The sequence below is a fragment of the Cydia fagiglandana genome, chromosome 12 (assembly GCF_963556715.1).
Source record: "Cydia fagiglandana chromosome 12, ilCydFagi1.1, whole genome shotgun sequence".
NCBI lineage: Eukaryota > Metazoa > Arthropoda > Insecta > Lepidoptera > Tortricidae > Cydia > Cydia fagiglandana.
In genome coordinates, this window is record NC_085943.1 from 19,691,338 (window position 1) to 19,763,426 (window position 72,089).

Sequence of the window (72,089 nt, forward strand, 5' to 3'; positions counted from 1 at the left end):
TCAGGTTTCAAAGACAGATTCTCTAGATTGTAATGGAATTAATGAAAACAAAGATAAAGAACATCTGCCGCATAAGTTTAATATCTTACTTATAAAATGATTATCAATTTTTAAGACTGATTAGTTACTCAGTCGACTGTTAACTAGGTGCCTACCTAGTAAAATAATTCTATAAGAAAACTAATTTTTCATATGATAATTATAGTTATACACGTTAACTATTTCTAATGATTATGATTATGATCGATAAGTTTAGAAGGTTTTTCTGATTGTTTTGGCAAAGTTTTTATTAAAAAACCATGTTTAATAGATTTATTACTTTGTGTTGATTAGTTTGCTTTTTTAGTGTAATAAAAACAAATGAATCTTACTACTATGTCCTTATTTGATATACATGTGTATTGTGTAATAAATTTAAACAGCTTTCTTTGCGCTTTTATTGCAAACCGTTACGTTGTACTCAATGAAAAATCGATGGCCAAAGAAACCCGCTTGAAAGCGCAACTTTGGCTCAAACTTTGCGAAAAATTAAAAAATATTTAGAGGTTGATTTATTAAGTTTTACGTATGTGCATAAGTTGATTATACCCACAATTAAATACCTATGAGTATAAAAGTGTCATAATGCGATTAAAATTGAAGTGCTCAAACGAAAAGTAAAAAGTATCTTGATTTTAGGACAAAGTACCCCGATGTTACGGTAACTAAATTTCTTGTGTCAGAAGTTTGAATTTATACATATAGGTATTATTAAATTTCTACTCTGAATCAGCTTTTTCCATTTTTACTGAGGAAAAATGTCCCCAATTACTTGGTCCATTATTAGTAAACCAGTAGGTATAGTATGGGTTATAGGGAAAAACAACTACAGGTATCTCACGCGTGGCAAATAGGCATTAGTATTAACTTAAATTATCAAAAAATTACATGCTAGGGTTCGGCTTCTGCAATAAACATGGACTCAACAACGATGAACATTCATTTTTATTTTAAACTTACAAACAAGCCTTGCCCGCCAAATCATCTGTTTATTAATTATTTACTAATACTACATATAAATCACTACCACGAGTAGCACTAGTGTTACGTAATACAATTTTTATATTTTTTCAACGAATCGCATACGATCGTGCTTCACGTTACACGGAACTAAATATTATCCAATTTCTTGTTTACCTACAGAGTAAGTAGATCTTCAAATTTTTGTGGTACTGTACATATAGGTATTTAATCAAGAGGCTTGTCGACTTGTTCTTGTTAGGTAATATTTCTTGTAATTTGAAAAAATCCAATTCTAAAACCCTATAAAAACTCAGAATTTTTTATAACATGCCATATAAACCTAACATTTCTGAAGCATTTCGGTATCCCATTCTGGCGACCGTAAATATCGTGCGACACGGTATTACAGCTACTCACATATTTTATCTTTCCATTTCCCTGTAATACATTCTAAAACGCCCCCTGTAACGTACGAGCGCGTTTCATAGACCGAACGGCATGAGTTTAGGCTCGTATGTGTATCATGTTGGTGACCTAGTTTGTGGGCAATTATATCCTTACAAATATTATAAATGCGAAAGTAGCTTTATATATCTGTCTTTCTATTTGTCTGTATGTAACCTCTTATTTGGTAGGGAGATAGTTTGAGGCCCGAGGAATATAGGATAGTAACATCATCACGCAGAGGAAGTCGCGGGCGGAAGCTAGTTAAGTATTATATTATATATATAGATATGGTCTCTTTTATGTTTTTATGCTATTTATTTTATGTACCATATAATATAATTGTTTTTGATCATGCTGTACGAGTAACCAATTGGGTGGTCTCGCTACAGCCTACACTTAAACAATACATATTTTTAAAAATGTATTAACATGTAATTGCTCACAGCACTTTTAGTCATGAGACTTATGAGGTAAAACCTCAGAAAATAATAATTTTGTTATTTAGTGTATCGTCATAATTTACTAATATTCCTTATTCTCTATTTGTGAAAGAGCGCTCATTGTTTTCCTTGTACTTATTGTTCCTTATTTATTTTCCAAATCCACTGCCCAAGTGCCCACCATCCCAAAGACCCAAAATCAATTTCATTTCATATACTTTCGTAAAGACTCACGCGAACAGGAAAAAGTCAGTTCAAAAAATAAGTTATATCATGGTAAAGTCGAGAACAAACATTCATTCACTATTTTATTTACTGATATTAGAAGAAAAAACTATTCATTGTCTGATTGTGAGTCGCTTATGAGATCTACTACTAAACTTACTAAAGCAATTAGGCATTTACGAGAATGCAAAATATCCCACTTGGAATGTAAAATATATGTATAGCAAGTCGCTAATTATTAATTAAAATGTACGGGTTAGCGTTCTTTTTATCAGATAGCGTGATTAAAATACACTAAAATACCTACTTAAATTAGGATTGTTTAAAATATTGACCGTTTAAAATATTTGTATTTGATTTTATATACAAACGAAAGACAAATTTAAAGTAACTTAACCTAAATCCACAAAAACGTCATAGTGAACCGCAACAGAATCAATCAAAATTCGTTCGAATAGTGACACCGGGGACGCCACAATATCGGCGGCCGCTCACAAAGCTCGTTAATGAAATAAAGACATAATAGCCGTGAATCTACGTTTAACTATTAATCAGGCTTTCGGTTAAATTTCGTTAAATCGGCGATCAATCAACTCGCATTGTGTGTCACCGGGCGTGATGAAGGGGTAAAATTACGCGATATTTCGCTCGCCGCGGGATTTACTTTCAACTGTCGATGGGAAAAAACTTCCCTGTTATTCGGTGTCCCGAATACTTTACGGTTGGACATACTCGTATTCTCTGCTGCCATTTATTTTATGTGGCAAAGCTTGGACTATAGATAACACTAGGTACTAAAGCTTAGTCGGTCGGTTGGTCGTGATCCTGCCTACAAAGCTTGCTTTCAAATGTGGGTATTTGTGTGATGCTGATAATGATAGGTACAGTGAGCTGTGGAATTGCGTGGAAAAATTATGAATGAATTGATACATTTGGCATGCACTTTTACGGCTGATAGTACATATATTGTTTCCAAGTCAAATGTCTTCTTACGTGTTCAAGTATTTTTTTTAGTATTTTTTTTTCATTTGTAAGACAGCAGTGCCTATGTAGTTTGGAATAAGAGCCTCGGTATGTATGTATTGTGTTTATCTTCTTGCACGTTTATTTGCATCAAAATAATACTTTCACCGAGAAGTATTTCAGTCGCCACAAATAATCGGTAAACGCTTTGTTTTAAAACGTTATCTACCCGTTACAAAAATGTGTAATTCGTTAATTTCGATTGTGCGAAGCTGTTGTGCGCTGGCTTCATGTCATTTTGTCGTTGTCGTTTTTATGTCATCGTGATTTATGACTAACTTTTTGTTGATAAGGTCTTCAACTGAAACTTAACTTTCTGAGCCACCACTTTATAAATAATAACGTAAGCCAAATTTATAAATGACTGTTTATTGAAGATTTATATGAACTATTTTTTTTAGCCTATTTGTGTGTCCCACTGCTGAACTATTATTGGAAAATGATTACTACCTCAACAAAGACCTCTATAATAAATTGCACGAGGCAGACCCTTCTAGGACAGCTTCTCGAACAACTGACCAGAGGGGACACCACATCGGGAGTCGTGGAAAATAAGGATAGGGCCCTTTGCCCAGCACTGGGACACTCAAATAAACTACAAAAAAATGGTACTTTTATCGGGTTTCTCACATTAACTGTCTCATAGCCACAGTAGCAGACAGGACAGATGGCAGTTTCTGGAAGTAGGTAGGTACTGGAGTTGCCTGCATACTTATAATATTTTAAGTACATTAACATAAGTACTTAGATAGTCACTAACATAGGTCAAAAGTAATCTTAATAAGCTACTATATGTAGGTATACATATATTATAGAAATTTATTTTCCGAAATAAATAATTATTTAATTTAATTGATTAACGAACACTACTCACTCGTGATTCGTTTGCTTTCATGATTTTTCGTATCGTTTTCCGAGCCTTCTAGCTCGGTAATCCGGTTGTCATACATGTAAATCAATAAAATAAATAGTAAGATGACATTTGCCTTAGAAACAATATCAACATCAGCATCACACTAAAATGCATATTCGAACGCAAGTTTTGTAGGCAGGATCGCGACCAACTGACTGACTAAGCTTATAGTGCCTAGTGCTATCTATATATGTATACCAAGCTTTGCCACATACCTTTCAATTACCTTCTTATTAGATCATGTATATTGTATGTATTGTATGTATTGTATATTGTGTGTAGACCTGTCCGCCCTCGGAATATCCAACTGGCGTGAAGTGGCGCAGAATAGGGCAGAATGGCGCTCTCTTGTGTCAGAGGCCAAGATCCTCTTTGGGTCACTGAGCCAGTGATGTATGTATGTATATTGTATGTATGCCTGCAAACAGGTACTAGTAGTCTGTAATAGGTAATTGAGTTAGCTTTAGTTGGTTGTGTACAAACAGCAACACTCCTAACTGTACATCGATGTGCCTTATTACAAAAGGTATAAGGTCCATCGATGTACACACACAACACAACACACAGTGTAACAGTGTGGGCGATGGTACTTGAGTCAAGCGTAAGGAGCTCACACTGATTGGTGCTGACGAAATTCAATCAGGAGTCATTACATCTCCTCGCGGCTCTCGCTCGCACTTATTGGTATTATTAAGATGAAATGATATCAAATTCTATAAACATAGGTAGGTCCTTAAAAATATTCTCCTAGATTACCGGAAGCGCCATCATCGATCGCAGTCCAAAAATACTCTAAAATATATATCTACAAAATTATTTCATAATCATCAATCAACCATCAATCAACGCGATGATAACTCTTCTCAGTATTTGTGAGAAGTATGCCGAGACCCATGGACTCAGATACAACGTAAAGAAGAGTGAGTGGCTTGTGTTTAAGGCTGGCTCCAAATATTATCCTGACGTACCACACCTAAAACTATGCGGGACTCCTCTAAATAAAGTCGTCAAATTTAAGTATCTGGGTCACTGGGTCACGGAAGATCTGAGTGATACCATGGATATGGAACGTGAGCGTAGAGCGTTGTCAGTCAGATGCAACATGTTGGCGCGTAGGTTTACACGGTGTACGAAACAAGTCAAGGCGACGCTGTTCACAGCATATTGCCAATCTTTTTACACCTGCAGCCTATGGGCCAACTACACGCAGAAGGCTTACAACGCTCTACGCGTACAATATAACAATGCTTTCAGGGTTCTGATGGGGTTGCCTCGTTACTATAGCGCCTCGGGGATGTTTGCCAATGCCGGAATAGATGGATTCCATGCCATCATGCGAAAGAGGTGTGCTTCAACCCTGAGCAGGATACGGGACAGCCCCAATAGAATCCTGGGCATTGTCTCAGAAACGTGGGACAGCCCCCTAATGAGGCACTGGCTCGGTCTGCATGCGCCAGTTCCGTATGTACCGGGTCATAGGTTAAGTTAGTTTTGTTTTATTTTTAAATTTTAATGTATTCTTTAGTTTTATATGATGTTAACCCTAATTTTAAGTTTAGTAATAATGATACTAACCCCAATGGACCTAAAGTCTGAAATAAATTATTTTTATTTTATTTTATTATTTATAACAAATCTTATTTATTAAACACATACTTTACTAATTAGGCAATAGTACATTACGATAAAAGTGTGAAAACACCTTTTCGCACGTGTATACGTGTGTATCTATACTAGGTACAACGTTTTACAGTACATATATTATGACCCTTTAAAATCTTGACATAGGCACGTATTTAATTGTCCTTAATCCCAAGTACAGTTGCACCATAAATTATGCACTGTAAAATAGGTACTTATATAGAATTATTAATATTATATTGACATTTCAACTAAGCTCATATTAAAACATTTGAGACCTGAAAAACCCTCGAGACAAGAGGAGTCAGAAAACCATTAGGAACATTCAAAACTGGCTTTGGCGTGTATTGCATCGCATTCCAATACCTCAAAACTCGAAAAGGTGTAAACGACACCTATATTCTACTATATTAAGCCCTTTACTTTACGGAGACTGGTTCTAATAGACGATGGAACGGTTCGCCGCAAACACCTGCCGAAATCAATTTTCTGCTCCGAGGCGCGCGTTATACTTTTGTGTTTATTTTCTAGGGTTCTGTGCTGTTAGTCCGAAACCATCAGATGATAAAATAGTTTGAAATAAATGAAGCTAAGGTCCTACGAATATATTATGAATAAACATTATTTATTAAGGTGACAGTCCATTTCCAACGACACGACAGCTGCGCTACTGTTGCGACGTTACTGTCATTCATTGTCTTGTCATTAATTTTACTGTGGAAATAGACATCGAATAACATCGACGTGTCCGAGCAGTAGTGCAGCTGCGGTCAGAAATGGAATGTTACCTTTAAGGATGCCTCAAGCGACAGCGATTGTCATCGTTCAGTCGTGAGAGTTATTTCATTATTTTGACAATTTTGCGCAATTCCTTTAATCTGCACTGTACTGATATTTTCTTAACTAAGACGTTAGTTTGCCAAGACATATGTATTAAGTACACAGTTTTACCTACATACACAAAAATACCATCACTTTTTGCTAACTCGGAAACGGATTTATATGATTGATGGATCCCTTGAATAGAGACCAGCCTAGATTGTATCGACATTCATAAATCACGCCGAATATAAGACATTTTATCGTATTTCTTACTGTGTGTCATTTCTAATCGTAAGTAAGTAGATATAGGTATTTTTAATAACAAAAACATTTTGTCCATTTAAAATTAATAAACGGTGCAATTTTCAAACCGAAAACGTTGTGGATTCGAGCCCCGAATGATACTAGCGAGACAAATGGTCACTTGAGATTATTTCTCAATAAACTATTTGGTATAAGATAAACTCATCAAACAATACTTTTTGTAAACTGCAGAGAAAATTCTCATCTCAATGGATAAGTAATAAGTATAAATAATATACATATAATTCTAGCCTAAAATACTATTATGAATGGGAGAAAAAGTTCGTATGAATAACTTGGGGTATTTAGTTAATCAGACTACCCGTCTCGAGTAAGTATCTAGTATTCTCTAATACCTTAACAAAAGGAGATGTCTCCATATCGCATAATACAGTATGTATCAGAACGAAAAGCAAAACGCGGAAAAAAACTAGTAAAAGTTGCTCAGTACGACCTAAACATTAATGGGTCTCTTTCTTTGCCTTTCTTTCTGATACATACTGTATACACAGTCGTACGGATGTCTACCGTCTCCAATTCTCCCTTAATTACTCAAAGGTTAATTGGAAGAGATCCCTTAATTTAAAGGGATAAGTTCGCCTTTGCAATAATGATGAATGTTATTTTTTAATACAGTTGCTCAAAAAGTGCTACTTTACGTAGCTGTTTAGCGTGCGGAAAGTTGGTTATCTCGAACTAGTGCTTTTTACTTTTCCAATTTTTTTAAGTTTATACTTGTTCCAATTCACGACTACTTATTGATGAGTGTTAATATTAGTTTCCTTTAAACGTCGTAATCAGCATAAAAACCTACCGTTAATGTAAGAATACGAAAAATATTACATATTTCATATTTAATTACTTACCTCTTCATCATTATAACACGTTTATTTTTTAATATTCAATATTGAAAATTCCGTTCTTAATAAGTTGACTGAATGGAACGGAATAGCTGCCAAACGCCCATAGATATAATATACTTAAAGACGACGTCTAACCGAGCTGTCACTGTTACCACTTTTGTTTAGTGTACGATTAACAATGTTTTTCTTATTTTTTCGCAACTGTATTAAAAAACGTCGTTCGATACACGTGCGGAAATGTCATTCTTCACTCGTCCCGAGTCTTGCCACTCGCCTGCGGCTCGTTGCAAGATATCTCGGTACTCGTGAAGTAATGACATACCTTCCGCACTAGCATCGAAATGTACTATTTCCTGTTTTGTTTTTATTTTTGTACAATAAAGTGTTTCACTACTACTATTAATACTAATATGTATTTTGACGACCGGTCTGGCCTAGTGGGTAGGAGGTGGGTAGTGACCCTGCCTACGAAACTGATGGTCCTGGGTTCGAATCCCGGTAAGGGCATTTAGTTGTGTAATGAGCACAGATATTTGTTCCTGAGTCATGGATGTTTTCTATGTAGGTATTTAAGTATATGTAAGGTAGAGGTACTAGTGCTCGACACTGCACTAGTATTCGACATGGGCACATTATATCAAAGTAATATAGGTTAAAATTGAACGGCGAAGATTTTTCTGTATTCAAATTTAATCCTTGTCACATTGACATAAAGTGCCCATGTCGAATACTAGTGCAGCGTCGTGCACTAGTAGTACTTCTACCTTACACATATTTATCGTTGTCAGGGTACCCACAACACAAGCCTTCTTGAGCTTACCATGGGACTTCAATTTGTGTAAGAATGTCATTATAATATTTGTTTATTTCCTTTATTCATCATTCTTCTTAGGCTAGGTTTTTATATTATGAATATAAAAGTAAAATATAAAAACACTTACAAAACAATAAAAAAATACATATAAACACATTATAAAAAACCTAACCTAGGGTGCCGCCAGCAGCGGGGCAAGGCCCAAGCTACCGGTGGTCAGATCACCGCCTTCTGCATCTGTCCCTTGATCCAACCACCTAGCGAGAGTCTCTCAAGATGTTGATTAGATTAGATTTATTTATTTCATAATATTAAATTACAATATAAATTATTTTACACTAATCTATTGGTCGAGACTCTTCGCTATTAAACCGTTCACTGAAACGACTATCGGGACAATGATCGTCGAATCAACATCCCACATGGCGGTTATCTCGTGAGCCAAGTCTAGGTACTTACTGGACTTGTCCTTCTCGGCCTTCACGAGATTCTTATCATGGGGGATGGTAATGTCAACGAGCACGGCCCGACGTTGCGAACGATCTATTATCTTTGTTTATTTATTATTATAATTATTTATGTATAGGTACAAAAATGAAAGTGCGCGCGAACGCGAACTGTAGAAATAACATCTCGATTTGTAAAACGAGGTAATAGATCGCGTTATTATAGGTACTTATTTTTAATGCTGACTGTACATATGAAAGTATATGCACCAAAAAAAATCCAAATATTTGGTTCATTCCCAAATTCCAAACTTCCACCTAATATTCCAACAGGACCCAACTTTTTCAGAGCCGACAAATTTTTGCTTGCACAACTTTTTTTTTTGCTTTACCCGTTCACCGGTCGTACTCACGGGCATCACATGACTGTTCTGCCAAATCACAAGGTTCGAAATTGAATGATAAAGAATGGCCATGGCCACCTATATAATAGCCATCCCGTCGTTCAACGTATTAAAAAGGTATATAAACATTCTAAACGTACATGGATAAAGTGACTAACAAAGTACGAGTTTTAAAATAAAAAGCTGATTAAAAGGGTCAATTTTCAAATAGGCATTTTTTGCTGTCCCACGGCTAAAACTCGAAGTCCATAGGACTAAAAGACTGGGTATGGTATTTTCATTCAATGTGTTATAAGCTTTAAAAATCATGCACAACTATACTTAAATATTATTAGTTCCTGACAAAATCGCATTTAAAGTTCCAAAAACGGCGAAATTTGCCGTTTTTCGCGTGTCCCAGTGGCGACATAGCGCAATAAAAAAATCATAACTTTGGATGTAGGCAACGTATTATAAACAACTTTGTATTTTTATAAAGAACATTTTCTAGAGAATAGATTTAATCATATTGATAAATTAATGCGTTATTTAATAAAACAAGGGAAGCCTTTTTATCGCTGTCCCGCGCGGCACCTGTTTTGTTATGTTTTAAATATACCCCCTAAAATCTTCTTTGTCTATTGAATAACGGTTAGATTAAATTTACGACGCAATAGTGCGGTTAGTTGGGCATCGATTGACATCGAATATAGACGCGGAAACAGTTTAATTTATTTAGAAACAATTTTGGTACAACTACAATGACATTTGTATGGACGCTTAATACGTTTACATAGTTGAAATAAAAATGTTTATTTCATAATAATAGTTGTAAATATAGTGTTAAAATATATAGTAAAATAAATAAGTGAATCGGTTGTATTGTGTAGGAAATATCGCAAAAAAATATTATTGGCGACACGTCGCGACATTTGTATGGCGACATTTATACGGCTATTCTGACCGTAAAAATGTCGATTGTGGCATACAAATGTCGACATAGTGTCATACAGATGTCGAGAAGGTACGATAAAAATGTCGTCAGGGTCTTATAAATGCAAGAAAAATAGTAAATAGTTAGTGGCATATACATGTTGATACTGCCATATAATGTCGAAAATATGCCTTATACATGTCAAAAGCACCTTACAAATGGCTATATAGTGTCATACAAATGTCGATCTTTAAACGTCCATATCTAGCTAACTATAAAAGGTACAGAGGTGCCTTCTACAGTATATTTTTTGTTGTTAAGAACCCTTCCTATCGGTTGTATTGTGTAGGAAATATCGCAAAAAAATATTATTGGCGACACGTCGCGACATTTGTATGGCGACATTTATACGGCTATTCTGACCGTAAAAATGTCGATTATGGCATACAAATGTCGACATAGTGTCATACAGATGTCGAGAAGGTACGATAAAAATGTCGTCAGGGTCTTATAAATGCAAGAAAAATAGTAAATAGTTAGTGGCATATACATGTTGATACTGCCATATAATGTCGAAAATATGCCTTATACATGTCAAAAGCGCCTTACAAATGGCTATATAGTGTCATACAAATGTCGATCTTTAAACGTCCATATCTAGCTAACTATAAAAGGTACAGAGGTGCCTTCTACAGTATATTTTTTGTTGTTAAGAACCCTTCCTAAAACGATGAATAAAAATCAGATTTTTCAAAAATAAAAAATTGCCATACAAATGTCGAAAAAACACCCTCTTCAAAAATTTACCCAAAAATATGTTTTTATAAATGGTTTTATTTTGTGAAACGTTAGCAACCTTCATCTAACTAAAGTCTCTACAAATTTTACTCTATAAAAATAAATATTTACCTACCTCAATCGTACTTGATGAAGATGATTTAGGGCTTAATTATCTCATCGAGGTGAGCGGCTATCGTAAGATTCGTGATCGTGGCCGCACATGTAGTGCTTAAAAATGGAAACCTAGGTTCCGAAATATATCGTGCAAGTGACTAAAAATACGTCAGTTACACCGTAAAATCTTATATACCTTTAAACAGCAATTCTTGTAGGTATATTTATTTCTTTATATTTCGAGGATTTTGGAAACTGCTCTAACGATTTCGATGAAATTTGCTATATGGGGGCTTTCGGGGGCGAAAAATCGATCAAGCTAGGTGTTATCTCTGGGAAAACACGCATTTTTTAGTTTTTATGTGCTTTCCGAGCAAAGCTCGTTCTTCCAAATATTTAGTCTAATGTTAGCATAACTCACGTCAGTTTAAATTTGACGATATGATCTCTCTACGTGGATCATGCTGGTTGAAAAGGATTGTCCACGTAACAAATCCAATTTTAACGTGGCCAGCGCAGTTTCGGGGCGCGCAAACGTGTGGCGTTCAATTCCGTAAACCAGTTACAAGGAATTAGTGTCACTCACCACCACATCGACTCTTTGGTGGAACTGGGCAACCTAAGAATGGAGGACTAAGGGGGCACAAAACCTTAGGGTGATTTCCAGTCAATTTAGGTATCATTAGGAAGATTAAAATATTAAATCGAATCAAATCATACGTAGGTATATTCAGACTATTTATCCTGGTTGAATAGGACCGACATTTCCACGTAATATTATCCAATTGTATTGTGTCCAGCGCGGATTTGCGGCGCACTATTCCGATAACCAATTAGAAGGAATTAGTGTCATTCACCACCACATTCACTCTTTAGTGGACGGAACGCCATCTTTGTTAAGGTGCTACTGAATGGGCTTTATTTTAGGGCAATTTGAAGCCGGCAACTAATGGTACTTATCTCTAGCAACAAAAGGATAGCTACAGACATTATGCGCAGTAAAAATTAGCCTGTTTAGAAGTTTTTTTTTAATTTATTTACGTAAACAAACAGCCACTATAAGTAATACTTATTGAACTATAATTACTATAATTGCTATAATATCTACAATATGTGTGGCCCACAGCGCTTACCACTTATTACTATAAATAATGTAATGTTCATTCAGAGCCGAACTAATCACCGGACTCCCGGTGTCAACAACAACATAGAATGGTTAGTTATATAAATACACATTTATTATGAAATACAGTGTGAGAAACTAGAAGAACTACTTAGTTTGTAGGGCGTGTTAAAGCTTCAATAATATTTACAAGTTTGGTGCATGGTTATATTAATTTATATACTTTTTTTTAGTAACATAAGTTTTTTATTCATATATACAGGGTGTCCCAGAATTCGACGTCAAGCCGTAAACGGATGATAGACCAAGTCATAACAGTTATCATAAAAATACAAAAAAAAATCCAACTCATGTTATTTAAAAATTATGGTCACTTTAAAAAATCACTAATAAATCCACACCCTGTAATGGTTCTTTAACTCTTGTTACTACAAATTCCATAATTTATTCTAATTTTTTTATATTGTGTAATCTTGAATAATTACAGGCTGTGGATTTTTTAGTGAATTTTTAAAGTGACCATAATTTTTAAAGAACATGAGTTGGATTTTTTTTGTATTTTTATGATAACTGCTATGACTTGGTCTATCATCCGTTTACGGCTTGACGTCGAATTCTGGGACATCCTGTATGGTACAAAAACAAATCAAAAACAATAAATAAAAATAACTTAAAATTAAACTAAATACAAACTATTCTAAAATAAAATAAAAACTAATCTAAACTAAATCTAAAAAAAGCCCCTGTGGCAAGGTCCCCAAGATGCTGGCTGCGTTACCCCGCTGAACTGCCAGATTGAAGCGTTGAGCAAGGTAACTGCCAGCTCTTGGGTCCCCAGTTGCGTCCCTAAGTCTCTTTGAAAGGTCTCCAAATTAATTTATATCATATTATAGTTAGATTCATATGATAAGCAGATAAGATAAGCTGGCATAAGATTTGTACTATGTAAACTGCCAAATTTCTCATATACAATACAATTTCTGATACAATTTCTGATACGATAGCTAGTCAGCTATCGTGAATTAGGTAACCTATACTTGGGATTAATATCATTAGTACTAGATTAACTAGGTATCATAAAATAGGACGTCCGTATTCCCAATTGGACCTGGTAGAAATTTTAATTACCTACATACGTTTTTTTTTAAATTAATAAATACTTATTTTTTGAACAACAATAAATATATTTAAAAAGCGGCCAAGTGCGAGTCGGACTCGCCCGTGAAGGGTTCCGTAGCAGCAAGTAACATAATAAAATTGCGGTTTACGATTTATGACGTATTAAAAAAAATTACTTACTAGATCTCGTACAAACCAATTTTCGGTGGAAGTTTGCATGGTAATGAACATTTTTTTTTGTAGTTTTATCATTCTCTTATTTTAGAAGTTACAGGGACACACATTTTACCAATTTGGAAGTGTCTCTCGCGCAAACTATTCAGTTTAGAAAAAAATTATATTAGAAACCTCAATATCATTTTTGAAGACCTATCCATAGACACCCCGGGACACGTGACTGATGAAAAAAATTTTTTTGAGTTTCAGTTCTAAGTATGGGGAACCCCCAAAATTAATTGTTTTTTTCTATTTTTGTGTGAAAATCTTAATGCGGTTCACAAAATACATCTACTTACCAAGTTTCAACAATATAGTTCTTATAGTTTCGGAAAAAAGTGGCTGTGGCATACACGGACAGACGGACAGACATGACGAATCTATAAGGGTTCCGTTTTTTGCCATTTGCCTACGGAACCCTAAAAAGGTGGGTATAAATTAAATAGTCACAGAGATAAAGACGATCGTGTCATAACAGTTTATATTTGGACTTGGTAAAAAACAAACCTACCTACCTATCTAAGTGAACTCTTGGAGCTTAGCTAACGTAAGTAAATATGTATTATCTTTGTAAGTTGTGGGTGGAAAATATTGCTATAACGCTGAAAGCAGGCGTTCAATTATTCGATAAAGGAAGAGGTTAAGCAATGCAAAATATGAAAGGCCTTGGTTCTAGCGTAACTGAGGAGATTCTTTTCAAAAGGGCTTATTTCTAGGGATGCCACGAATATTCGGCAACTATCCGGTATTCGGCCTATTCGGCCACTTTGCCGAATATTCGGTATTCGGCCAAATATTGCCTACTATTCGGCCGAATACCGAAAACCTTGCACCTACCTAAAAAGAAAAATTACACAAAAAAATAACCAAAAACTAGGTAGGTATATAATGTTTTCTTGGAAAGTTAGTTAAATATCATGGTACGTTTTTGAGCATTTGTTGATTACAGAATATTTAATTTTTATCATGGGTCTGATTTGATTGACTCTAACTACATTAATTGATTCTGTTTAACATAAAAATACGATTATATGTTAGCAAACGTTGTGATTTGTTGGCGTACAGTTTTCATAATAATTGTGACTCAAAATGTTCGCAATTCATGCCGAATATTCGGTATTCGGCCGAGAGGTGGGGCCGAATATTCGGTATTCGGTATTCGGCCAAATTCACTATTCGGGGCATCTCTACTTATTTCTCTGTTGACACTATACAAAAATAGCCCGTTTGAAAAGATACTCCTCAACTGTGCTTCTGATAGAGGTATGACAAAAAAATAAAAAAACAACGGGTTGCACTCCGGGAGTGTCGACAGAAGTGAAAACTCAATGACTAGTCCAAAATGTCTGCAGCACTATGTATAATAATTGACCCATCCTCCTTTCTATTGAAAAACTTTAGTTCCGAAATTGCTGGCCAGTGAGCTTAAATTTGTAGCGTTAATTGTTTAAAATTCGAATAGAAATTGTATATTTGGTCATGATATTTTGAGTTTTATTCACCAGTACTAGAGTTCACTTTTATTAGCGGTTTCATCAAGATGTAGCTTTATTGAATTATATTTGAGTGATATAGTTAGAATGTAACTGTGAGATCCTCGTATTTCAGCCCGTACAAGATTAGAACATAGAACTTATAAAATTCCAGTTTTAAATAATTGACTTGATTATGATACGTTATGACTAAAGTTCTTTGGTGAATAACATTGTCCGTGACACATGACGTCAGCGTTACGTTTCGCGTTACGCTGAATCGAGTTTATCATTTTTTCCCCACCTCAAAAAGTGCTCAGCGCCGCTAAAGAAGTTTTCACTTCATAAATGACCGCGCTCCTGCATCTAGTTGATTGGACAAGGTTTACACTGCGGCGTTGTTTTGTATGTTGAACAAAAGAACTTACTAAAGGAAGTTCATTATTCGATTCCGAGTTCATTTGGTCGCAAAAACTCACACTCAGTCCGTCCCAACTTAACCAAAGTTGGTCCGGGTTAGATCGCACGCGCCAAAAGTCGTAAACAAAGGCAAGTTCGCGGGTGATAAAGCACGGGGGCCAATTTGGCGCTGCGCCCGCGGGCTAATAATGGTTTCATAACACTAAACCGGTGAAGCGGGTCCCGATTAAGAACTCCTTGAACGAAGAGATTTAGGTATAGCGCATTACATATTTAGAACGTTTCTAATCACCCTCCAAAGCGCCCGCGCAAATCGACGTAGGTTACCACGCAGTACCTACATAGCAATTAGGACGGCCGTTAGGATAAAATATGTATGAAATGTTATTAAGTATTAATAATGTTAACCTAATAGGATGAATTTTTTCCAACACCAGTTAATATATTAGTATCAGATTAGATGTAGATTTACTTTTTTACACGATTACATTTCATGTACCTTTCAAAAAAAATTTCGCACAATCCAGAAACTGGCAGGCTGGAAAATATTGCTTTACTTTCACACAGTCGAGCCAGTGGTATGGTGAACAGCGAACGTGTAAGTGCAAAGTAAACTCTCTCGCTATTCGCTTCACCAATTACACGCATGCATGCATAAACCACCAAAAGTTACCCCGATGACTTATGGCAGTGATGGCGCATATGCAGAAAACAACAGGATTTCCAGATTTCATTAATAGCAGAAGGCCAAAAGCAATTAGAGTAACAGTGCGATTAGCATAGCGTTAACATAAAGCCTCTACTCGCCTCGTGGGTCCGGCGCCTTGCGATTCAAATGAGACCATCCGTCAGCCCCGATCGCGCGATTGCGGAACACCCGTTTATTTATTGTCGTTTCAACCAATTTATACGCGTCGGTTACATTCGTAATTGTGTTAAAAGATTATTGAGAGTTTGGTTTGTTACCTATGCTGGCCAAGAAGTAATTTTGTGCATGCGCATAGCCCCCGTCGAGTACCTACTTATGCTTTATTGTAATGTTAATTAATTAGGTACCGCAAAAAGCGCAGAAACTTAAACTTAACTTTTACATTCAAGCGTGAGTCGAACATAAAAAGAATGCGGGTAGGCTATATCAATCAGGGACACAGCCGAATGCCGAAGGCCGAGCTTTAGGAGCTTATATAGTGTTTAAACACAGGACAATAAACAGTAGAACAAGTTTCTAAATGCGAACGCCGATGGTTAAGCTCCGCGTAAGGCCGAAGGCCCGTAGAGCCAGACAGGTGGATGCTTCGTGCAACTTTAACAAAACAAGTATCTACATTGCGAAGGCCGAACTCTGCGTGGTTTCGAAGGCTCGAAGCATCGTGGAGATGCGTGCCTGCACGCGAGGCTGAAGTAAGGGCCCACCCACATCTAGCGTCTTTCGAGCGTCGGCGTCTGTCGACGTCTGGTCAGCGCTATGGAAAATGACGTCGCTGCGCAGTTGCGTCGACGCTGCGTCGACGTTGCGTTGAGCAGCGGCCATAGAATTGTAGACGCCGACGCTCGAAAGACGCCAGCTGATGTGGGGGGGCCCTAAGTTTCACGTCAAAATATTGTCAAGATATGTGCGAAGTACGGAACCCTTGCGGCGCGAATTTGACTCGCAATTTTTAGTTTTATTTATATTTCTATGACTTCAATTATATGGTTCAAGCACTGAAACAGTAACAACCAGACAGACACTCATCGTATGCGAATGTGACACAAGGTGCCGCCAACGAAGCCAACTTAAACTTACAAACTGACATTGTAAGTTATTAAATTGTCCGTAGATGTATTAACGCTAGCTAGACGCACGGACAACGGACATCATTTAAATAGAAATAACTTTTATTTCACAGTGGAAGTTTGAATTACAGACCAATTTGCACGTGCACTGACATCAGAATGATATTTATCAAAGTGATGTCATTTACTTATCGTGCATCTTGCTCGCACCAATATATGTATGGATAAGTACGAGAGAAATGCACCATAACCATACGTCGCACTCCAGTGGGAATTTTGCGGGCATGTCATTGATATAAGGTTCACAAATCAATTTTCGAGTTGTCAGAATAAAGTATTTGTACTTAGTATTTGGTACATAGTATTTTTAATGTGCAATTCTCAATACGTATACAGGGCGTCCCAAGACTATGTGACATCAAGGGAAAGTACCTTAAATATAGAAGACATTATTTTAATTTAAAAAACAATTTAAACTGCATTCATATATTTTTAACCGACTTCCAAATCTCAAAGAAGGAGGTTATCAATTCGGTTGTATGTTTTTTTTTATTTTTTTTTTCTTTTTTATTTTTTTTATTTTTTTTTATGTTTGTTACTCCATATCTCCGTCATTACTAGATCGATTTTGAAAATTCTTTTTTTGATTGAATGTATATGCATACAGATTGGTCCCGTTTTTGTCAAAACCCAGTTCTGATGATGGGATCCATGAGGAATCGAGGGAACTCCTCAAATATTAAAGGCATACATATAGTGATTTTTGGGTTTTTATCAACAAATCAAGCATATACACCCAAAAAAGTGACATTTGATGAAGTGGAACTGCTGATGATGATCAGAACGGAACTCTTTAACGACGCATAGTTCACGGTTGGCGATTTGTCCTCTTCGTTATGTTTGTTAAGCAAGTTAAGTTTTTAAGCCACATTTTTGTCAAGCTCGAGTTCTGATGATGGGATCCATGAGGAATCAAGGGAACTCCTCAAATCTTAAAGGCATGCGTATAGAGATTTTTGTATTTACATCTGAAAATCAAGCATTTTCATTAAAAACTGTTGCATTTGATGAAGTGGAACTGCTGATGATGATCAGAACAGAACTCTTCAACGACGCATAGTTCACGGTTGGCGATTTGTCCTCGTCGTTATGTTTGTTAAGCAAGTTAAGTTTTTAAGCCACATTTTTGTCAAGCTCGAGTTCTGATGATGGGATCCATGAGGAATCAAGGGAACTCCTCAAATCTTAAAGGCATGCGTATAGAGATTTTTGTATTTACATAAAAAAATCAAGCATTTTCATTAAAAACTGTTGCATTTGATGAAGTGGAACTGCTGATGATGATCAGAACAGAACTCTTAAACGACGCATAGTTCACGTTTGGCGATTTTTCCTTTTCGTTATGTTCGTTAAGCAAGTTAAGTTTTTAAGCCACATTTTTGTCAAGCTCGAGTTCTGATGATGGGATCCATAAGTAATCGAGGGAACTCCTCAAATATTAAAGGCATACGTATAGATTTTTTTGTATTTTCATCATAAAATCAAGCATTTACATTAAAAACTGTCGCATTTGATGAAGTGGAACTGCTGATAATGACCAGAACAGAACTCTTCAATGACGCATGGTACACGTTTGGTGATTACGAATTTCGATTTTGACTTGGACTGGGACCCGGACTCGGACTTATACCCGGATCCGGTTCGGACCCGGACCCGGACTCGGACCCGGACTCGGACCCGGACTCGGACCCGGACCTTGACCCAGAAAACCACTATGATACCTTAACTAAATAAACAACTTTGATTACCTATCATAAAATTAATGTAGGTATAAAGTACGATGATGCCAATCTTACTAGCCCCTCCCGCTTAAACCCCCGTACACCGCCCGGCATGCGCCATTAAGTGGGTTAGGTTAGGTTTGAACTGCGATCCTCACAGAACCGAACAAGGATTAGGTAAGGTTAGAACTGCGAGCCTTACAGAAACGAAATGCTACTTGAAAAGTGGGTTTGATTAGGTTCGAACTGCGATCCGCACAGAACCGAACTGCTATCTGAGGAGTGGGTTAGGTTAGGCTAGAACTACGACCCTCATGGCTCCTCTTCACGATGGGCCAACGCCGGCCACTCCAAGGGACGCATTTATGCGTAAGAGGGAGCAAGTGATATTGCTATCTCATTCTACCGCATGGCTGCGTCCCTTGGAGTGGCCGGCGTTGGCCCATCCTGTAGAGGAGCCATTATACAGAAGCGAAATGCTAGTAGAAAAGTGGGTGGTTTTAGCTCCTTTTCTACATAGTGTACCATCTACAATAATCTTTCATCGGCCCCCATGGAAGTCGGTTTTTTTTTCTTAAAAATTATTAAATAATTACATGGTTGAACCGGGAATCGAACCCGCTACAAGAGAAAAAAAAAACCGGGCAAGTGCGAGTCGGACTCGCGCACGAAGGGTTCCGTACCATAATGCAAAAAAAAAACAAAAAAAAGCAAAAAGAAAACGGTCACCCATCCAAGTACTGACCCCTCCCGACGTTGCTTAACTTTGGTCAAAAATCACGTTTGTTGTATGGGAGCCCCATTTAAATCTTTATTTTATTATGTTTTTAGTATTTGTTGTTATAGCGGCAACAGAAATACATCATCTGTGAAAATTTCAACTGTCTAGCTATCACGGTTCGTGAGATACAGCCTGGTGACAGACGGACGGACGGACGGACGGACGGACGGACGGACAGCGAAGTCTTAGTAATAGGGTCCCGTTTTACCCTTTGGGTACGGAACCCTAAAAACAACCTGTAGTTTTATCATACCCATCGAAAGGATTCATCATAAGGATTATATTTTGACATTTCCTTACTTTGGCAATATTTATTTTACCAAATTTTAATTACTCGAAATTATTAGTTTCCAAAGAATACAAAAACCATAACAAAACATGACAAATGTAACAGTTATCAAAAAAAGAAATTGCCAATTTTTATTTGAATAATATTTTAATTACTCCAAATGAGTACTTACCAAAGAATACAAAAACCAAAACAAAATGTGCTTTCTATTTTTTCAAACTTTCAATTTTCTGCTGTGAGGAATACAAGGTAACTAACGAACCTATCTTGGTAAAAATATAGGTAGTCCTGTATTGTTTTTTTTTTCAATGTGGGGGGCTCCGATGACAATCCCTTTTTTAAAGCAAGTGAGACCCGGCAGCCGGTCGACGAAGCCAAGCGGGGCTTCTATTTTCTACTCTGAGGGACGCAAGGTAACAAACGAACCTATCTAGGTAAAAATATAGGTAATGCTGTAGTGTTTTTTTTTGTAGCGTTTTTTTGGTCTAAAATTTTGAAAAAAATACATAGAATAGGTCTTTACCTATAAATGACAGAAAAACCTATTAGAAATACGTAGTCAAGCGTGAGTCGGACTAATTACTTAGTTTTTGATCCGACCGCTAATACGGGTTTTTTAAAGGCAATTCACTCGCGTTTCAAATATAAAAATACATTGTTAATAATTGAGTAATGTACGGTTCCCTCGTAACGCGAGTCCGACTCGCACTTGACCAGTTTTTTTGTAAACCAACCTTACCAAATGTCATGCCCCCAAAATGCCCGCTGGAGTGCGACGTATGACCATAATCACGTACACCACTCACGTAAATGACATCACTTAGATCAATCACTCTGATAGGTATCAGTGTACGCTCGAATTGGCCTGTTGGCTTCTATAGATCTAGAACGCAAAATGACTAGTGTAATATTTTTGCCTATATCGCTTTTATTCTACATCGCGAACGGTCTAGAACGCAAAATGACCACTTTTTTATATCATACAGGTAGGTTAGGTTCGTTAGTTATCTCCAAATGGCCGAAGGCCGAATCGCACAGAATAGGAGCCCCGCGGTAGCGGTAGCGGGGCTCCGTCGACATCGCTAACGTAATAGTCCGGGAGCCGGCTGCATGAAACAAACCTCATCAAAAAATAGAATATACCTACCCTGTAGAGGTACCTGACATTTAGTAGATTCCAACGCACTTGGTCGGCCTAGGCTTAACCTGGCAGATTTTGTGCAAATGGCAAAAACGTTGGACAAAAATTCATCAAAAAAAACCTCATCGAAAAATAGAATGAAACTTGTATGGTAGGATACCTGACCTTGAGGACAGTAAAAAAAAAGTGGTCGGCCTCACCTTAGCCTGGCAGTTTTTGCAGTCCGACCAGATTTATTGGGTCACGTGAGAGTTACAATTTACCTCATCGAAAAATAGAATGAAACAAACGGATTATTATAGCTAAAATAAGCCTGTTGACGTATGTCTTGGTCGGCCTCACCTTAACCTGGCAGTTTTTGCAGTCCGACCAGATTTATAAAAAAATCATCAAAAATTTTTTATCGATAAATCGTATGAAACTTGTATGGTACGATAGCTGCCTTTGAGGACAGTAAAAAAAAAATGGTCGGCCAAATCCTGTGTTTGCAGGTTCCTGTGTCCGACCAATTTTGTGGTACCACGTGAGAGCTACAATTTACCTCATCGAAAAATAGAATGAAACAAACGGATTATAATAGCTTAAATAAGCCTGTTGACGTATGTCTTGGTCGGCCTCACCTTAACCTGGCAGTTTTTGCAGTCCGACCAGATTTATAAAAAAATCATCAAAAATTTTTTATCGAAAAATCGTGTGAAACTTGTATGGTACGATAGCTGCCTTTGAGGACAGTAATAAAAAAATGGTCGGCCAAATCCTGTGTTTGCAGGTTCCTGTGTCCGACCAATTTTGTGGTACCACGTGAGAGCTACAATTTACCTCATCGAAAAATAGAATGAAACAAACGGATTATAATAGCTTAAATAAGCCTGTTGACGTATGTCTTGGTCGGCCTCACCTTAACCTGGCAGTTTTTGCAGTCCGACCAGATTTATAAAAAAATCATCAAAAAATTTTTATCGATAAATCGTATGAAACTTGTATGGTACGATAGCTGCCTTTGAGGACAGTAAAAAAAAATGGTCGGCCAAATCCTGTGTTTGCAGGTTCCTGTGTCCGACCAATTTTGTGGTACCACGTGAGAGCTACAATCTACCTCATCGAAAAATAGAATGAAACAAACGGATTATAATAGCTAAAATAAGCTATGAAACTTGTATGGTACGATAGCTGCCTTTGAGGACAGTAAAAAAAAAGTGGTCGGCCAAATCCTGTGTTGGCAGGTTCCTCTGTCCGACCAATTTTGTGGTACCACGTGAGAGCTACAATTTACCTCATCGAAAAATAGAATGAAACAAACGGATTATAATAGCTAAAATAAGCCTGTTGACGTATGTCTTGGTCGGCCTTACCTTAACCTGGCAGTTTTTGCAGTCCGACCAAATTTATGAAAAAATCATCAAAAAATTTATATCGAAAAATCGTATGAAAGTTGTATGGTACGATAGCTGCCTTTGAGGACAGTAAAAAAAAATGGTCGGCCAAATCCTGTGTTGGCAGGTTCCTGTCTCCGACCAATTTTGTGGTACCACGTGAGAGTTACAATTTACCACATCGAAAAATAGAATGAAACAAACGGATTATAATAGCTAAAATAACCCTGTTGACATATGGCTTGTTACGGGCGGCTTTCATAAATTCAATGTGGCAGTGTGCGGCAGAATCCACTTGCATCAAATTTGATGCAACACATTGTGGCTGGACATTAAGAGATGAAATGTATAAGATCAAATGGTTTGAAGGACACATAACGCCTTTGCGAGTCGAAGAAATAACAATAAGATAATCACTTAATATATGTGAGGTTATCTTGTGTATTTTTATTTATTTATATTTATTGAGAAGTTCAACAGCGTTTACATTAAATAATATACAAAAAACATGAGAACTTATAGCATAGCCAATAACAGAACTTCCTGTAATTTATACATAATAAAAAATCATCTGTGGGTAGACTTGTAACTTGTGCTGTACAAGAATCGTAAATATAACTTAATTTGTAAGTCTTTAAGGTACAAGGAAAAAGAGAAAAAATTAATAATAACTGTAAACTGGAAAAAAATCCTAAAATAGTAGGTATAGCTCTAATTTTGCGTAAACAATAAATAAAAAATAGTAAAATAAAAATACATACAGTACCTACATAAACGAGCGAATCTATTAGTTTGTATGCATTTATTGGAATTTATGTGTTCGTGTGTGTGTGTGTGTGTGTGTGTGTATGTGTGTAAGTGGGTGTGATAGTGCGTGACTACCAGGAAAGTTGCTTTGCAATTTGTGATTTGAAAACACGTCTGGAGGAGAAGAAAGGGTCAATGTTTTGGAACGATTTATTATAGGTACGTGCGATTCTACTCAGAATTTAATAGAATAGAATTTTGGCCATAATTGGTACGATGACAGGGAATATGGAATAGTGTGGTGTGACGAGTTCGGCGCGTGGGAGCGCGGAGCCCTAACTGTGACAGCAGTCCAACGCAGTCTAGATGCCCGTTGAGAACATCGTGGAGGAACATTTTACCATTTATTTAAATTTTGGAAGGATCACGTGCAGTTTTTCCTCTTATATTACAAGTGTTCGATTGAAAACTAAGCTTTGGTGTATACCTGGATCACCTGCACGTACAAGAAGGCGTTTCATATACGCCCGCCCATCAGATAGGTACACAAAGTCATGATGCGTATGGAATACAGCATGTGTGGTCCTATTCTAGCTGTCACGTGGTATCACAAATTTGGTCGGACTGCAAAAACTGCCAGGCTACGGTGAGGCCGACCAAGCCATACGTCAACAGGTTTATTTTAGGTATTATAATCCGTTTGTTTCATTCTATTTTTCGATGAGGTAAATTGTAGCTCTCACGTGGTACCACAAAATTGGTCGGACACAGGAACCTGCCAACACAGGATTTGGCCAACCACTTTTTTATTACTGTCCTCAAAGGCAGCTATCGTACCATACAAGTTTCACACGATTTTTCGATAAAATTTTTTTGATGATTTTTTTATAAATTTGGCCGGACTGCAAAAACTGCCAGGTTAAGGTGAGGCCGACCAAGACATACGTCAACAGGCTTATTTAAGCTATTATAATCCGTTTGTTTCATTCTATTTTTCGATGAGGAAAATTGTAGCTCTCACGTGGTACCACAAAATTGGTCGGACACAGGAACCTGCAAACACAGGATTTGGCCGACCATTTTTTTTACTGTCCTCAAAGGCAGCTATCGTACCATACAAGTTTCATACGATTTTTCGATAAAAAAATTTTGATGATTTTTTCATAAATTTGGTCGGACTGCAAAAACTGCCAGGTTAAGGTGAGGCCGACCAAGACATACGTCAACAGGCTTATTTTAGCTATTATAATCCGTTTGTTTCATTCTATTTTTCGATGAGGTAAATTGTAGCTCTCACGTGACCCAATAAATCTGGTCGGACTGCAAAAACTGCCAGGCTAAGGTGAGGCCGACCACTTTTTTTTTACTGTCCTCAAGGTCAGGTATCCTACCATACAAGTTTCATTCTATTTTTCGATGAGGTTTTTTTTGATGAATTTTTGTCCAACGTTTTTGCCATTTGTACAAAATCTGCCAGGTTAAGCCTAGGCCGACCAAGTGCGTTGGAATCTACTAAATGTCAGGTACCTCTACAGGGTAGGTATATTCTATTTTTTGATGAGGTTTGTTTCATGCAGCCGGCTCCCGGACTATAAAGATAAAACGACGGAAAATGATGTAGGCATTTTGCGTTCTGGACCGTTAGCGATATAGACTAAGAGCGCCATTTGCGATATAGGCAAAATGTTACACTAGTCATTTTGCGTTCTAGACCGTCCGCGAATAATCCCTCTATAGCATAAGTGCTATAGAAATATAATCGCAAAATAACTAATAATTAACCGGAGACCAATGTCAAATAAATTGTTGTAATGTCGAGCTCGCGCGAATATGGCGCAAACGACGCTATATACACTGTGACTAAAAATAACTACATTCCCGTTGCCGGGGAGGTTTTGGGATTATACTGAGCAACTTTTACTATGGGACCAACCCCGAAAGCGCGAAAGAAAATTTATTGTCCCATAAAAAATGGACCAGCCAAAATGTATGATTTTTTTTTTCGATTTCAGGGTTGGTCCCATGATAAAAGTTGCTCAGTATAATCCCGAAACCTCCCTGGCAACGAGAATGCAGTTATTTTTTTAGCCAACGAATATTAAATGCTCCCATACACTCCCGTTGAATTCCTGGTTCTCTAGTATACTGTGTACTCTATTATGGTGATTAAAGCAAACTCAATAGCCCGGGGTTCGGTTAATTAGCACGCATCCGTTTGGTCCTGTTTGCGGCCTTTGTCCAGCCCTAAGATAATAATAGACACGTCCAGTACCACCAGTGACCATTCTTAGATTTTATCGCAAAGGAATAAAGTTCAACAGTGGTTAGTGATGTTACACAACAAATGTCACAAAGCATTAACTGTTAATTACCTAAAAAAATAATATATAGATAAACTGAACTTTTAAATAAAAACCTTCTGTCTGCGTGTCTCGCAACCGTATTTTTTTTTATTCAAAGACACGCGATTTTCCCAGCTAAGAAATTCATTCTACTAAAGCGATTTAATCTTCATGTTAGTCGTAATTTGCGCTTTTTGAACGCATCAGGCATGGCATAAGTTGTTAATTAGTCATAATGTTAATGTTAGTAGATTATATTTTTCCTGCAATATTTATGATAAAGTTAATCCTAGAGAAGTGAACTACCTTAAAATATAAATTATTATTAGGGTTTTATTTCGACATTACTACAAGATTTGCAAGGAACTTATGTGACGTGATGACTGAGCTGATATTCATAGAAAATGTAACGTTGACTTCGCTTTATCCAAAATGCAGTAAAATGGATTAATGATGTAACTTGGAGCAAAATAATGACTTACAACCTACTATTCCAGTTGTGTTTATAAAGACTAAGTAAGCTATCTATCACAGGATCAGTATCATTCGCACTGCGCCGGCAACCGGTCGGCCCACACAAGGTTACGATGATAATAGCGGCTCTCATACTCGTCGCGCTTGCCGCGCTGTATTATTACAACACAAGGACATTCAACTACTGGAAAGACAGAGGCGTGAAACATGACAAACCTGTGCTCCTATTTGGGAATAATCTGAGTAATTATCTCCAGAAAAAAAGTGTCACAGAAATCGCAACGGAGATGTATTTCAAATATCCCAATGAAAAGATCGTCGGGTTCTTCCGATCTACACGCCCGGAGCTCGTGATTCGAGACCCAGATATTATGAAGAAGATCCTGACGGTTGATTTCATCCATTTTTATCCACGAGGTTTGAATGCACATAAGACCATTATAGAGCCAATGATGCGGAACTTGTTCTTTGCGGATGGAGATCTGTGGCGCTTGTTGAGGCAGCGCATGACGCCGGCGTTCACGAGCGGCAAGCTGAAGGCAATGTTCCCGTTGATCGTGGAGCGCGCTGAGAGGCTGCAGGAGCGCGCACTCGCGGCTGCCGCCAGCGGCCGTACCGTCGACGCTCGTGACCTCATGGCTCGCTACACTACCGACTTTATAGGTGCCTGTGGTTTTGGACTCGATGCCGATTCTATAAACAACGAGACCTCTGCTTTCAGAAAATTAGGCCATAAAATATTCGACGTAACAATCAAGGACGCTATCGTAGCGATGTTCAAAGAAGTTTTCCCACAAGCTTGTGCTCGTCTGAAATATATGGGTAAAATGGAGCAAGATCTGATTGACCTGGTAAACGAAATACAAAGGCAAAGAAATTATGAACCATCTGGAAGAAATGACTTTATTGACTTGCTCTTGGAAATTAAAAAGAAGGGAACAATGGTTGGCGAATCGATAGAGAAGTTTAAACCAGATGGAACCCCAGAGGAAGCTACGATAGAATTAGATGAAATACTAATGGCTGCTCAAGTGTTTGTATTTTTCGCAGCCGGTTTCGAAACGTCATCTTCAGCTACTAGCTTCACACTCCATCAGTTAGCATTTAATCCTGATGTTCAAAAGAAAGTGCAAAGCGAAATTGATCGTGTATTAGCAAAGCATGATAGCAAATTGAGCTATGACGCAATAAAAGAAATGACTTACTTAGAATGGTGTTTCCGGGAGGCCATGAGAATGTTTCCTTCGCTTGGGTTTTTAATTCGAGAATGTGCTCGAACATATACGATACAAGAAGTAGATGTGACAATAGACGAGGGTACTGGTATAATAATTCCGCTACAAGCACTGCACAATGACCCTACATTCTGGGATCAACCTGAAGAGTTCCGGCCGGAAAGATTCCATCCAGATGAACTCAATTCAATCCAAAAACAAGTTTACCTGCCTTTTGGCGAGGGACCGAGAGTTTGTATAGGTAATACGAGATTTTAAAACTCTTTTCTTTTATTTTACGATTTATTAGACAAACTTGTCTTTTGCTTGCATTTCTTTTGCCACGTACTACTAACCAACAAGGTCTACAATGTTAAAATGATAATGATGAAAATACTTATCTTAAAATAATTTTTCAATATTTTTTTTACAGGCGAACGTTTAGGTCTGATGCAGTCAATGGCTGGACTGGCCGCCATCTTATCAAAGTTCACAGTGGCACCCGCTCCTGAAACGATAAGGAAACCGAGAGTGGAGCCAAAATCTTCTATTGTGCAGGGTATCCGAGGGGGTCTCCCGCTCTTGTTCAAGGAAAGGAAGGCTGTGTAGCTGATAGCTTGTTTACCTGGTAATAGCTTGCCTAATGACTAGAGAATACTATCTCCAAGTGCCTAAGTGTGACTGATCTAGTGATTTTAACGTTTCTAAGAGCCACTTGCACCATTCAACTAACCCGGGGTTCAGTTCAGTTCAAATATATTTATTTCTCTAAGATTATAAATCACTTATACGAGAAACAAACAATGTTTTAGTAATAACATAAATTACAGGTAATCCATAAACGAGCATAACATTTTCAATAAAAATGGATGTCGGTATTTTTAAATTCACTTAATTAACCGTGTTACCCGGTTAATCTTGGAATTACCATGGTTACCAGTACAATTTGACACTGGGTTAACGGTTTAACCGGTTAATCCCGGGTTAGTGGGTTGGTGCAATTGGCGCTAAAGTAGGTAGTTGAGATGATTATATTATAAGTATGTATTAATAGTAACTGGCATGCACTATTACATTTGTATGAGTAACTGTGGCGATAGGTATTCCCCATTGTTTTCTTTTAAGTGCACTATAAGGACGAAATATTTATTATTTTTCTTCTATTATTGTCTTATACAAGGTGTAACAAAAATAGTAGGCATCCATTAAAGGGCATATTCGGTATCGTGGTCTACATATAGCGCATATTTGTAATGCGAAATTTTTTTTCTACCACTATGCAGCTTGTTTAAAGCCATATTTTTTATTCGGTAGACTAAAATGACATTTCATACTATGAAATGGCATTTTAAGTTCATACTAGGAAATGTCATTTTAGTCTACGGAATAAAAAAAATAGTATTTAAGTCATTCAGGATTGGACTAGACAGGTTGGCAATACATATAATTGCCAAAAATTTTAACATGCAAAATTTCCTAATCACGATACCCTAACAGATTCCCACTATTTTTGTTACACTTTGTATAATTGTCGCGTCATAGGTACCTCAACATATTGCCCCTGCTATTCTCAATCGTCTATGTGAGCAATAAAAAACTATAACCCACTATAAACTTAAGATAAAACAGCAAAATAAAGCTATAAATAAACATGATTCACATCTATCTAGATAATTGTGCGTCAAAATATAACAGGTTATCATGACATTAAACCACAATGTTTATGTTAAGCTTCCATAATATATCTAGCTGTAATAGGTATCACAATATATACATATGTATGTGCCAGTTCTGATATGATGATAATAATTATATCTGTTATTATCCGCTGTGTGATATTAAAATAAGAATATAATTTAAGTATTTTGCGGTGGGTATAATTTAAAATCGATCCCCAGATAAATTTAAATTATTTAGATTGGTCACTTAAATAATGAAGGATGACTCACGGTAGACCGGGTCGGGCCCGGGCCGATGCGTCCGATACGTCGGCTGATCGGTGATCACGTGGTGCTTTCCATAGAAATAGAAGCGTTAGAAGCTCCGGCTTGGCTCCGGGCTGGTCTAGCGTGAATCATCCTTATATCTGTTACTAAAATTGAATCATCACCTCATTTCAAAACTGTTAGGTACTTAAAAAAATTGTTAAAATCTGTCGCAAATAATATCGATCAACATAAATTAGTTAACAAAATAAAAGATCTGGCTCGTATTTAGTATACACATTTGCATTCATTTGGTAACTCAAGTTTGGAGACCGTTTTGTTTAAAACGATGACAAATAAATATTATGTTTCCATTTTATAACGTTATACGGTCAGTGTGGGTCTGTGGGGCCACCATTAGGTACAATAATATTCATACTGGTGATAATTTATGTAGGTAACTAACAAACAACAGACGGTTTTAATCAAATTATACGTAATACATAAAACTTATATCTTTTTTGTTTCTACAGGCTTATAAAACTTATAAATTTAATCTCCCAGTGCTATAAGCTGTTTATTATCTTATCTTTACAAGGTATTGTCTAGTACAAACAGCAACACTCTTATCTGTCCTTATGCATTTTGTAATAAGGTTTATGAATTGCCAGTTAACAGTGTGGGCGATGGTACTAGTTTAATCGAACGAGCGAGCGAAGCGAAGTTCTTACATTCGACTTGGATCACGCGGCTGGCTAGCGGCACGTCCCGGCATTTCGATGGTTTTAAACTGAACTGTCAGAAGATAGTTTGATACTCAAGAACTTAAGTAAATTTGTTCTAATTTAAATGAAATTAGGTACACGTGTAGTTGAGGGCATTATATTTTAGTCATTAAATTATGAGCAGGCTGGATCAAGGGATTATTGAGGTAGAAGAGCTTAAAAGGCCAAAAAGCTGTTTGTGAGAGGTCTTGCTATTCTGGTCATTTTATTTGCAAAATACATGGTCGAACTTAGTATCAAATGAAAGTGCTCGGTTTGCACTTTTATAATATCGTTTTTAAATTTACCATTTTGAAATAATTAGCAAGATAAAAATAAAATAATATAAACATAATATAGGTATTTGACATTTGACAGGAAATATTTCGGCTTAGCACAGATACAGTTTATTTTAATCTCTATGATGACTTAAATCCAGGGGAGGGACAGTCGTACATAAAGCACTTTATTCGAAAAAATAGCGACATCTATATTACTTAACACTAAACATCTTTTTTTAATATGGCTTCACTTTATTTCGTCAGAATGTCTTAAAAGTCTTATATATCCAGGGCATGGATCAAACAATAAAACATCTGTTAGAACAGATTATTTATGGCCATCGTTGCCATGGAGGCGATTGTCACAAAAAACAACTTTGTCAAATAAAACCCAAAATAATATAACACCCCATTTAATGTCTGTTCTACGACATAATTCAGATAAATAAAAATACTTCCAGTTTCACAATGTTAACAGAAACAAAGTTTTCATACGCCATCACAGTTGCTGAGAACTTTATTACCAAAAAAATTTGAAAAATATTTGGCCGGTAGTTTCACAACCTGCTGCGTGTAATTGTGGTTCGTGATTAATTGTGTGTTATTCCAGCCGTGTATGATAGGTAATTTATTTAAGTACATCAACAGTCAAGTTAAAAGTACCTAATCTGTTTTCGTGTATTAATAAAATATGCCTGAAGCCTTTCTTCAAAGTCAAAGTTTTTTACGTTCGCAGCATACTTACGGCGCGATTCGGGAAATGAATTAGAGATGCACTAGATATGAAATAGTAAAGATATGTAACGTTCCACGGCAAAAGGTACCATTGCCCCGGCAGAATATTGGAGTGGTGTTAATAATAGCGTAAGCGCCAGCCGCCATAAAGTACCTTTTTCCGTGGAACGTCACATAACTTTACTATTTCATATCTAGTGAATGTCTAACTCATTTCCCGAATCGCGCCGTTAGACGCTATTTATACCCCTCCCCCCCTAATATTGACGTTGATATTTCTGGTTAAGAATTACAGATGGCACTTCAAAAAATGTTCCACGAGAGGGTTCTCTTTGTCCTATATATCGACGCTTATCATGAATAGTGGCATAAAACAAAATGAAATGCCGTTCGATTTTAAATCTTACCAGTAAAAGACAGAATATTAAATGCAATAGCATTAAATTTCATTTTGAGTTGTGCCACTATTCATGATAAGCGTGGATATTATACATACTACTCTCAGTCAAGGGCTCCACAGACCTTGCAATAAATCCAGGCGATTTTTGATCCATTGCCGCCTATAGTGCGACATAAAATAGTAGAAATTAAATAGAATGGAACTCAAAAACACTAAATTGTTGCCATGTGTAAGCATTTTACATCCAAAATGTGACAGTTACATAGAAAGTGGTGCCCTCATTTATTTTCTACTATTTTATGTCGCACTACACGAGTACCTAAGTAGGTGCAACAAAGTCAATCCTCTATAATAATTTTTGGTTAACTGCGAGTTCTCAGTTCGGGGCGAACTAGTAGTACCTACTTAATATAATTGACTTTACAAAACATGAAGGTTAGCTAGGTTATTCAAGTATGATAACCATTTTTTGTTATTTTTTAGTCGCAGCTCGAAATTACATTGTTATGTTCATAAAAAGAACCTCATACTTTAGTGTTGCCATATTATAGTTATGAGTACATAATCTATTCTCATGGACAAACTTAGAGGAACTTAAAAAAATATTTAATTACTGGAATAAACAGCACCTAAATTAATTTAAATTAATCTCTGTGCGGAAAGAGAAGAGTTGGAGAATGTAGTGGACCCCATACATTTCACGACTCATCTCTTTCCGCACAGACTCTAGTAAGTAATAGGGAGTATTAACTGCAATGTCCTGCTGCCAGAGTGCAGCACTAGTGCATATGTTAAGGGTAATGTTAGTCAGTAACTGGCAGGAAGTTGCGCAGGATGTTATTATTTAATTACGTATACAGCAATAACAAGTGCAGTGCGAAGTATATTGGATACTAACGGGAAAACAACTTGCTATATAATACCGATAAGATAAATGCGCATACCAACGTTCTATTCGCCTCCAAACGTCATCATCATCATCATCATTTCAGCCTATATACGTACCACTGCTGAGCACAGGCCTCCTCTCATGCGCGAGAGGGCTTGGGCTATAGTCCCCACGCTAGCCCAATGCGGATTGGGGACTTCACATACACCTTTGAATTTCTTCGCAGATGTATGCAGGTTTCCTCACGATGTTTTCCTTCACCGAAAAGCTAGTGGTAAATATCAAATGATATTTCGTACATAAGTTCTCATTGGTACGAGCCAGGATTTGAACCCGCGACCTCCGGATTGAAAGTCAGACGTCATATCCACTCGGCCACCACTGCTTATGCCAAACGTATGGCAAAATAAAAAATACTGTTTAAAATGTTCCTTGTTGAGGGTTTCGTACCCGAAGGGTAAAAAACTAAGCCTCCGCTGGCGTTGGTAACTAATTATTGTATTTGTATGGCCGTTACAATAAGAAATCACTTAATAAATCTACTAATATCTGTGATGGCACGGAACCCTCAGGGTAAGAGTTTGGCTCGCTTTTGTCCTGTTTTTTTCATCTAATCATACAAGATGAATATGATTTGTTTACATACTAACCGTTGAATTAAAATGACTTTCTTATGTTCTCAACGACCTAGCTTGACCCTACAGTACGAGTAGGTATACGTCGCCTACGTGTCGCTTACACTCACATATACTGGAGTCAGTTATGTAACGCTGCCATACATGACCCAAAAATTTTTTATTAAGCTATGAGCTTCATCACATCTGATATTTGAGTAATTCTAAGCATTTCTAGCCTGAAGTGGGGGGGAGGGTGGGGTACAAAGACGGCCGCCATCCGTCATCTTTAAAAAAAATCTACTCTGATCCTGGTGGGTACTAGGGCAAGTTTGGTATCATTTTCGTATAAACCAAAGACGTAGAATTCATTGCTGATATTTGTTTTTTTCAATTTCATAGTAATTTTACAAGAAAAACGTAAAAAGGTGAAAAATTTGCTTGGAGATTTTTGCTACGCGGAGCCGAAACAACAAAAGATAAAAAGTTGAAATTTGCACACTAGATTACATTTATAAAGTGTACAAGAGATAAGAAGCGATTTTGAGAAATTCAACCTCTAAAGGGGTTAAAAAGGGGATGAAAGTTTGTATGGGGTTCAAGTTTTATTTTAAGCTTGGAATTTGAAACTTCGTAAAACGATATATTATTAAAATACAAGAAAACTGATTTCAGCGTTTTTGAAAATTCATCCCCTAAGGTGGTGAAAAAGGAGTTGAAAGTTTGTATGGATATCAAAAAAAATTTCGAACGCGGGACTTGAATCTTTGTATTTGGGGATATTATTAAAAGACAGGAAAAGTAATTTCAGCGTTTTGTAAAATTCATCCCCTAACAGGGTTAAAAAGGGGTTGAAAGTTTGAATCCATTACAAATCCGAGTAGACACACATTTCTTATTGCCTCCCAGGCTTGAAATGCTTAGAATTACTCAAGGAACATATGTGATGAAGCTCATAGCTTAATAAAAAAATTTTGGGTCAACTTTATAACTGCTTCCGCCACAAAATTATTTCTAGTTACTCCGCTTTTTACACGACTGGCCAAAAAAAAGAGTGTAATGTTTTCAGCGTTCATGTTTGTATGTATGTGAGTTTATTTATTCCACCATAACTTCTGAGTATCTTTACCGATTTGAACGTGTGAGGCATTGTTAGAACCGTCACGTCATTCCTAGTAACATACGATATGTGACGTCATCATAAAAACAATATGGCGGACTATGCACTAGAAATTGCACGAGCTTAAGAAAAAAATGTCGTGTAAAGTTATCGAGTGGGGCATCAAAATAAAGGGTTTTGAAAGACGATAACAAACATATATCATTAATATATATAGAATGCATCCTCTGGTCAGGCGAGATATTGTAAAATGTAATCTAATCGGAGAGATAAACAAATTATCGAAACCTATTAAGTGGGTTATCAGCAGAAAGGGTTTTAAAAGGCGATTATATAAATATACCGGGTGTGGCCTGTAATACGAGCAAAAAATTTAACTGTAGCCGGAATTCTTATACTGACCAACATTTGTTCAAAACTTTTAAAAATAACTTGTGGTTTGATTTTTAATACACTTTAAAGTTTATTCTAAGACGCAATGTATTGCGAATTTTGTTATCTTTAAGGCGTGACAAGCAACGTCAATCACAATGATATGGCATGGCGATGGCGTCCATTGAAGATAATATTTATTTTGTATGGAAAATAGGAAGTCTAAATACTTCATATTTCTTTACGGCCGGGGACTTTTGATATGTTGACCTCCTAACTAGTCCAAACAAAGTTACGGAGTCAAAAATTGTGTTCCTAGCATTTCCCTCTATACCTTCTTATTGCTTGGCCTAATAATAACACACAAACACTACGTTTTTATATTTTACTTTTATATTCATATTATAATTAACCTAACTTAAGAAGAAAAATAAATAAAGGAAAAACACTATTAAAAGGAATCCAAGAAACTAAAAGAGGCAGTGTTCATTGAATCCTCGAACTGATATTGTCATTAATCAGGACTAAAAACTTCTCGCCCGTTTTGGTGCGACTAAATAAAACTTCGCCTTAAACTAAATAAAACGATATAAGGGTTCTATATTCAGGTTTGAATTTTCATTATAACAAATTAGTTTATTAAAAAAAGTTTTAAATAGGTACTTATTCATAAGCACGTATCTAAACTTGGCAGCAGTTTTATGCAAATTCATTTTATCCAAGAATTATTTTGTAGGTGTGTTTCATAGTATTACGCAATATCAATTACTGCATAAATTTAATATCGCTTTTATACAGCTACGGATTTAGTCATGAGCCTCAAAGGCTATATTCGTTGGGTATATTGAATAGTTATGTTTTATTATATTTAACTAACTTATAAACATATTATTAAATTTGCACCTCACTGTCCTGGGAACAATGCCTCAGGCAAATTGAGGTCTAAGGGGCCCACTGATTAACAGTCCGCCGCACGGTATCGGCCTGTCAGTTGTTCGGAACTGTCAAAATTTTGTTCTAACTGACAGGCCGATACCGTCCGGTGGACTGTTAATCAGTGGGCCTCTTTAGACTTATGATCATAATTTAATAATAGTTATTTTTTTAGAATAATTACGTAGCTAAGATGGAACATTTGTCTTCTGCACAAGCTAGTCTTTCAGTCTTTGTGAGGTCAATATGAAGTCAACTAGTGATAACCTACTCGTACACAATACGCAATTTAATGTATAACTTTACTAGGTACCTAAACCTAATTAAAATTATAACTGATATGATTTATTAGTTCAAGTAAACAGATATTAGAGTACATATACCTATATCCAGTCATAACAATATAATAATGTTTGTAAATAAATGTTAGATACAGTCAGCATCGTAAGTAGCATTTTCTGATAGGTAAACAAAAAGAGATATTTTATTATGTTTCGATAATTAAACTATTGAAGATACCTTTGTCGAGATATAACTCTAATCGGTAGGCAACTGTCAAAGGTTTGCATAGATGGCGCCATCGTAGCTTGCCCCTTGTTCTATGAGATTTGGTTTAAAGGGCTGGCATCCAGCTGGTAGCAGATAGGCAACATAAAAACTAGTTTGATGTATTCAAAAGGTACTTAAATACACAATACAGTACGTAGCGGCCCCCTTTTTTTAAGGGCTCTTTACGAGAGTGCAACAACCCACGGTACCCTAAAAACTGAAACGATGGAGTATCAAATACGTGTAGAGTATCCGATGCTTAGTAATTGGCGACTTGACCGCTCTGACCTCGTCTGGCGCTGAGGGCCTACCGCGAAACACGAAAATCGCAATTTCGTTATCTGCTTATCTATAACTGTTAACGTGTAAGTAGTAGCCATCATTTCTCCACCCGTCGAATCATCCCAGCAATAAGGGCCCCCCCACATCTGGCGTCTTTCGAGCGTCGGCGTCTACAATTCTATGGCCGACGTCGACGCAGCGTCGACGCAACTGCGCAGCGACGTCATTTTCCATAGCGCTGGACCGACGCCGACAGACGCCGACGCTCGAAAGACGCCAGATGTGGGGGGGCCCTAAGTACCGGCGTCCACAATAACACTTACATATTCGGGCGATAGAGAAGCGGATAACGACATTTAGGCACTGGTCCCACCGCGAGCTAGTAAGCTATGAGCTGTCGGCTATAAACATGAACAAAAGATAAGCACTCCCGTGTAAATAAAAGAGACACGGCGATATTTATAGTTACTCGCCCAGCGGTGAGCTATAAATATCGCCGTGTCTCTTTTATTTACACGGGAGTGCTTATCTTTTGTTCATGTTTATAGCCGATAACTCATAGCTTACTAGCTCGCGGTGGGACCAGTGGCTTAGATTTTCGTGTGTTGCGGTAGGCCCTCCGGATTTACTAATATATGTTGGCGAAGAATAAAACACCTAATGGACTATGGATTTAATTAAAGCGTTTTGTTTACGAGTAAATGCTACAAGACAGTTGCAATACAAATAAATACGAGTTTGAAGTTGTGTTTGTAAAACTTCTAATATTATACCAGCACATTTTAAGCATGTAGGTAAGTATTAAGGCCATTAAGTAACTTCAAATTAGAATGAATTGAATTCAAGGTTAAGGTTAAGGTCTTCCGACCCGAAAAGGATGACTCACGCTACACCGGGCCGGGGCCAGACCAAGGCGTCGGACCTTCGAGCAACACCGGCTTCCGACACGTCGGAAGGGAGGGGCCCAAGCGATATCTCAATCCAATCTGTAATGACGACACAATTACATAGAAAATGACACACGTCAAAGACAAATCTTGCAAAGCTCGATCTCTTTTTGTGTACGGACGAGTGACAAGTGTCACAACACGCACACTAACACATTTTCGTTGAAGTATGTTATTGTATTCTGAGAGATGAAAAGTCGGATTTGTCGCTCGACCGATCCGCAATTTTAGTCCTGCAGCGCTGGCTATATTTTGAGCCCTAACTTAAAGTATTATTAAAGTCAAATTTTTTTTCGCTTACGAATGCTGTTTTAAGCTGTTAATCTTACATTTTGTTTTGTGTCACAGATATTATTTGCTTTTTAAGTTATTTAATAATTTGTGGTAATTATTTTTATTTTGAATTATTTTGGAGAAAAGAATATTCGAGAGAAAACATGTAACTGTGTCGCATTTAGGATAGTTTTTTTAATGTGAAAACATAGTTTGTGTCAATTACGTCCATTGCAATCGGATACTATGTCATACTATTCAAAATGACTCAAAAAATAATTAAAGTTAAAAAAAATTGCTGACGTCGCATTTAATCGTGTCAATATGGACATTACATGTTTTTGTGTCTTATTGAGGCACAGCTGCATAAGATTTTTGATAATTCTGTTCTAACAAGCTATTACCATAACAAAAGAATATTAAGGTTACTAGAGTTCACACCTTATTAATATAAAAGGCGGGATAAATAAGAAATATGAATTTGTGTCAGTTTCATCCATTGCATAAACAAATAATACAAAAATAATGTTCGCGTTCATACGACGCTAGCGGGTGGCTCTTAACGGGCAACGCGGGCCATGCACGGGGAGCGGGCGCGGCGGGCGCGGCGCGACCTTGGCGTGGCGGCGGGTAAGGGCCTCTCTCTAAAAACCACACGTTGCGTACGCAACGCATGTTTACTTCGCCTGCGCGCCAAATTAACGCAACTTATGCAAAGTTATACTACTACAAAGAGAACTTATAAATATTGTACAATGTCACCATTTATCAAAAGAACTGTAAGTAAGTACATCTTATTGCGAGAATTAAGGTCTGTTTATAAATCTATACACATTATGGTTACGCATCATATACTTGTGACAATGACAGGGAATAGGTACCACTTGAGTAAAATTTGCTTATTAATACCGTGACTTGAGGTTACTTTCATTATTTGATAAAAATATTACTTCTTGAACTTAATTTATATTAATGTTCTCAAAATTTTGATTTCTATATCTAATCAAGTCTAACTTCAATATATCTTAATTATATGGACTAATAAATTTTAATTTAATCATTTTTTTTTCATTATAAATAGCACAAACCAGTCTTTCCATACTTAACGTAAATTATGCACATTATTTTTTTAATGTATTTTTTGTTCTTAGCATTTTTTTATAATAGATATTATTAATTATGTACACGTATTGAGGTTATTTAATGCCTGTTTATTCTGATGTTTTGAATACATTTACCTTAAATAATAATTACCAACACTTTTGATAGTTCAAGGTTCTTGGATAATAATTGCCTTTGGGTTCAATTGGCGTAAAGGACATTTTGGCGAAAATGAGTTATATCCACTACCGTAGCCTCAAAGGGTTTAACTGACAAAACGCCAGGATATCTTTCCAGGAGAGCCAAAAATCAGTTTTGTTTTGAGAAAAAAATCAGACCTTTTTTGTTTGTTTGAATTAACTGATGCCTGTATGTGGCTTATTCCTAACTTTTTGAGGTATTTTAAACTGATTTCTTGAATACAATGCTTATTTACAAAAATAGCATGTCCGTTACGCCAAAAAACACGACTATTTTTAAAAAGGCGTCCCTTACGCCTCTTCTTTAATGTTTATCTTATCAGAAACAGGGCGTAATATACTAAAAATTAAACTGTTTTAGTACCATTTGGCGTAAATTCAACCATTTCATGGCAATATTCGCAACTTGCATTTAGGGAACACTGTACTTCTAAGTACTATAATTTCCATTTTTTATCTGAAAAATTATAGAGATGTATGTATTCACTGTCAAGTTTTCCCCATTTTTGTTATTTTGGATACTTAAACGTGGAAAAGGTCGTTTTTAAGAAAACAATGTTTTTTTACACACTACAAAAACAATGTTTTTTTTATTTGTTTATATTACTTCAAGTATATTAATTAAATTAAATTTGGTAGGTGAGAAGAGATCTCTGCTAAAAACAATTGAAAACCGAAGGGGAAACATGTTGGGGCACCTGATACGTCACGATACTTACATAAAATCTATAATTGAAGGCAGAATAGAAGAACAGAGAGGCAGAGGAAGACCGAGACGTGCATATATTGACCAGGCCAAAGAGAAAATTAATGTAGTGACGTACCGTGAGCTCAAAACAGTGGCAGAGAAAAGAACGGAATGGCGAATACTCCACCGACAAGAGCTAGGCTCTTAAGAACAATGATGATGATGATTACTTCAACATAATCACTGCTGTCCTACCATTTATACAGGGTGTCCAGTAATTAATGGACAACCTTCTAACCATCGACAGGGCACCTTAGGCTGGTCCAGAAAATGCACTTATAGGTTTAGTAAAAGTTTCGTGGTTTTCGAGATAATCGCACTTTTCTAATTTTGGTTCCTTGTTTCACTGTAATGATCGCTTAGGACATAAATGAAAAGATCTTTACCTTCTGTTTTTTGAAAAATATTCTCAAATAGGCCTGCTAACCGAACCGATAGGCAAAACAGTTTTTCCATAGCCAAGGTATATTTTTAAAAGACCTTAATCCAAAAAAATACTTTGGTCTCTAACATTTTTAAGAAGTCTGATCGCTTGTGGTGAAAACAAAAAAACGTATGGAGAACAGAGTGGCCAACTTTTTAAAAAATAGTTTATCTAATATTGATTCTAAAATGGTATCACACATGCTATTTACATTTCTACAAACAAAGATTATGGCCTAGATGGTGGTTAAAGTGAAGTATGGTGCTAACTAGTAAAAAGACATAAAAGTGCGATTATCTCGAAAACCACGAAACTTTTACTAGACCTATAAGTGCATTCTCTGGACCAGCCTGAGGTGCCCTGTCGATGGTTAGAAGGTTGTTCATTAATTACTGGACACCCTGTATATATTGATATACAACAATTTGTAACAAATTAATTTTACTATAGAAAGTATTACGCGTTATTTCTGTTTGTAATGTTAATTGGATTATAAATTTTACTTTTATATATACTAAAGTACTATTAGGTACCTAATAGTGGTTTTGAAATTTCGTATGTCTATTCAGTAAAACTTATTGAATATGATCGCATATTTATGACATTATATTAGAGTAGAAAAAGGCATGCGGCCAGGCTTACGTACTTCTATGGATTTAAATGCAAACGTTATACCTAGACAGTAACTTTCATAAGGTTAATCCTGTAAATTAGGGTTTAAACAAAAAAATATTAATATGACGTCTTAATCAATATTACCAATGACCCAGTCACAAACAAAACTAATAGTTATCAGTCTAACCTTAATTAAACGCCATAATTATCATTTGAATATAGTCATGTTTTATTATTTTTATAAAACTGATGAAAAAGTACTAGAGATGCAAGGGATAGTTGTTTGGCCGGATACCGGATATTCGGCCTGACCATCGGCCGAATATCCAGTATCCGGCCGCCGAATATCCGGTCAGAGGAACTATACCTACGTTTCGGTTTTTCAGTGTTTCCTAGTAAAAGTTCGCGCACACTCATTTCTAGGTTCGAAATGAGTGCGCGTACAAGTCAGTGGAATGATTAAATTGTTTTAAAATAATAAATAAGTACGATTATGACCGTGTCTGTTTCTTAAATCCAATTTTATTACTCCGAAATCAAGCAATGTTACTATCCGGTATCCGGCCGGATAGTAAAATAATAGCCGGATAGGTCAATACCGGATAGTAACCGGATATCCGGTGCATCTCTAAAAAGTACCCACTAGTTCAGTTTAAATTGTCAAAATTTAGTAACCCTATAAATAAAGCAATGAGCACATGAGCAGGTAATGCAAGTACCTACTTAACAAAAAAATTGACAAGGAAAGTAGGTATAACTAGGTCATCCCACGTAAACACAAAAAAGCAACAATTATAAACCCGAAATTATACATAGTATGGGGGCGCAGGCGTATCTCTTACATTGAATCTCTCTCTCGCATAAATATACAATAGTTATTCATATTCATATTCATATTCCTTTATTCAGTAATGATTATACATTGTCAAACAGATAATAACATTAACAATAATATGTACAGATAGCAATAATATAAATTAAGGTTTGGTCAATTTAAGTATTTAAAAATTCAAATATTACATCAGTTTTCGGAGTTTCGGTTCAGATCTTGGTCGATATAAGTCTAGCCAAATATTACAATTTGAAAGATAAAAAATAAAATAAAAAATAATATCAAAAAAATTAAAAATAAAATAAAGGTAATAAATAAAAAATGCTGCACTAATATGGGACACAACACACGATTATGCAATGCATGTCTAAGTTATTTAACTTCATTCGGATAGAAATTCAGAGACGGAATAGTAGGCCTTCTGTAACAGCAATGATTTTAATTTTAGGGCAAAGCCCAAGTGTGTCTTAGTGCTTTTAATGGTAGCAGGGATTTTATTAAATATTTGCGGACCCAAAACGTGCAAGCTATTGGCCGCCTTTGCAAGCCGGTGCTTTGGCACATCCAGGTCGTGTTGTCTGCTCTCGTGATAACGACCGCTTTTCCATTTTTTCTTACTGAACGATTCGAGATTCTGACGGACGTACTTGCCAACTTCCAGAATGAAAATAGATGGTAATGTCAGGATTTTGAGCTGTATGAATAACTGCTGGGCCGGCGTGTCCGGAGCAACGCGTGCTATTTTTCTAATGATTTTCTTTTGAATAAGAAATGGACGATCCCTGTCAGCAGCTAGGCCCCACAGGTCAATGCCATATGTTAGTACGGAGTGGCAATAAGCGTTATAAGCTATTAAAAGGTTTTCGTTCGATAGGATAGGCATGAGACGGGTTATTATAAAGTAGGCAGAATGGAGTTTCGTACACATCCTGTCAATATGCTGTTGCCATTTTAGACCACAGTCAAAAGTGAAACCCAAAAATTGGACATGGTCAACAATCGGGATTGTAATATTTTTTACAAGTACTGAATTAGTCTCAGCAGGTTCTTGACTTTTCTTTAAGTTGAACTCGACTAGGTTGGTTTTATCGAGATTTAGGAGCATTCCATTTACTGCAAACCACTCAGAGAGGTTATCTATAACGTAGCGAATGTTTGCAAGCAGTTGATCTCTGGTGTCAGCATTAATAATGGCGCAGATATCATCAGCGTACATTATAAAGTCTACTATTGGCGAGTCAAACGGAAGGTCATTCATTAGAATTAGGAACATGTTATTTCCAATATTCGACCCTTGCGGTACGGACCTGTTTCCTATGGGGACAAGACTCGACTTCTTATTGTTGACATCAGTCGATTGCTCTCTGTCACATAGGAAGGAATTGAGCAACTTGAGTACAATGCCACGGACGCCATAGTGTTCAAGTTTGTTTGCGATGAGATTGTGATCGACCAAATCAAAGGCACGTGACAAATCAAAGAAGACAGCAGCTACGCGTTTCCTGCTCTCGAGGTGTTCCAATACAGTTAGCTTCAAAAAGCGAGCGGCTCCGGTTGTGGACCTACCAACTTGGTAGGCGTGCTGCTGCTTACAGAGTGCGCCGCTAGCCATTAGGAACTTGGTTAGTCGGTCGCACAATCCCATCTCAAACATTTTCGATATCGCCGGGACTATTGATATGGGCCTATAGGATTTTAGTTCTCGTTTAGAGCCTTTTCCCTTATACACCGGCGTTACCTTTATCGTCTTGAGCAAAATGGGATATTCCCCTCTGCATGCGGATATATTGAACTGATGGCACAATGCATGCAAAAAGTTGCAAGGAAGCTGACGCAAAATATATGTAGGTAACCCATAAATATCCCTTGTGCCTTTAGGTTTGATTTTTTTAACTATATTTAGTAATTCAGCAACAGTGAAAGGTGCGAAAAACATTGTTTTTGCCACATGCGGTACGTTCCTCCGCAAATTAAGCATGGCCATTGCTATATTCGGCTTCTGTGGGGTGTCGCGCACAATAGAAAGATAGTAGGTATTGAGCGAGCCAGCTAACTGAGCGTCTGAGCCGGTCGGGCCGCACACCGCATGCCGGAGCACGGCGAGCGCATCTCCGCCCCGCGACCCTTTGTTGGTTTGGGTTTTAATCATACGCCACAGGGACTTAGAGGTGTTAGCACCATCACTTATAGTCCGGTTTAGGTACGCTTTCTTTACTCTTTTAAGAAGGCCATCATGTTTACACCTGTAGGACAAGTATAAATCCCGTAAACTGCTATTTTCCGGATAAAAATTTAATAACATGGCTAGGAGCTGTAAAAAGCCTTTGCTGTCACTTGTTTCAGTGTTGCACCAAGATTTATCTTTACTTAATACTGGTACATTTCTCAGTGGGAAAAAAGTGTGAAATTTATGTATAAAAATATTCAGTAAGCTATCAAAACCTGCGTTATTATTATTTAAGAGCGTTAACCAATCTATTTGATTCATATAGTTTATGAAATTAGTCAATTTTGCCTGAGATATAGGTCGTTTTACGCAATGGCGCGTAGTGCAGTCCTTATTGGAGGCAGGTATGTTGATATCCACACATACCGCGAAATGATCACTTATTGCCTGTTCCATAGGATGAGTTTTGAATTGACCAGTCAGTAAGTCAGTGTAACCGTGGTCTAAACACGACCTGGATGTCCCCTGGACTCTGGTTGGAAAATTAACAAACGATTTTAGATTAAATAATTCCAGAAGGCCTAGTTATACATTTTTTGTACATTAGTTGTGGGCGTAACGTACATTTAGCACTCAAAAATTTCCTATGCAAAAGGGCGTATCCTACACAAAGTTGGGAGTTACGCCAAAATGTCTCACAACATTTTTTTGAATTGGTAGATACGGCCAAATGCGTTGGAAAACTGTGTTCAAGCATTGATTTTTCATAGGGCTTAACGGACATTTTTTTCAAGTTAACAATACGTTAAATATACTATTCGATAGAGAAAAAAATACTGAGTATAACAGCATTTTTGCAATTTTGTCCCTTACGCCCTTTGACCCTACGGTAGTCGTTAGACGGTAGTCGGTTTTGTTCAGAATTCCAAGCGCTTTCGTTCTGTATAGTGAAATTTTTTATATCTCTTAAAAAGTTGCCTTTACGACCAAATTTTTGCACTATGAGCTTGTAAAAACAGCTTATCTAAAGGGGCGTAAATGACCAGTTATAAATTAGAAATTCATAGATATTATCGTTAAGGTTACCGCTAAATATAAATATGATTGTAAATGACTTACATGTATTTTGTCGTCCTTTAAGCCCTTCATTTGTCTTGATGATTTTTCATATCGTATCTCGTATGGTCAATATGGTCGTAAAGGACATATTTTACTATTGACAATTTTTATTTTACTTGCCCTTTATGACCCGCCCTAAAATGATTTCACCATAAGTATATGAAGCGAACAAGGTTGTAAAGGACTTTTCTAATATTTGTATCGTTTACTACCACGAATTAGTTTCTAAACTCTAAATTTAAAACAAGTAACATGGACTTAGCGACACGGACTTACATTTCTCTTCAAAGTAAAACGATGATAGTTGCTGACAAACACCGAGCTGAGGAGCTCGGTGTTTGTCAGCAACTATCATCGTTTTACTCGCAGTGGAATTTCTTATAGTATATTATATATATACATAATTTCTTATATTCTATAATATCGTTGTTTATCGACTAAGCCAATCTGTGTAAGAATGTCCTATAAAATCATTCATTCATTCAATTGTTTCATAATCGTTCTAACAGAAAATATTCTGCTCCTCAAAGGAACATATTTTTTTCAATAACTTTTAAAATTTATGAAGTTTTGTATTCAATGTACACCATCATCATTGTAATTGGCGTTGCTTGCCACGCTTTATACATCACAAAATTAGCAATACATTGCGTCTTAAAATAATCTTAAAAAGTGTACTAAATACCGAATAAAAGTTATTTTTAAAAGTTGCTGATGTAACATTCTCATTCAAAAGGTAGGGACCACTTTGTCCTTTACCATAAAGACGAAATTTTATTGTATCTTTATTACAAATAACCTGTCAGAGAGTCCTTATGGCAAGGATAAAGTGGTACCTTTTGATTGCGAACGTCACGAATGTTGGTCAGTATGAGGAGCCTAAATTTTATTTTTAAATATACTTACAACATACCTACTCCCACCAGTGTTGCCAACTTGGCATAAATGATGCCAGATCTGGCATATTTTCACACGCTTTGGCACCAACATTTTCCATTTAGCATCTGGCATATTTTTTAGCATAATTTAGTCTCAGCCAAGTTTGCACCAACTTGGTAGCAACAATATGCGCCATCGCCTTATGTGGTTCATAATTTTCTATGAATTTTGACTTTCGTGGACGGATGGACGTCGACGGACTATATAAAGTTGGTCAAGCAGATCTTGTCAGTAGAAAAAGGCGGCAAATTTGAAAAATGTATGTGTTTTAAGTATCTAATTTCAAGTGATATTTTAGCATTTTTTTAGCATAAAAATTTTAAAAATCTGGCATAATTTTGGCATAATCTAGACATTAGTCTAGCATTTTTTCAAAATCCGAGTTGGCAACACTGACTCCCACACTATGAAAAGACTTAATTTAATAATTATGCCTCCGAATGAAATAAATACACTGTAATGGCTCCTCTACACGATGGGCCAACGCCGGCCACTCCAAGGGAGCAAGTAGGTACTCGCTACCCGCGTAGGTAGCCTTCCCCGCGTACGCCGTTCATGCAAAGTTTTATTTTGCCAAATAGTAAAAAACCGTTGTTGAAAATGACCCAAATTATGAATGTTGTCTCGATGTGGCATTATAATAATGTAGACATGAACTTAATAACATGAATTTTTTTTTGTGGCAGATACATGAAGTTTATAAGAAAAAAAAAGATTAAAAATAAAAGCGGTGGATGAATTTGAAACACATTTATTTGAATAACATATTATAATATCCTGTGAAGTACAACACTTCACTTACCGACTATAATTTTATTTTAGGCATTTTAGGTTCACTATTAGGTATTTATTAAATGTCATTATACCCGTGGATGAAAATGACACAAAATGCGTGTGTACGTCAGAAGCCACTTTGCTTTTACAGGGAAACAAAGAATTTCATCTCGAATATTCTTTTTACCGAATGCTGTTTAAAAAAAGAAATACCTAAATTTCTACCTAAGCAAATACCTAGGATGACACAAATTATTATTATTAGGTTTAGTATATGGTCTGAAAACTATATGTAAAAAATAGGCAACATTAATAATCTTATAACTTCAAAAGTTATTGCTATCGGACTATTTGTACTGAGCGAGCAAAATCGATAAATCCAACAATTATATGAGACTAAAATATTATAATTGTGTTTAAATGTAATTAAACGTATGATATGTAAAAAAAATATATTACATGTGAAATGTAACACTTTATTTTTGTAAATTTGATGTCCCCGACCTCTTTTTATAACAAAAAACCGAGCAATTAGGCATTTTTCTGCTGCTGTGTTCACGCGCGCGTCTCGACTCGATCTAGTTGAAAATCCGAGCGCAACTAGTTTTATTACCCGTGCTAGATCAGTTGATCTTGTACCTAGGCATAGGGGAAATAGTGCGAATGCCGCCTCCCTTCCGTGTTGCTCGAAGCGTCTGACATGTTATTTTCTATGACGGCTGATTGGTGATCACGTGGTGCTTTCCATAGAAAACGAAGCGCCGGAAGCTCCGGCCCGGTCTAGCGTGAGTCACCCTTTAACCCGTACTTCTGCTCCAAACATTTTACGGACCGAAAGCGTGGCGAATTGGAAATGATTTACAATAACAGATGTTTAGTTTAACGGATATGCCATGATTTTACTATTAATGAGAACTACAATCCAACAAAATATCGTCATAATCTTTCGCAAAGTTATTTATTACTAGCAAATTAAGACATGTACAGTGGCGTTCAAAAGTGCATGGTACAAGATGCATGTAATGCCTTAATATTACAGTTGAAATATCTCCATGCACTTTTGAACGCCAGTGTAGGTACCTATCACGAATGCCTTACACGTGTATATTTCATTTTAGCTTCACATGGATACATTTTCTTTGATTTCGCCTTTTACTGATTTTAGGCAAAAGTGGCACGACGTTAATAATAAATAAGGCATTATTTTTTTCCTATTTACCTACTTCCGGGAGGGATGTTTGTAGGAGTCCTGCATATATTATGATCTGTTAATATCTTATTAGAATGATATTAAGAAATATGGCTATTATAAGTAATTTAATGTTTTGCGCTACATTATATTTCCTGGGTGCGTAGCCAAAATGCAATCGTTAACGCTCCGTAGCGAACGAAAAGCAACTGTCGGCCCGATTCGAACTGTAAGATACGTCAATTAATAGATCTATAAACTATATGGATTAAATATGTCAGTGTCAAATGTTTCGTTTATTCAAACAAAAATGTCAGTTTTGACACTGACAGATCTAATCCATATCGTTTCTACATCTATTCAACGACGTATCTCAAAGTTCCAATCGGGCAGTGTCACTGTCGCACTAGTGTGGAAGAGTGATAGAGAAAGATGGCTACGATACGCTACGGAGCATTAACGATTGGCACGTTAGCTACGCGCCCTGGGCTACAGAGTTGGTGACAGAAGGCGATGTCGGCAATTTCACGATTTCTTCCAAACGTCGAAACACACCCTGTTTTAGTTTTAGTGCTATGTTGCGTATTATTATAGGCGTTGAAACTGTAGAGATATACGATAAAAGTGATATTACAGAATGCAACTAAAATATTAATGCAAACCACCATCTTACACCAGTACCTGCAAATTCCATTAAATCATGAAGAGGGTTTTTCTGATACAGGTTTTTATGAAAACATTTCCTATTCAAATGACAAATCTTGCACCAGGGGTCCGTTTCTCAAAAGCTTGTAACTTGTAACACAAGTGGAAGTCCCTTTCTAACAAAAGCTGTCAAAAAGTGACATCCGCTTGTATTACAAGTTACAAGCTTTTAAGAAACGGATCTCAGCCCTTACAAATAGCCCTTTACTTATCGTGTCACAAGCTGACACTAAAACGTCTGAATTTGGCTCCAGCAGTACCCATTACGCGACGTGCTCTGATTGCCGTACAAGATGACTGTCATAAGCGTGATAATTTCAACCAATACGCTCGATCCATCTCTAGGCAGTATTCCTAATGGTTATGTAGTGCAAGCGAGTTAAAGGTACAGCGAACTGCAAAAATTCGTAGCTATTTTATGGCATTCTGTTTACAATAAACAACAAGTGCATCTGCATACCTAGCACTTTTGCAACTGTGTGTAGGTACAGGCCAACGATCGTTATTGTAATTTCTTAGTGTACTACTAAAGGGGTTAACTGAGCGTAGTAAAGGGATATATTCTTTTATCTTCTTAATAAACAGTGAACGTGGCACAATAATGCTGAAAAAATAGATTCTCAAATAGTGATAGCGACTGGGAGTCGTCCTCTCAATCCTGAATTGGTCCAACTACGAGTAGCTTAGTGGAGGCTAATAAGTCAAGACATCAGAGAACCGATGGAAAAATGCAGCGAACGACCAGTCTAGCTGTGAACGTCTCACGCCTTTCTCATGATTGTGAGAACGACAAATCAAAGATGACATTATTATTAGACAGCCTGAGAATCGGAGTCACCAGTGTTTGGCAACCCACTGGAATAATATCCTGTAAGAGCCTCGGATGGGGCATTAGACGCGTCTGCCGCGCGCAATCCACGCTAAGTGCAATACAATAGCACGCATAGCGCAGTCTTCTAACAGCTGTATACACATACGGATACTGGAAGGTACACAGAAATATACAATGCTTATATATCTCTCATCAATTACACATAATTTTTAGCCCTTTCACGAGCAGCACGTCGCCTCTAGATGATACCTATACCAAGATTCACTATGTTGACTGATTAAAGGCGAAACGCTGATCCCTACAAGTCAACATAATTATGCATCCTCGGCAGCCCTTCTCAGCCTAAGAAATAGGTAAAGCTCCTGCTAGTCTTGGTTAACAAAATCCCTGCCAAGGACCCTCTAAGAGGAGGACCCTCTATATTTTATATTAAAATTGGGAGCTTGACACCGAAAATCCTTGAATCTCTCTAATTCAATGATTCAAATTTCGCTTCACTAATAATCTTCAAAGGCTTCCAGTCTGCTTTTATCCGTAAAAAGGACGCGAGAAATAATAAATGAGTATTATTTGCCTGTATATTTTTTTAAATATAAAATACGTTAATTAAATTACCTGTTCAAAATAAGTTTACCTAAATTATCCAGAGACTATGAAGCGACTTATAGGCGATGTTCTAATTTTCCTACTGTCTCAGTTCAATTTTTTATTATAATATGTATCTTTAGGTATTTAAATAAAAGTAAACAAACAATTTGTACATTTTCGGGTAGTTACTTTATAACATTTATTGGTTAACCAAGTTAAGGAGCCATTTGAGGGTATATTTTGTTTACTGTTATTTACATACCTAAAGGTATACTATAGTAGTGGTAGTAGTAGGTAGGTATACTATAGTATCCGGTATCTTCTTCCTCGGTTCATCATAATTGAGGGTCGCGACCACATGAGGTCGTTATTTTGTGCACCAAGGCTCCATTCTGCACGATTTTTGCCTTCCCAATAAAAAGCGCCTCTTTATCCCTAGAAGTAACAAGAATATGTTTGACCCGTTCAATGTTCCTATAGGTGACAGTCCATTTCCAATGACAGCTGCACTACTGTTCATTTTACTATGGAAATTGACAATGACAGCGACGCGTTCAGTACCGGTAGTGCAACTGCGGTTAGAAATGGAATGTTACCATATGGTTACCATATTATAATTTACGTCAATGGGGTTGTGGACAAATCACGCGAGGTGTTTTCGGCTAGTTTTTGAAGTGCAGAGTGAAGATTTATGTTTAACGAAACCGAATAAAGTCTACTCATGTGGTAGGTATTTTTTCTTAGTTTCGTTCACTGTAGAAAAATACACGAGGGGTCTCCTTATACCCCGCGTGATCTGTCGTGTTTTTTTCGTGACCCCCTATCGAACCTCGCGTGATTTGTGCAAAAGCCCATAGAATGAACCTATGTCTGAAGAGTTATAAGGAAGAACGATGATATTAGAATACTGCCCTTGAATCTTTGAGCCACATCTAGTCCGTGCAAGATCCTCGAGTAAAAGCGACATCAGTGACAGCCGCGACTGATTTGCGCGGAGTCGAACCTGCGATAAGACGTAATGGATGCCAGACTACCACATTGATGCTAAAAAATCGTCAGCGCAACCACTAAGTAGGATAATAATACCTACTAAGAAGAGATCCCTCTTAGGGATAAGTTCGCCCTTGTACTATATTTATGTACCTGTATTCCTCTCTTCCGTACAATAAAGTGTTACTTACTTACTAAGTACAGTATTGTCCCTGTCAAACACGGATGTTCCTCGCGTCAAATTGCTCCTCTCTAACGCATGAGTCATGATCATGACGCGTTCTCTTCTAGCGCATTAGACTCATTCATTAAACGCCTGCTAGTGTTACATAAGTTTACCCATTTCGTTCAGTTTACGATTAAGCATAGTAAGCATCTACACGAAGGAAGACTACTTACTAGCGGTCGTCTTATCCAGTGGTCGTGAGTTCAAGTCTCAGACAAGAGAGTAAATTTTTATACTTTGAAAATTCTTAGCATAAGAGCATTACAATGACAGTATTTTACAATACCTACGTTAAATATCGCATAATAAAAATTTCAAAACCAGGAAAACAATTTCGTGGAATATTGGAATTTTGCAATAATATATAACACCTACGACCTAGGTCGGTTGATTTATTATTTGTTATCACAGAACAGTTACAAATACTTCATTATTTAACTAAATTATATTTTTCCATGCGGTAAATTCGCTATCAATTTATGTAGGTGTTTAGGTAGTGTTAGGAGAGAAAACACCATACATCATTAAATACAGGATTTAATACATAAAACACGGAAAACAGGCGTAGCTTCAAGTAAATCACACTCCGACGCAGCAATGGCGGGCGATGCTCGTCTGACAGTCCGGATCGCGCCAAACGTAGTCACAATGACACCGACAGTAGGGCAGCGTTCGAGCAAACCACATAATCGGTTATCAGTAGGTACCTACTAAATATAAACAAAGTCAAATATACATATAGGTACACATTTCGCCTTATTTCAATGGAATAAAGAACAAATTTGTAAGTTTATTTTTGACGTCGACCATGCAATACATGTTTTCCGGTACCTATACGATATCATACTGAACTCTGGTATTTTGCATGACGCGATTATCGTTTTACATACTTTTAACTAGCCGAGTGCTGTACCTACTTTATATGATATGATTTTTAGTGTTCCGTACAAAACTTTGTTCACGGAACACTTATGGGATCACTTCGGTCTTGCAAATCAGTTAAATACGTTTTTCTCAGAGACCGTTTGACATAGATACCTAAAATTTGGAACAGTTATAGCAATTACCACCACTCATATTGTATATAAGTCAAAACTGCTTATTTCTTATTAAAGGGGGAAATTTAGGGGGTTGAGAGGGGTAGGCTGAAACTTTTTTCATTTGTAAGAATCGTGTGGGGTACCATTAGAAAGCTTGCAAAAAATTTAGTCGATGGACTGATTTTGACTTCATTTTAGACTGCAATAGTTTCGTCAAAAAATGCATTTAAAGTTGCAAGTTTTCATACAAAAATTTTCACCTCTGTCCTGGCGATTTTCGCGAAAACTATAGCTAACAGGCAGCTGACCAGTCAATATCCAACTAAAACAAGCATGGAGACGGCGGGAAAATTATCAGGTTAACTCTATCTTTATTAGTTTTTAAACTGCAGCCTGATCTTTGGTTGCTTAGGGCTAGCTAACTGATGCTTACACTGGTCATTTCATATTAGGCAGTAGTTTTAACGAGAAACATCCTTAGTTAAAACTTTGGCATTGAAATTTATGACTTATGTCTTTGACACAAAGTTTAATTATGCTTGCTTATTTTTGTGGGATATTTAATTTTATCTGAATAACCTACTATAAGTATGAGAGAGATCTACAAAATACGACCTTATTATATTGCAAATAAGTTTAAATTTCGAACGGGCTTTCCAACCAATGGACTAGGTATCTCAAAAATCTGAAAAATTCAAATTAAGAATTCCGTTCTTCACTGTCGTTGTTTTTTTATTTTCACATTAGGACACATAGAGTTAGTAAGGCGTATATACAGGGCGAAATCGGGGTCGTGATTCAGTCCTATTGTACTTAACTCGGTAAATTAACGCGATGTTAGGTATAAAGTTAATTTTTAAATGATTGCAGCTATTCATTAATTAATAAACAATTTAAGTATCCCAATTAAAAACTCAAATTATGGTTACCTTACAATTAATGTTAAAACCTATTTAATAAATAACTGATTAGATAAGTAAGAAATGTCAACCGTCACTGTTATGACAAAGTCAAAACTTCAAAATAAATAAAATCATTCGAAGATTGTACATTGAGTTCATTAATTCTGGCAATTCTGAAGATAATTAAGCAGAAAAATGCCCGTGGCATATCCGTTTTCAAATGTTGAGCGGTCTGACATGGTAGGTAATGTTTTATTATGAAGCGCGTCGTGCTACCACTGCTCGGGATTTAGTTCACCAACGTTATCCATTGATACCTATGTTGAGACAAGTGGTGCCTGAATTATTGCGAGAAGTGCCGGAACATTACTTGCATAACTTACACTATCAACACGATGGTGCTCCGGCTCATTTTAAACACTGAGTACCCAATCGTCTCGATGAACAGTTCCCGAGACGTTGGATTGGCCGCGGCGGACCCGTGGCATGGCCTCCTCGTAGTCCCGACCTGACGCTCAATCAATTGCTTTTACACTGAATGTTAAATCGAAGATAAGTGTTATCAGCTACTTAACGTAAGTTACCACTACTTTCTTTACTAGATGTTTGTCTTGTCAAGTCTGTAGGGTGACCATGACTCTAAATAAGAAATTATTTTGTATTTTATTTTTGTATGTGCGAAAAAGATACACATTAATGCACTCTAATCTACAGTGTTGTGTTCCTAATTAAGTGGCAAGTCTTATTTTTCTTTCTTGCTACACGACCCCGATTTCACCCTGTATAGAGATAATAAAGTCATTTAATATTTATTAACAGCTATGGCTTCATCTATAGATTTTATTGAGAGTATCTGATTCGTCGAAACAATATATATACACAATATTCCTTTTCATTAAGTACCATTACATTTATGTATAAATTGTATAATTATAATATGTATTAATTATATTTAGTACTTATGTATATTTTTGAACGGATCGGTGAGCAACAAGATTCAGGGCTATAACCACGAAAATAGAAGTTCGCAAATTGCGGCCATTTTTCTCTGTCATCGGGGGGCACGGCAGTGCCCCCGCCAAGTCGAGCGCGAAGCAAACACTGCCGTACCATCCTTTACAGGAACCATTTCGCCGCATTTTCAGGCCCCTATTTGAGAACCTCTGGATAAGACCAGAACGCAGAAATTTTGGTCATCCAGTAAGCTATAATCACATACTTAAAATCCAAAATTTCAAGTCTGTAGGTCATTTAGTTCCGAAGTTAAGCGAAAGCAAAGTTTCGCATTTATGAAACTCACTCATGATCATCAGAATAGAACTAGTACTTCCCATAAACTCAGAGAGCTGAAATTTGGTACAGAGTTAGGGTTTAATGGCCACATAAAGGGAAAACCTAAAAATATTGCAATATCAGTCACGTTTTAAAGATCTAAGAACTGCATAAGTAAGTTTGTAATCCCTTATAAATATATGATATTACAAAGTTACTGTTGCAGTTCCTACAAATAGTAGGTAAAATAAAGTAAAGGTACACTACGATGTACGATGTGAGTATGAATGAAGATATGTTTAGTTATGGTATGTGTATTACATAGTATGGGTATGAAGTATGGGTATGAGTACCCGAAAAGAAGGACTGCCTACAAAAAGAGATGAGATCCCATCAAAAACATTACATGTAAAAAGGTGCAAGTCTCGCAACGCTTTTACTACAAATAAGTTTTGAGATGTAATGTGAAACCAAGTCGGTTATTTTAATCAGTGCCAAGGGGTTTCTACAAAAAGAAGTGAAATCCCACCAAAAACATTATGTAAAAAACTAGCCAAGTCTCGATGGAGCTGCTTGTTTATCTCTAAAAAGTAATGAAATCTAGACAAAGTCGTGCCAAGTCTAAGGTTCCTTACTGCGATTTCTTTATTATTATAGTTAATGTTGTGTGACTTGGCCGTTGAAGGGTACACAAGGGTACAAAACCAGGTGCTCCATGACACCATTGCACCAATCTGTCGCCAGAACCGCTACCCATTGACGATGGAAAATTGCCACTTGGAAAATGTTGATTCAATAACCAGTCAATTGTAGGCTTGATAAAGCTGCGTATTTCAATAATACTTATGTATGGGCGAGCCTGAAACAAATACTTCTTTTTGGTGCAATGGCAGATTGGTGCAATGGTGTCATGGAGCACCTGGTTTTGTACCCTTGTGTACCCTTCAACGGCCAAGTCACACAACATTAACTATAATAATAAAGAAATCGCAGTAAGGAACCTTAGACTTGGCACGACTTTGTCTAGATTTCATTACTTTTTAGAGATAAACAAGCAGCTCCATCGAGACTTGGCTAGTTTTTTACAGAATGTTTTTGGTGGGATACTATTAATGTCTTCCATAATTATTTTCTCGTAACAGGACTGAGGGGCTACCGCGAAATCGAAATTCGCAATTTACGGGGATCTTTCTCTCTTTTACTCCAATGAAGGCGTAATTAGAACCCGTAAATTGCGAATTTCGATTTCGCGGTAGCCCCTCAGTCCTGTTACGAGAAAATAATTATGGAAGACATTAATAGTATCCCACCAAAAACATTCTGTAAAAAACTAGCCAAGTCTCGATGGAGCTGCTTGTTTATCTCTAAAAAGTAATGAAATCTAGACAAAGTCGTGCCAAGTCTAAGGTTCCTTACTGCGATTTCTTTATTATTATAGTTAATGTTGTGTGACTTGGCCGTTGAAGGGTACACAAGGGTACAAAACCAGGTGCTCCATGACACCATTGCACCAATCTGCCATTGCACCAAAAAGAAGTGTTTGTTTCAGGCTCGCCCATACATAAGTATTATTGAAATACGCAGCTTTATCAAGCCTACAATTGACTGGTTATTGAATCAACATTTTCCAAGTGGCAATTTTCCATCGTCAATGGGTAGCGGTTCTGGCGACAGATTGGTGCAATGGTGTCATGGAGCACCTGGTTTTGTACCCTTGTGTACCCTTCAACGGCCAAGTCACACAACATTAACTATAATAATAAAGAAATCGCAGTAAGGAACCTTAGACTTGGCACGACTTTGTCTAGATTTCATTACTTTTTAGAGATAAACAAGCAGCTCCATCGAGACTTGGCTAGTTTTTTACAGAATGTTTTTGGTGGGATTTCACTTCTTTTTGTAGAAACCCCCTGGCACTGATTAAAATAACCGACTTGGTTTCACATTACATCTCAAAACTTATTTGTAGTAAAAGCGTTGCGAGACTTGCACCTTTTTACATGTAATGTTTTTGATGGGATCTCATCTCTTTTTGTAGGCAGTCCTTCTTTTCGGGTACTCATACCCATACTTCATACCCATACTATGTAATACACATACCATAACTAAACATATCTTCATTCATACTCACATCGTACATCGTAGTGTACCTTTACTTTACTTTACCTACTATTTGTAGGAACTGCAACAGTAACTTTGTAATATCATATATTTATATGGGATTACAAACTTACTTATGCAGTTCTTAGATCTTTAAAACGTGACTGATATTGCAATATTTTTAGGTTTTCCCTTTATGTGGCCATTAAACCCTAACTCTGTACCAATTTTCAGCTCTCTGAGTTTATGGGAAGTACTAGTTCTATTCTGATGATCATGAGTGAGTTTCATAAATGCGAAACTTTGCTTTCGCTTAACTTCGGAACTAAATGACCTACAGACTTGAAATTTTGGATTTTAAGTATGTGATTATAGCTTACTGGATGACCAAAATTTCTGCGTTCTGGTCTTATCCAGAGGTTCTCAAATAGGGGCCTGAAAATGCGGCGAAATGGTTCCTGTAAAGGATGGTACGGCAGTGTTTGCTTCGCGCTCGACTTGGCGGGGGCACTGCCGTGCCCCCCGATATGACAGTTAAATATCACAGTTTTTGGAAACAAAGGTGAAATTGACGAAATATTCAAAGTAAGCCGGACCCGGACCCGGACCCGGGTATGTCCTTAAACTACGTCCAAGACCACCGGTGGACGGGCAGCAGCATCCCTCAAATTCGGTGTACTCGACTGCGATCGCCAACCCGCCTGCCAAGCGTGGCGATTATGGCATACACCCCCCAAAAGGGGGAGGCCTATGTTCAGCAGTGGACGTCTTATGGCTGAGATGATGATGATGAGATGATAAACGCTACCGTGGGCGTGAACGTAATTTACTTTCTATACATCTCGCTCGTACTGACATATTAGTGCGAAAGAGATATACCTATAGGAAGTAAATTACGTTCACGATATCGTTTATGTCAATGCCAAACTGATGGTAGCCGTACGGAACACTAAATGCCTCGAGCTATCTCGGGCTTGGCCAAATTATTTTTTATATGTATGATCTGCGTCATATTACTATCACGACACTTTATAAAACAAAAGTCCCCCGTCGCGTCTGTTTGTTTATGTGTTTGTTTGTTTGTTTGTTCGCGATAAACTCAAAAACTACTGTTGGAAATCCCAGCTCACGCCGTAGTTGGGGTGGTGAGGAGGGATTTCCTACTAAGATAAGTTTTGAACATTTTTGGATAGACACTTTGGGATTATGGACAATTATCTATAAAAGCTTGATTTGTTATTAGAATATATAATTTACGTAGCAGTAGCCTGTACAAACCAACTCACCCCTCTATCATCCCTCCTCCCCCCATTCATAACCCAATTGCCCTCGTAATCCCTACTCACCCCATTTTAGGGCAAATAATTATAATAAGTAGATAGTAACTTTAATATTAGTATTTGAACCATAGACCATCATTATTTGGCATTCAGTAAATAACTGTAGTAGGTAGGTAGGTTACAAATAACCACCAATATTTTAAACAGTAGTTTTCCTTCCGTATAAATACTTGTTATAACAATATTACATTTATTCCACATAAAGTGATTGGGACGCAGCCACTAAACACATCGACCATGTCGCTCAAGTGTTTTATATTATTATTTTGCTGTAAGTTAATTTTGACATCTTAAACTTATATCAGTTAATTATATAAGGATTTAAAAGTTCTTTGAACTGTTAGCGCCACTTTCACCATCCCACTAACCCGGGATTAACCAGTTAAACCGTTAACATAGTGTCATAGTGCATGTTGTATCTCTTTTTTGGATTAGTTGTGTAAACTGTGTATGATTCATTTTTCGGCTTATTTTATGTTTCTTTTTTTTTTGTCTGTTACCTTCCGTGATTATTTCTCACTTGATGGTCTCATCGGAAGATCAGCGCTGGAAGACGCCAGCAACATGCTGAGACGGGGCCATTTCGTGACACTTTATTTTCACTGTGTTCTTTCTATGTATGTCTATTGTCTGTGTGTTTACGAACAAAAACTATTATATTCTATATTCTATTGTACTGGTGACCATGGTAACATTGGTAACACCAGGTTTATCCGATTAACCCCAATGGTTAAAGTGGCCCTTAGTGTTAAAAATTGCGATACGTACATACATAGCGTTTTCATGACAGTCGCTATCAGTTAGTACTTGAAAATACTGAGGGGCTACCGCGAAAACCGAAATTCGCAAATTGCGGGGATTTTTCTCTGTCACTCTAATTACGCCGTCATTGGAGTAAAAGAGAAAGATCCCCGCAATTTGCGAACTTCGATTTTCGCGGTTATAGTCCTGATCATAACAGAACTTTCCGCAATGGCTACACATGATGTGGTGTTGTGTGTTTCGCAGTATTTTTATTTCAAGCAACGGGGCAGACGACAAATGGGTTTGAGAGTACAACCTTAGAAGGGACCACGGAGTCAACTAACGAGACAGAGGAAATAATTACGCCGTGCATCGGGTAAAGTTTACATGAGTTTATTTTTATGTGTTTTACAATACCGGGTGTGGCCACCAATATTAGCAAAAAAAAATTTAACTTTAGGCTGTTTTTTTTTTTTTTTTATTATTATGCATGGGTTTACTCATGGCCACAGACTAGCCGAGGCGTAGACGTGGCCTACGATGGAGCGAGCTCGCCCAGAAGATGCCTGTTCATTCTTGATTTGAAGGTTGCCGGGTTATAAGAGCACGGAAATATAGACGCCGGCAAGGAATTCCATTCCTCCTACTGATCAACATTTGTTTAGCGACTTTTGAAAATAACTTTTACTTTGATTTTTAATACACTTTAAAGGGTATTCAAAGACGCAATGTATTGCGAATCTTGTTATGTTTAAGGCTTGACAAGCAACGTCAATCACAATAATATGGCGTGGCGATGGCGTCCATTGAAGATAATATTTATTTTGTATGAAAAATAGGGAGTCTAAATACTTCATAATTTTTAAAAGTTGTTTTAATTATTTGCTTATGTTACAGGCCACACCCGGTATATACCTAAATGACGTCTTGGAAACAAAAAAGTAGTTAAAACTGTAACATTTAGTGTCTAATGTCTATCCGATATCTTCCCGATTATTATTCAAACTTTTAACAAACATAAATTGTTTACGTGGAACACCATCAATCGGTTAAACGCCGATCAGTTTATTATTAAAAAAAACTATAAGCCTAAGGGATAAATTTACCCATGGGTATGGCGAAGTATAATAATTAAATTACAATTATACACAAACTTTAATAACTGATACTGACTGAATACGTATATGTCGTAATAAGGATACTTAATATCAGATCAGCATAGGTATATGCATAAACAATATTATCTAAAACGTACACTGACATAATATAGTCGGTTTGTTCGTACTTGTCCGTACATGTATTGAAGCGAATAAGAGATTCGCTAGATATGAAATAGTAAAGATATGTGACGTTCCACGGCAAAAGGTACCTTATGGCGGTTGGCGCTTATGCTATTATTAACGCCGCTCCAATATCCAGTCGGCGAAATGGTACCTTTTGGCGTGGAACGTCACATATCTTTACTATGTCATATCTAGTGAATCTCTTATTCATTTCCCAAATCGCGCCATAATATAACATCATTCTGATGTCAATGTAAGTTCGAATTGGCCTGATTGATTCATATTTCTACAGCGAGGGCTTATGGCAGTGTGAAAACGGTCAATGCATTTCTAACACAACGTTGTGCGACGGTTCGATCGACTGCAGGGACGCGTCCGACGAGTACAGGAAGACTTGCAAGAACGGTTCAAATCCGTAAGTATCACCAGGGGGCCTACCGCGAACCACGTTCGACGTGTTGCCTCTCTGTCGCACTTGTAAATTCGTACGTAAGATTCGTACTGCGCAGTTGCGTCGACGTTGCGTCAAGCATCGGCCTTAGAATTGTAGATGCCGACGCTCGAAAGACGCCAGATGTGGGGTGGCCCTTAGAGTGAATCTTCTGTACATAGTACTATTATTTATTCTGTGGTATCACTCATCCCAGTGATACCCTCATCCTCATTTGTGCCATTCTTAACCAAAAGGGTCAAATTTAGGGTTGTCGGTTGTCAATAAGGCCGTATTTCCATATAGCTTCTATATGAAATATACCTTATCGACAACCAAGAATGTGGTACCTTTTGGTTGAAAACGTCTCCTTTTAGCAATGCAATTATTAGAAATTGGGGTTCTTCATAAAAAAAGTTTATATATTATGTATTAAAGGGTCTGGATTTGCAGACTTCGCTTAAGTATATTCAGTTGGGCCGTGTGTTTATTTGCCACCGACGTAGTATATAAAAATATACGATAGGCTAAAGTTGTGTTGACATCTTTTCAAGCGATGGCGCCATGACTTTGGCCTACTCTCGAATAGATGAAGATACTTTTTAACATTGTACAAATTTAACACTGAAAAAATAAGGATCAAAGTCGAATGAGGTTCTAAAACTGTTAATCATTTGTGTCGAAAGATGACAATAAATGTACTAACTACATCATTTACTTTGACAATATTCCTCTTTTCTAAATTCTCTTTGGCCGTGGGAAAATGCCGGGCTAACGTGAGGAAGAAGACTACCTGCTAAGCAAAGTCGACGTTTAGATAATTTTCCTATTTACAGGAGACCCTTGTTCGGACTACTTCTGCACTGCATGTCCTGGTCCGAGAATCACGAGAAAGTATGCCCTCAAATCTGCCACGACGCACCGGAGTTTTGTTACTACGCTCTTATAGCTGAAAATGAAAAGTAAGGCAATTCAACTAACGGATGAACTTAAACAATGAGTAACTTACTCTACCTAGCAATACATACGTATAGCACAATACGTGGGCCATACTGAAAGTTCCTGGATTCTGATAAAAGAGACGACTTATTCGGCGCAATTCGGGAAATGAATTAGAAATCCACTAGATATGAAATAGTAAAGATATGTGACGTTCCACGGCAAAAGGTACCTTATGGCGGCTGGAGCTTACGTTATTATTAACGCCGCTCCAATATTTAGTCGGGGCAATGGTACCTTTTGCCGTGGAACGTCACATATTTCATATTCATTTATTCATAAAATTACAAACTTTACATATCTTTACTATTTCATATCTAGTGAATCTCTAATTCATTTCCCGAATCGCGCCGATTGTTTCTAAGTGGCCAGTCCAGAAATTTTCAGTATGACCAATCAATTAAGTTTTTTTTACAATATTTTACTCCACTGAAACAAATATCGTAAATTTTATAGCATTTTTGGTGCAGCGGAGTGGTGTTAATGGAATTGGTATAATTCCAACTGAAATGGTAAATTAAGGTTAATATTAACGTAGCTAATTAATCATTAGGGTTGAAATTGTTTATACCAATTCCGTTAACACCACTCCGCTGCACCAAAAATGCTACAAAATGTACGATGTCCGCTATTAATAATTATAAAATAATAATAACTATAACGGCAAATTATGACAGATTTTTTCCTGGAACCATGTAAAATACGAGTTAATTTATCATATTATTATCCTTAATATTTTATCACCTACTGTTCACATACCTAGGTAAGCCAAAGTAACAATAAGGATTTCCGCGATCGAGATTTTCACTAGATGGCAGCACCGTGGCGAGAAGTCTAACTGTCATAATCCACCAATCATGTTTAAACATGTTTTTTTAATTGGTGTATTTTGACAGCCAGCTGTAAAAAAGACCCCTCGTTTTTCCTGAATTAGAATTTCTTACTTCATATTTTGCGTGACATGACTTTTTAACCGAGGTCAGGCGTGGCTCACTCCGCGATTTCGTCGCTTTGCTACAGGTAGCTAAAAGTCCATCCGTTCGACTCCAATTTTGGGGTTTGCCATAAGCCGCGCGTGGCGCTGTCGCCACCTAGCGGCCATATCTGTGCTGATCGCGACAGACGCGTTTTGTTAGAGAGTGAGTCTTCTGTACCTAGTATACTATTATTTATTCTGTGCCGAGGTGCTAGACGAATATAAGAGGACGCAATAGGGGATATTACTGCAATGTTCTGCCGCCAGAGTGCAGCACTAAGCTAGCTAATAAACCGTTTTTTGACAAGTTTTCATAAACAATAAAATATGACATTGATGCATTAGGCGATTTGTTAACCTACCGGGAAACGCGAAAATTGGAATTTAGTTATCGCTAGAATATACAAGAATAATAGACAGGTTAGATCCGCGGTCGGCAACCTTTTAGCAGCCAAGGGCCAAATAGTAGTTAAGTTAAGTTGACGCGGGCCGCACTTTGTTAATATTTATGACTTTATCAGACATTGTCGTTTGTCAATATTACATACAAAATAGCCAGGCGGGCTCGCGGGCCACTTGTTGCCGACCGCTGGGTTAGATAATGAAATTTCGATTTTCTTCTTTCGCGGTAGACCCCCAGATTGTGGTAGTGGCGCCCCCTACGCAGAGTTTTGCGTAATATTTCCTATTTTCGATTATTTCCAGGGACCACGGTCTATGTGTTTTGCCAGAGTATCCAGAGCACGGTTCTTACAATATTATACCGTTCAAGAATGAAAACTCCTCAACCAACTTTCGTCTGCAATACGACTGCAAGGAACCGTTTGTAATAGTGGAGAAAGAAATACACGAGTGCATTGGCGGCACCTGGTACAATAATACTGACAACCGTTATTGCTCAAGTAAGTATATAGGGGGAAGCGGGGCAGATAGGCACAAGGGGCAGTTTTGAACACCCACACTAATTCCTTAACTAAAAACTTATTTTCACCTTCTACAATGCTAAAACATGGCTTTGTATGTGTGAGTGAGGTACCAGGTTCGGCACATCTATCCTTCCAGCCGCTGTCGCTTGGTGCGTGAAAACGTGTTTCCACGGTCGCATAGTAAATAAATTATGATTTTTTTATCGTGTTGTGGTGCGAAATTTTAGACTTTATCGGATGAACATCATAATGAGCACTAAGTACGTTTATTCAGTAATAAAGTTAGCTGATTATTTTAAAGTAATACTTAATAGTATATTTTTAATAAATAATTTTTAATTTATTTGACCATTGGGGTACTTTGGTACAATAAAGATTGGGGCTGTTTTGAACATATCAAAGTGCCCCTCTAGTGTATCTAAGTGCCCCTGCCAGTTTTAATGTTAAGATTTTTTTATTATTATTCTTTTAGTAAATAGTGCGAACGTACAAAGAGAAAGAAAATTGGCAAAGAAAAGATAAAACAACTTAAGTAGCTTTATGTCAAAAAATGACACTGATTTCATTAAAAGCTTTTTATTGTAGTTTTAGTGCACCTGCTTAATAACTGTAGTACAGTAGCGACCAAAAGTATTTTGACAATGATAATAACGTTGGTATTGTATGAAACATATTAGTTTTTTCAAATGATTTTTTGATAATTTAATCAATGGCTTAAAAGCTTCTTGAAACACGTAAAAAGCTTAGTTTCATCGAATGAAAATATAAACTTGGCAACAAAAAATGACAATTTACGGGTTCAAAAGTATTTTGACACGGTTCTTTTTTACAATTTTTTTGAGAACAGAGCCGCAGAATTTAAATATTTTGGAAGTAATTACATCTGAATACTTCTCTTAATATGCCAAACATAAAGCATATTCGAACGATTTCAAGCAAGCTGGTCCGGCTGCACTTTAGAAAGATAAGTAGCAAGCTGAGGTTTCGCGGACTTTTGGTGTATCACTGCATCTGATTTCTGTCTGGAATAAGCAGTTCAAGGCTCGAAACTGCATCAAAAATAAGCATAGAAGCGGTTGTCCTCGAAAAACGACTTCTACAACTGATCGTGTAATAAAAAAGATTTCAGTAGAACACCCATGGAAGCGTAAAGTAACAATTACAAATTAACTAAAAAAAAACTATAACGTAAAGGTTGTTGTTTTTACTATTAAACTACTCTTAATAGAGCATGGATTACATGGTCAACGCCCATTAAAAAAATATACATATTTCAGCAAAGAATTAGGTATCCCAATTAGCATTCGCGATTCGTGACAAGTTGTGGACAAGTTCCGATTGCTCAAAAACTTTATGGAGTGACGAAAACAAGTTTAATTTAATGTCGTCGGATGGTATCAAGTATGTGCGTCGACTAAATAACAAAAGACACGTTGTGCGATACCAGGTACCCACCCAGTCCAGCCTGGTGGCATTGGTGGCCCTAACGTGATGGCTTGGCGATATTTTTCTCGCCATGGAGTCGGGCCTCTCGTACGAATTGATGGGATAATGGATCGATATGTATATGAAAATTTACTCTACACACAAATGATACCATATACAAAAGAAAATATGCCACTTTGCTGGGTTTTTCAGCATGATAACGACCTCAAATACAAATCCGGTCATGTAAAGGCTTCTTTAATGTAAAAAAAATCTAGGTTTTTGAGTGGCCTAGTCAAGGTACTGATCTCAATGCTATAGAGCTTTCATAGAAAGCGTTGGATCGTCCAGTGTGAGGTGTAGAAATAATTCAAACAATGGAGTTTCTTCCAAGGTCTTCAGTTAGAATGGGCGAACATACTATATGATCATATACAGAAGTTAGGGGACTCTATGCCGTCTCGATTTACTGCTGTGAGTAAAGCCAGAGGATATGCCATTAAATATTAATTAAATGTTTTTTTTTTACCGTCTTGCCAGTTCAGCAAAAGCATTTCATTAAAGTGTCAAAATACTTTTGATCTACCTGTAGCGCAAATTATCAGTTTTAATTCTAAGTCTGTTGTTTAGTTTTAGTAATCTAAGTGGAAACGTAACAGATGAAGGGTGAATAAAATATAATCGTAACGTAATGATTAAATATATACCCTATTCATAAACATATTGAAAGAAGTTCGTTTGTCAAAATACTTTTGATCGCTACTGTATGTTCTAATAGCACCGCATTTAATGGACGTTTTATAATGTTTAAAACGTTTACTAGTCAGCTAACTGAGATGACCTGTAACGTGTGCTCTGCGGGGCAGTTTGAAACACTTACGGGGCACTTTGATTCATGTGCCAAAGTACCCCAAAATGATGTATCAAAGTGTCCCATGCAATGTATCAAAGTGCCCTGCAGGTGGGGCACAATAGAACAAATCCCATTTTTTGTTAAAATCCATATATCTCTTTTACTTACCATACCATTGCACCAATCTGTCGCCAGAACCGCTACCCATTGACGATGGAAAATTGCCACTTGGAAAACGTTGATTCAATAACCAGTCAATTGTAGGCTTGATAAAGCTGCGTATTTCAATAATACTTATGTATGGGCGAGCCTGAAACAAACACTTCTTTTTGGTGCAATGGCAGATTGGTGCAATGGTGTCATGGAGCACCTGGTTTTGTACCCTTGTGTACCCTTCAACGGCCAAGTCACACAACATTAACTATAATAATAAAGAAATCGCAGTAAGGAACCTTAGACTTGGCACGACTTTGTTTAGATTTCATTACTTTTTAGAGATAAACAAGCAGCTCCATCGAGACTTGGCTAGTTTTTTACAGAATGTTTTTGGTGGGATTTCACTTCTTTTTGTAGAAACGTGGGCATATTGATTTATTTTATTAGATTTTCTTATTTAACACATTTTTTTTCTTTTTAGGAGTAGTTTTTTTATTATTACAAATCTTTCTTTTCTTTTTTTCCGGTTCTGATTCTTGTACAGTAGCAACAGTTTTTCGTATTGCCCATTCATTAAATCTAATAATTAAATAATAATCAGTAATCCGTCACTAATCATCATATAATGACTTGGCAATCGCACATAATGCTTTACTCGTACCGTACTCGTAAATATGTGTAATGCTCAAACTGCAATTAGCGCTAGCGTTATGTTCAATTAGAATTATTTTTAATAGGTGACGATGATCCTTTTGTCATTATGCAGCCGTGCGATGGCCAAGTCATTATACGTATTACAAATTAAAGATATCTTATTGATACGGTTTTAACACCCCCTGGCACTGATTAAAATAACCGACTTGGTTTCACATTACATCTCAAAACTTTTTTGTACCTTTACTTTACCTACTATTTGTAGGAACTGCAACAGTAACTTTGTAATATCATATATTTATATGGGATTACAAACTTACTTATGCAGTTCTTAGATCTTTAAAACGTGACTGATATTGATATATTTTTAGGTTTTCCCTTTATGTGGCCATTAAACCCTAACTCTGTACCAAATTTCAGCTCTCTGAGTTTATGGGAAGTACTAGTTCTATTCTGATGATCATGAGTGAGTTTCATAAATGCGAAACTTTGCTTTCGCTTATCTTCGGAACTAAATGACCTACAGACTTGAAATTTTGGATTTTAAGTATGTGATTATAGCTTACTGGATGACCAAAATTTCTGCGTTCTGGTCTTATCCAGAGGTTCTCAAATAGGAGCCTGAAAATGCGGCGAAATGGTTCCAGTAAAGGATGGTACGGCAGTGTTTGCTTCGCGCTCGACTTGGCGGGGGCACTGCCGTGCCCCCCGATGTGAGATGACTCATTTTTGCTAAACACCATCCAATTAAATAGTAGGCTATACTTCTCAAACCGACTACGCCACCTTTTGTTCAGCGACTTTTAAAACTTGACTTACACTTTTTGAATTTTATTACTTTAAAGTTTTTTCAACGACGCAAATATTGCAAATTTTAAAGCGTGACAAGCAACGCCAAACACTGTTGTCAGCGTACATTGAAGGCAATATTTATTTTGGAAGAAAAAGAGGAAGTATTAAGGATTCATATTTTTTAAAAGTTGTTTAACAAAAGTGTTATAGTTTGAGGAGTATAATATATTTTTTAATATATTTGCTTAATGAGATCACGTTACAAAAGTTTTCATAAAGTTAATACTTTGCTTAAAACAAAGTTTCAAGTTCTTAGCTTCAAATTTATATCAAAACATACATACAGTTAGTGATACTTACAAACTAAACACACACAAGTTACTAACTAAACATTGCTGCCGCTCCTAGACGCTTCCGGTGCAAAAGTGCCCATAATACTCGCGGCATTGCCGCGCTGGATGGCTATGGATAGCCTTTGCACCAGAAACGACTCGGAGCGGGGGTCCTCCCCCTTCTGCCTAAATCGACGGCCTATGTCGCGCACCATGTTTTTCGCGTCCGCCCCCCAATTTTTTAATTATTTGCTCGTATTACAGGCAACACCCGGTATAAACCTCTAAAGGTGACATTCAAATGGCAGCTGCGCCTGCATCACTGTTGCCGCGTTACTGCTGCGTCTGCTGCGGTCTTGACGTGGGCACTGTCACTATCACTCTTCCCAAAATGAGTGACGGATTGAACGTTCTAACAGCAGCGAACTCATTTTATTAAGGGCAGTGACAGCGCTCACGTACACGCCTTATCAGTAAAGGTGACAGTCCATTTCCAACGACAGCTGCACTACGGTTGCGAAGTTACTGTCATTCATTGTCTTGTCATTCATTTTACTATGGAAATTGACAATAACATCGACGTGTCGGAGCAGAAATGGAATGTTACCTTAATGCCTAAACAAAATGTAGCTGCAGTTGCCATCCTCATGTCCCTGCAATTTACTATCATCTCCCTTTCACTTGCTACTCGTGTCTTTATTAGGATCATCATCTTCCTCGCGTTATCCCGGCATTCTGCCACGGCTCAAGGGAGCCTTGGGTTCGCTTGGCAACCACTCCCAAGAATTGGCGTAGGCCCTAGTTTACAAAAGCGACTGCCATCAGACCTTCCAACCCAGAGGGTAAACTAGGTCTTATTGTATGTCTATTGAAATACCTCAAACGGCTGTTAATGATGTCTAGCAGCACCCAGATTTGATTCTCTTTAGCAGCACCTTGCTAGCATGGGAGATAAGAGCAATGGTTCTGTACTCATCCATAAATCAATCTTTTTTATGATTACAGAGGCTTGCGAACTTAGTTCTTACAAGAATAACAACTATACTTTTACCTGCCCAATGGATATACATGGAAATAACACATGCAAAAACTACATGGCCATCAATACCACTGTTAGTGTAAAAAAAGCGTATGATGATCCCGAAGATCAGACAACGTACGTGAAGAACGTCACTGTGGAATTATTCTGTCACTCTAGTAGCCAGTTAATCAACATATCTAAGGACTGTGTCGATGGTAATGAAAATTTTATTTAAAACTCTTTTAGACAACTGTCTCTCCAATCAATCGATTTATACCTATCTCCAACTCCAGAAATGTGTGCAATAAATATTAGTACAACTGTACTCCAGAAATGTGTGCAATAAATATTAGTACAACTGTACTAATATTTATTGCACACATTTCTGGAGTTTGGAGATAGGTATAAATCGATTGATAAGCATGGAAGACTAATTTTCAGATTACATAGGTACACAATTTAAGTTTCAATTCCGATTTGTTCCGAGGAATAAAAAAAACATAGAAAGGGCTAGTACAAGTTCATTGTTTTTCCAGGTTACACATATGGTCATTATGGTCACCCGTGTAGGTTGTTATTATACGATAGTATTTAATTTTAACCCTGACGTAAACAAGGGGGTTTTATGATTGTGTCTGTATACAGATGTATCAAGATTTGAATGAAAGAATTTTTTTAATGTAAAGTTTTGACTGTTGAGATGTCTTTTTACATAAAATAGGTTTCAAGTTTTCAACTCAATGTAGGTCGTAGCCGACAATAATAACTTCTTACCAACCGCTTTAGTTAAACGGTAGACCTGTAATGTCCTGTTTATTTACATAATTTTTCCGTTACAGAGGTGGACAAACGACAGCAGGCTTTCGAAAGTCCGACCATGACCAAGTTGACCCAATATGAGGCTGACTTCAACAAGTTCAAATCTAATGATACTGCCAATGCTGAATTTAAAGATTTGGTAGATAAGTTCAATGCATTTAATAAAGTGGTTCGGAATGAGTTGAACGAGATGCAAATAATGGCCGAAAAATGTAATATGTCACTAGATTTGTTACTGTCGCATCTGCAATGGAAAAAAGATAGAGGAATTGTGAATTAATATTGTGAACGGTTTTTGGCAATCTAGGTGGCGGTAGCAATCTTCATTTTAAGAAAGAAAAAATAATGTTATGGATACGTATTGTGTATTTCACAATACAATAGACATACATTATTTATCTCTCCCTTAGTGTTTGTATAATATAGTTGTTGTTACTCTGTGGCTGACATGCTGATGTCATATTTTAGCTATACTCTGGTTTATTTAATATATATTTACATATATGTATGTCTATTTTGTATTTCGTATACATATATTCTGTCTTCTTTATATTTAAGAGCTGTGCTCTTGCCGGTGGAGCAATCTCCAACTCGTCCGGTCCTCTGCCAACTCCTTAACCTTCTGGTATGACACAACCTGAACCTTTTCTTTTATTTGGTTGAAATAATTTATTCTCGGTCTTCCTCTTCCTCTCTTTCCCTCTATTTTTCATTATGAAATACATGTGTGAAAATATTATGTGTTTTTCTTTTTATAACTTCAATTTCGATAACGGACGTTAGATAAATACCCTCATAACATAAATATCGTTTGTTTCCTTCTAATTTACTGACTTTACTGTAATTGTCAATGATTCCCATTTCTCGTATCCGAATGTCACCTTTAAAAAAAACTCACGTTAGAACGGGCCGTGTCCGGGCCGGAGCATCCGGCGCTTACTTTTCTGTGACATGACAGGCGATCACGTGATGCTTTCAATAGAAAACGATGTGCCGGAAGCTTCGGCCCGGACACGGCCCGGCCTAACGTGAGTGATCCTTTAGTTTGCTAAAGCAGATGTATACCGGGCTCAAAATGCAACCGGGAAAGTGCTAGGATGAGGAGCGATTACAATTTAAATATTGTTAATTAACTGTTTATGTGCAATAAAGTGACATACCTACATACATACATACATACATTGTGCACGTGTCGTACACTCGCCATCACATTATATCGGAGCGGCCAAGTGCTCAAATATATCTCAAAAAAAAAATCTCATTTATTATCAAGCAACTATGGCCTAAGACCTTACAAACTAACATACACACATTCACAAAATAGTAAAAATTTACAAGCTAAAAATTATTTCGGCGACACGGCGGTTTTCAGTTAATGTGTCGCAGGTCGTGGTAGGATCTGGCAGATTCCCACGGATACCGCCGAAACACCACACCCTTCGGCCAGAAGTCCGCGCTCGCGATGGTTTCCAGCAGCGGCCGCAATACACGCACCACAAAAGAGCTGAAGTACACGTAATGGTGCGATCGCAGCTGAACACTTTCAGCTCGTAACGGTTCTTTGACAATAGAGGCGTGTTCAGATATGTGCGAGCACCTTGGTCGCTCCGATATATCTGGTGGCGTCTGTACCGTAGAAGTGGGCGAAGTGGCTCAAAGACCACCGCTTTATAACGCGACTGTCGGATCGCTTAAGCCGGGTTTCAATTACGGAGAACTTGTCCGGCGGGTAATTAATGTTCTTGATTAAAACTTACTGTTCGCGCCTGCGCGGACTTACAACTAATACACTGAATATTGGATAGTGTCTTAGTTGCTAAGACTCTCGACTTATGTACTAAGAAGTAGTTCCTTTTCTCGAGCAAGATAATCAGGTAGATACAGTCGACGTCAAAGATATTGAATTAAAATTATAAAACCTAACCTAATATTATATGCAAGAAAACCCACAATTCGTGTTTTAGAGTAGAAACGCAATGTTTCAACGGTGAAGAACTAGCTAATAAATTGTTCAAACTTTTGATACCGCGACGGCAAAGTTTGGACACGTTTACCCCACTCGAGAAGAAATTGTGTCTTTCTTCACTAATAAAAGTAAATTGAACTGTATGCAGAAATCAAAGGTAATCTTCAAATTTTCAACTAATTATTATTTAGGTTTTAATGACCCGGCTAAATGGACACGTAATCCGATAAAAGACATTTTAGTTTTAACATAAACTGCTATTTCAAAATGAAGCCGGATAGTAGGCCTACAATACATATATGTATTATTAAAAGTACCTGGCTGCCTAGCTGAGATGACAATCGTTAATACTATTAATAGAAAACGCCAATCGAATTAAATAATGTATGGAAATAGTCACGTGACTTTTTGTAGCATCTGTCATCCCAATACATTATAATAGTTCCGTTTTTGGTATCGCTTTGTATTAAATTTTCTATATCGTGTTGAATTTTTTAAGTCAATATAAGAATATTTTTCTTAAGTACGTAATTACGTATGTAGGATATTTACTCGTACTTAATAATGATTAATGTAATGAATGAATGAATGAATGAAATCTTTATTTCAGGCAACTAGTGGCCCATACATAAATACCTTAAAACTAGCATACATATTATAAAAATATATTTTAAAACTAAACACTACAAATCACATTATGGCTGCGATGCATTACGCAACCCCGCAGTGCAATGATGATGATTTGTAAAGAATGATACAGAATACTGACCTATACCCATACTTCGTTTGTTTTTATAGCATTAGAAAACGACTAAGCAATCTTGACGTGTCTTTTAATTAAAAAACGCTTTTTAAAAATCAGTAACTATTACTCATGAAAGCAAAAGAACGAATGTACCTAATCGTATATGTTTTTCAATAAAAAGACAGACCTTTTTCTAATACTAAAAAAACATTCTAGTCGGCACGCTACTTAATACAGGATTATTATTTAGAGTTGTAAAGTAAAAAAAATTAAAACAAATATCTCAAAAGGAATATCAATGAGAGACTCCGCTCTACATCGATTTATCACAAAACTAGCGAACTCTACTTTTCCTTTATAAAT

General features: G+C 37.0%; 2 protein-coding genes across 2 annotated transcripts; both read left to right on the forward strand.

The window, feature by feature from the left end:
• Positions 1-26,276: 26,276 nt before the first annotated feature.
• On the forward strand, positions 26,277-31,101 carry LOC134669692 (cytochrome P450 6B2-like). The gene is made up of 2 exons (XM_063527371.1): positions 26,277-27,680; positions 27,852-31,101. Exons 1-2 carry the CDS (start codon positions 26,318-26,320, stop codon positions 28,025-28,027), a joined length of 1,539 nt encoding a protein of 512 aa, XP_063383441.1. The 5' UTR covers positions 26,277-26,317; the 3' UTR covers positions 28,028-31,101.
• Positions 31,102-57,816: 26,715 nt separating this feature from the next.
• On the forward strand, positions 57,817-69,727 carry LOC134669275 (uncharacterized). The gene is made up of 7 exons (XM_063526778.1): positions 57,817-57,876; positions 58,614-58,725; positions 59,925-60,047; positions 60,899-61,024; positions 62,743-62,939; positions 68,181-68,411; positions 69,036-69,727. The coding sequence occupies exons 1-7, from the start codon at positions 57,843-57,845 to the stop codon at positions 69,293-69,295; spliced, it is 1,083 nt and encodes a 360-aa protein (XP_063382848.1). The 5' UTR covers positions 57,817-57,842; the 3' UTR covers positions 69,296-69,727.
• The last annotated feature ends 2,362 nt before the right edge of the window (positions 69,728-72,089 follow it).

Bases quoted from the DNA above. Each gene is read 5' to 3' on its own strand.
- LOC134669692 (XM_063527371.1), top strand. From the start codon at position 26,318: ATGATAATAGCGGCTCTCATACTCGTCGCGCTTGCCGCGCTGTATTAT. The intron at 27,681-27,851 runs GTAATACGAGAT...TTTTTTTTACAG, and splicing joins GGGACCGAGAGTTTGTATAG to GCGAACGTTTAGGTCTGATG.
- LOC134669275 (XM_063526778.1), top strand. From the start codon at position 57,843: ATGTCGCTCAAGTGTTTTATATTATTATTTTGCT. The intron at 60,048-60,898 runs GTAAGTATCACC...TCCTATTTACAG, and splicing joins TGCAAGAACGGTTCAAATCC to GAGACCCTTGTTCGGACTAC. The intron at 62,940-68,180 runs GTAAGTATATAG...TTATGATTACAG, and splicing joins TGACAACCGTTATTGCTCAA to AGGCTTGCGAACTTAGTTCT.